This window comes from Bacillus rossius, chromosome 3 (assembly GCF_032445375.1).
Source record: "Bacillus rossius redtenbacheri isolate Brsri chromosome 3, Brsri_v3, whole genome shotgun sequence".
Classification (NCBI taxonomy): Eukaryota; Metazoa; Arthropoda; class Insecta; order Phasmatodea; family Bacillidae; genus Bacillus; species Bacillus rossius.
Window position 1 is genome coordinate 53,600,432 of NC_086332.1, and position 72,089 is coordinate 53,672,520.

Below are 72,089 nucleotides of genomic sequence, written 5' to 3' on the forward strand. Positions count from 1 at the left end.
GGTTATGTCCAGCACCGTAAAAATAATCCATGGAATTGTATGGAGTGAAAGCAAAAATCTTTATGGTCATTGAACTACATTTACCAAAATTACTTATTCAGTAAAACAAAGATAATGGCTCCCCACAGAACAATGAATCCAACCCAGATCGAGGTGTGCTGAAGAGTTCCCAGAGGACCGATGGCAGCAGGAGAGAGGGAGACGTCACCTCGCATCAAAATGCAAAAGAAAAAAAGGATAAATACTTTTACATAAAACTTAAAAGCTAATCATAATATAATTTTCTCCAATAGATTCGTTGAGTGAAAACAAATTCCAAAACATTAAAAATGCCTTTGTTAGTTTGAAGTCAAATAATTAGTCAAAATCATTAGTGAAATTGGAAACTATGTTGCTTGCTGTGACTACTCCATTTAAATACAACCAAGTGGTTTTGACATTAGTAAACCCAATCAGTCGACACTATAAATTATATAAACCCAAGACCACAGAAGGAATTAGGGGTCAAAACATATGTTTCACTGCACACTTCCTTTTGTGGGTGCTATGGGAGGAAATTACTTTACTTTAATTCTTGAGAGAATTATGTAAGAGCATATGATAATGGGAACAATACACATGGCACTGGTATGTTACTTGCATGTTGACATTATAGTTTCTTTGACTCATGCGGGCTGGATGGGAGTGTGCATTCTGCCAGTGGGAACCATCACTAGAGGAGTTGGGACAAGGCTTAAGTGCCACAGGTAATAACTCAGTTTTGATGAAGCCAAATTTCGAAAATAATTTGTCTCATTCCTATGCTTAAAATAGTTCAAAGGTATCAACCATTTCACATTATCAAACATTTATTTAGGTACCTACTTCAAGTATATTCAGCTGTAAAGTATTTGATTCAAGTACCAATAAGATCTATTTTCAATTAAATTCGATAGAACATTGATGAGTCCAAGGTGCCATCAATGTGCCATCACCCGGCCTCTGTAGAAGGCCCGGGAAGTACCTGACGGGCGCTACGGGCGTCGCGGTGCTGCTGTTGTCCGGGGAGCACCAGGCTAGTGGAAAACCCTAGGCCGTTGGTGATGGGTGATGAGTACTCTGCCCCCGCGTGCCCCGTCAGGTACGCGGCTTGAAATCTAACCTGAACTTCCCTGAGGCAACTCGGCCGTGTGAAGGACGGGGTGGCGCGAAATAATTGTAAGCGACACCGGTTATGTCGATTTGCGTTTAATTAACGGACTTCTCCGGTGGTACGCATGGGTACTCGGTACTCCCTATGTGTAATCTACGCGGTGGCAGAACCGCTAAAACACTATGCGAATGTGGTATGCGGCATCTGAGCCGTTGTACAGTTACATTGACGCCGCCGTCAGTGCTCCCTCTGAGAGCACAGGCCGTTATGTGTCCTCAACACCTGATCAGTGCCGCGCCTCGAACACGCCCGCGCGCGCAACATAGTGCAGTGCCCCGAACGGCGTGACGTCAGTCACGGCCCCCTACGAGTACAAAGCGCCCGGCCGGGTGTGGCACTGCGCAAGGGTATTAATTATTCATGCATTTAATAAGAGAGACAGAAACTAATAAATCTAAAACCATCAATAATTAATGTTAATGTAATAATCATGTTATAAAGGGTTATCATTCACAAAACTGGCCGAAGTCATCTTCCCGCGCTCCGCAGTTTTCCCGCGGAATTTCCCCCCTCCCTGGCCCCGGCGGCCAGGGAGGTTAGTCAGTCGCCATCCAGCACTCGCCCGGGCCGGCAGCCCACGCACGGGGAGCTCTCAACTTTCGCGCCAACATCCAATAACTGCAATAGGTAATTATAGCCATATCATTTTGTATCAGCTCCCCGGTCGGCCCGAATCGACCGTTCGCGACCCCGCGCAGTCTATTAATAATATGTGCAGTCCAGCTCAGGACTTTTTAATATCATACGTAATTAACTAGGTGGCCCATCGTGGCACCTGCGCCTCACGCTGTAAAGTTCCACACCGGGACATAGTTCTTCGCCCACGCAGGGCGGCACTGCGCCAAACGCGACACCAAACTTTAGGACGAGTCATGCGTGTGATATCCTGCAAGATTCCACGGTGTCCGTACCCAGCGTAACGTGGCCCTCGCCACCACGCGGAGTAGCCGCCTTTATTTCCCCCTCTGTGCGGGACCCTCCACAGTGATTATAGTGTAATGTGTTATCGTGAGTAATTTTGCGGGATCTACCGCCCTCGCACTTCATGTTGCGTCCACGTACGTTCGCATAAGCCAGAACAGGTTCATCGTGCGCGGAGCTTAGGTCGACGATGAAGCGGCCAGTTACGTGAGCGTGTGACGTGTAGATTGTGCAACGTAATAAAACAGCCAAAAGTACGTGTGTGTTTCATTAATAAGGCGTCCTGGGAGGCCATAACAGCCCGGGGATCCCTTTATCGACGCGTCCCTGCCTGCAGCCACGAGGCCAGGAACCCCGCCCTTGAGACCCGAAATTAATTAAACAGTTTAAATTCACGTAAATTCAGATCAGGCAACGGGGACGGCGTCAACATTAACACACGCTGATTACAGAACAAACACGACACAAATATAATACAATGAATTTGCAGCTGCAGTCTCGCGGGGCACGGTTACGAGTGTTCTGGGGACGGCCAGTACCGAAAGTTAACTGCCTTATGGTGGCTCAGTGAGCGTGACCTTAAATTACACCTTACACTTACTTGTGGTTGCAGCCGGCAGGCGTATGCGCGGCGGTCTAGTGAAAGCTTGATGGCTGGAGTCAGCCAGTGCCGTAAGTGGCATGGTCCGCGACACGGTGCGGAACCACTAACGTAAACGGTCGGGATAAGCCCGGGTCCGCAAATTACATGCCGAGTAGACGTCAGCAGCTATGAAGTAAAAGAAAAGGTTTAGATATTAAAGTGACTAAAGAATGAACTATCGGTGAAACAAAGTGGAGGGCTGATCACAGACACACGTCCCAGACCAAGCACGGAGTGGTTGTAGACTGCCGGACATGGCCGCCTCGCAAGGGAGTGAAACTTTCACCTCCTTTGTGAGCTGGTGCCAAAAACTTAAATTAACTTAATTTGCTCTATTATAAGCTAAAAACACGTTCCAGGTGCCCAATTAAAAGGTAACACCTGGTAATTGGGTGCTTAAGGGTTAACAATTGTTTTAGAGTAATTAATTATTTGAATTGTGGCATCAATTTGGCAACTGTAAATTTATTAACATATTGTCTCCCTGTGAACTGTATTAGTGGTATTTCTCCTAGTCTGACTTGATCATAGTCACGGGCCCTTTAATTAATGTTAATAAGGTTTTTTGTCTGCTCCGTGCGTGCAGTATTCGCCCGGAGTGGCTACGAGGCAATTATTACATGTCGGGTAATTAGTAATTTCGTACTAATGGCTTTTCCCTTAGTTGAATTATGGGTTCAAGCCCCCGGGGTTCTGTGCCCTTAAGTTTCTATTGGGATCACGCCCGAGGCGCTCGCCTGACTCATTCCTGCTGGGCTGGGGGTGCGCTCCGAAAATGGGATCCGGTCCTGGGGGTGAGGAGCATGGGCTTAAAGGTCATGGTCGGTACGCCGTCATATTGTAGTTGTATGTTTTATTTTTATATAATAAAAAATAAGAAACCATTGGCATATATCATATATACAATAACAAAAACACAGGACGAGATATCGTCGCTTAGCAAGCCATATTTTAAACGAAATTGGCTTCTTGTTTCCAACAAATTCTAGCAGACGTTCGCATCCACTGATTCAATTTATATGAAATAGAACCCTTAGATGGCTTTACAATCACAAAAAAATTAACTACCTATACACATAAAGTAGACACTGTAGTAGGCTACATAGTGTTGTTTTAAAATAAAAAAAAATAGCATCACATTAAGAACATTATACATACTTAAAAATAAATGTTAACTTTACATAACATTTTACGCCGTCCCGCTGCCTGTTTTAAAATTAATGAATTTAAGTTGTGAAAACTAAGATTTTGACTCGAGGAGCGGGGTTCTTTGCCTCGTGGATGCAGTCAGGGACGTGTCGACAACGTCTCCTCGGGCTGTTTAGGACACCCAGGACGCCATAACGATTAAAAGAACTGCCATCAGCCGGGGTTTCGGGTGCGATTCCCGCGGCGAGTCTAAGGAGCTGTACGTGAAAATTGGGGTGTTTTCCGGGAGGGCGCCAGGCTAGCTCTGTCGTCTATCCGTGAGTGGGTCGTTCGGCCCCAGCGTGTCCCCTAGACTCGGTGGCTTGACTTGGAAAGTAGTGACGGCCGGGTTAATCCCTGCACCGTAGAAGAAAAAACCGACCCGGAGTCGCGTGGGGAGTTGCGTTGAAAAAGGTATTCGGTGATGACTATAGTTACCAGTCATGAGGAATCAGAGACAAAACTTGAAGGCTCCCCACGGTACGCGCACGTCCGCTACGTGCCGCGAGCTGATCATAACTGCCTCAGGGGTTGGCGTGCGGAGGGGGGGGACACTCCCTCCTTGCACAAAGGTTACGCCGCTCGTCTCATTTGGGTGAAGACTTGGCGAGGGGTGCGTTCCGCCAGCAGGAGCCAGTACTGCGGGCTGAGGCCGGGCTAATGGCCTTCGGTCGGTACGACGTCAGAACTTATAAATATAACTACATTTATTAACACGTCACACAGTACATTATGTCACCTGGTACAGTATGCCGTCACGTAACTGGCCGTATCATCGTCTACCTTCTCATCTCCGCACACACAGCCCTCGAATGGCGGTACTGATTCACAGTTTACGGAATTCCCTGGAAATACCCCACCGAGTGTTGCAGGCTACCCTAAGATTACGAGTAGAGGCGATGAAGGGGCGTGGTGCGTCTGGATGTTGCGGATAATGATACTCCGGACGGTGAAACAAAGGAATACTTCAATTAATAAATTAATTAATGACCTAGGTGAAACACTGGAATTACACAATTATACGTGGCTGATGGCTGAAACTTATGCTAACATTGATACCGAGGAATAGAGTCTGCAATGGAAACGTCCCGTAGGTCGGGATGAACCTGACACCGTCCCTGTTGCCTGATCTGGATTTTACGTGAATTAGAAAAGTTTTGATTAACTTTGCTCTCAAGGGCGGGGTTCCTGGCCTCGTGGCTGCAGGCAGGGACGCGACGACAAAGGACTGCCCGGGCTGTTATGGCCTCCCAGGACGCCTTATTAATAAAAACACACACGTACTTTTAGCTGGTTTATTCTGCCGCACACTTTACACGTTACACGCTCACGTAACTGGCCGCTTCATCGTCGACCTAAGCTCCACGCATGCCACCCTCTATTGGCGGACTTGTTACGGCCACACGGTAACCCGGTGGCAAGTACGTTGATAGGGGTTGTTCCCGGCGAGTTGCGAGTGGGATGCTCGGGCGAACGGTAAGTCTGTTCCTACCTACGTGAAAGTCTGCGGAACGCAACGTGAAATGCGTGGGCGACTGGTCATACAAAATTACTTGATACAAAACACTACACAATAGTCACTGTGATTAGTCCCGGGTTCGGGTCTAGATAAAGTGTTCCACTCAGTTGGTTAACTAATTGCGGCTACTCCGCGAGGTGGCGAGGGCCACGTTACGCTGGGTACAGGCGCGGTGGAATCCTGCAGGATATCACACACGTGACCGTGGCACGTCCCACTTAATGACTCGTCTGAAAGTTTAAATTCGCATTTGGCGCAGTGCCGCCCTGCGGGGGCGATGAACTAATTCCTGATGTGGGATTTCACTAGCGTGAAGCACGGGTGCCACGATGGGTCACCTAATCACTTACGTAGTACACGAAAAGTCCGGTGTCGGACTGCATATTTTATTAAAGAGCCGCGCGGAGTCTCGAACGGCCGATTCGGGCCGACCGGGGAGCTGAATTTAAACGATTTGGCTATAATTACCTATTGCAGTGACTGGTGATGTTGGCGCGAAAATTGAGGGCTCCCCGTGCGTGGGCTGCCGGCCCGGGCGTGTGCTGGATGGCGACTGACTAACCTCCCTGGCCGCCGTGGCCAGGGAGGGGGAAAATTCCGCGGGAAACTGCGGAGCGCGGGAAGATGATTTCGGCCAGTTTTGTGAATTATCCCAGTTTACAAAATGATTATTAAATTAACATTAATTATTAGTTATTTTACAAGTATTAGTTTTTGTTTATCTTATCAAATGCATGAACAAATTATTTAGTTGCGCAGTGCCACACCCGGCCGGGCGCTTTGCACACGTAGGGGGCCGTGACTGACGTCACGCCGTTCGGGGCACTGCACTATGTTGCACGCACGGGCGCGTTCGAGGCGCGGCACTGATCAGGTGTTGAGGACACATGACGGCCTGTGCTCTCAGAGGGAGCACTGACGGCGGCGTCAAACCTGATACAGGAACACTGCCCAGATTAAATTAACATAATTACCGAGAGTCCATCCTCGTAGTGGCGTGGAGCCACGTAATGCTGGGCGCGGGCGTGGCAGTACCGGGGCACGGAAACTCGCTAGCGACCGCGGCACGTCCCAGGAACTGAATCGTTAGTAAGTCACTGTTCGCGTTTGGCACAATGGGGCCCCGCGTGGGCAAAGTACAAATCTCCTGACGAAGGAATTATGGTGTGAAGCGTGGGCACATCGGCGTGCTGCACAAAAACGATAAGAATTACTTATTAAGGGAAACAGCTCATGACTGAACCCCACACACTTAGTTATGGACCGCGCGACACTTCGCACAGTCGATGTAGTGCCGGCCGTGGAGCGGATGAAAATGGATTTAGATTTTTACCTATGGAAGCTACATGCTGGTTTTGGTGCGAGAAGTGAAGGATCCACATGTGCGGAGCTGCCATCCCTGATGAGTGCTGGATGGCGAGTGACGACTCTCCCTGGCAACCCAGCCAGGGAGGGCTCGACTTCCCGTGGAAAGTTACGGAGCGCGGGAAGATGGTGACAGCCAGTTTTGTGACACAAAAGCATTTACATCAAAATGAATTAATTATTTATGAATATTAAATAAATAAAAAGTTTTAGTTAATTCTCTTAATAATAATTGCATGTGCATTATGTTCAGATTGCGCATTGCCACACCCGGCCATGCGCTCGCGCAACACAGCCAGCTGTGACTAGCGTCACGCCGTTCGATGCACTGCCCTAATTCACTCTCCCCCTGGCACGCATGGGCATGTTCTTTACATTTGTCTTGATCAGGTGCTGAGGACACATAACGGCCTGTGCTCTCAGAGGGAGCACCGACGGGCGGCGTCAAACTAGTGAAATCGAAATTTGCCACTACCTACTCAATTGAATTATATTTAATTTGTTTGGTGTTTAATTTGTATGGTGTTCATAAATGAGTAATAACATTTTATAAAATTTGAAAGAAAAAAGTTCTCTTTTGGATTTCATAATTGCTACTTACCATTTTCTTGTTTTGACCATTAAAGTATAGAAATGTATATCAAGTTAGTTTCGCTATCATAAAGTTTCATTTGGGACATTAATACGTTTGGTATGTCCCTCGATGTTTACGAAAGTGAAGATATATGAGGTAATCCGGCCAGATGCGTATCCGCAATCTGGACAAAATCACCGAATAAGTATGTTTTGTGCATGTGCAAAAGGCTGGGCAACATATAGGTCATATATAGGCCTCCAAACTAATTTCCATAAAAATAAGGGACTAATCATGTCCTATTTAAGGGATTGGGAGCAGGTTTGTTTACTAGGAATACTGTTAGGGTACTGAAGTGGCATACTGAACACATAAACTCTGTTTTTTTTTGTCTTGTAATGCCGGCTTGAACTACTTTTAATTGTTATAAAAGTTGCTGTTTTCAACAATGGAATCTAATTCATACATATTTTAATCACATGTTATCTAATACCATTTTTGCAAATGTTGTGATGTCAAGGTTAATAAGTGACTTTACAGGATTCCTTGTCGTGACAGTTCTTAACTCTATGTTCATATGACCATGATGTGAAAACGCTAATAATATGTTCTTGAATGATATTAGCAATGGGGAAGATTGATTAGAACTGTTGTATTGGAATACCAATTGTAGCTTTTGCGTATGATATTAAAATTGTTTTAAATTATTCAAATGTTTCCTTTAGTCAGAGAAAGTGATAATATTTACTAGTTTTAAACTCTATGATATTTTGATTTTGTTTCTTGGTGTTTTGTTATTGACTCCCATATTTATTCTTTATCTATGGTGATTTTGTGGAACGTTTTGGAACGCTAACGCCAAGGCGAGAACGAATAAATTGTAAGAACGATGGCTGCAATAAGTTTGTTAAATCCAAAAGCAGAATTTGCTAGAGCTGCTCAAGCTCTAGCAATAAATATTTCTGCTGCAAAGGGTATTCAAGAGGTAATGAGAACTAATTTAGGTCCGAAAGGAACGATGAAAATGCTTGTATCCGGCGCAGGTGACATCAAGATAACCAAAGATGGCAATGTGCTTCTTCATGAAATGCAAATACAGCACCCAACAGCATCGCTTATTGCTCGAGCTTCTACAGCACAGGACGATATGACAGGTGATGGTACTACTTCTACGGTTTTGATAATTGGAGAGTTGTTGAAACAAGCAGATATGTTCATCGCTGAAGGTTTACACCCACGTGTTATAACCGAAGGCTTCGACTTGGCTCGTCGCAAAGTTTTAGAAGTTTTGGATAAAATGAAAATCCCAGTTGAACTGGAACGTGAAGTGTTGCTGAACGTTGCCCGCACTTCACTTCAGACGAAGCTGCACCACCAGCTCACGGATTTGCTTGCTGATATATGTGTGGACGCAGTACTTGCCATCCGCCAGGAAGGGAAACAATTAGATCTTCATATGGTGGAATTAATGGAAATGCAGCACAAGACTGCAAGCGAAACAACCTTGGTACGTGGTTTGGTATTGGATCATGGCAGTAGACATCCTGATATGCCGAAACGTGTTGAAAATGCATACATACTTACATGTAATGTGAGCATGGAGTATGAAAAAAGTGAAGTAAACTCTGGATTTTTTTACAAGTCTGCGGAGGAACGGGAAAAACTTGTTTTAGCAGAGCGTGAATTCATTGAAAATAAAGTTAAGAAAGTAATTGAGTTGAAGAAGAAACTGTGTGACAACACAGACAAGAATTTTGTTGTCATAAATCAAAAAGGAATTGATCCAATGTCACTAGACATGCTTGCTAAAGAAGGTATTATTGCTCTACGACGTGCCAAGCGCAGGAATATGGAACGCCTTACTCTTGCATGTGGAGGTTCTGCCATGAATAGCGTTGATGATTTAACTGAAGATGACTTGGGCTATGCAGGTCTTGTGTACGAACACGTTTTAGGAGAGAACAAGTACACCTTTGTAGAAGATTGTAAGAACCCTCATAGTGTTACTATTTTGGTAAAGGGTCCAAATAAGCACACACTGAACCAAATAAAGGATGCCATCAGGGATGGCTTGAGAGCCATAATGAATGCGATTGTTGATAAATGTGTGGTGCCAGGTGCTGGGGCTTTTGAGATAGCAGCTGCCCAAGAACTTGCCAAGTACAAAGACGAAGTGAAAGGGAAGGCCCGTCTTGGAGTCCAAGCTTATGCAGAAGCCTTGCTTGTCATCCCTAAAACACTAGCTGTTAATAGTGGCTTTGATATCCAAGAAACCATTGTAAAACTACAAGAAGAGAGTCGTGAAACCAGTGATCCAGTGGGCTTGGATGTGAACACTGGAGAAGCCTTGAAACCTGTTGATGCTGGCATTCTGGATAACTACCTAGTGAAGCGTCAGATTATCAGCTCCTGCTCTGTTATTGCCAGCAATTTGCTTCTTGTGGATGAGATAATGAGAGCTGGCATGTCATCCCTGAAAGGATAAGATGTGGCATTTCACCATACAAGACAGAATCTAGAAGTTTCAAGGTATGTTTTAATTAAGGTAAATTTATAAATTCTCTTCTGAAAAGAGTAATACTTACCATAAAAATGCTGTTAAGTATTATAAGCCTAAGTATTAAGTATACTGTTAAGTTTTATAACCTAGCCAGTTGATCACACCATTTTTTGCATTTTAAATAAAACCAACCTAGCCCATAACCATTCAAGTCATTTTTTAGTATTTTAATTGTTGTGAACCGAACTTAACCAACTGTTAAAAACAGTACGCTACATAAAATATCCCAATATTATTTAACAGGAACATTAAATGAAATGAAAATTAACATTTTTATAATTTTAGATAAATTGTGTCACAGCTTGTCTGTAAAAATATTTAACAGAATTCCAAAAGTTATGTTCTTTCTAAACACTGCAGACCTTCCTTTTCTTTTTACCCTGAAAACAGCATTTGAAAATTTCCTCTGGATTCTGAGAATTTACTGTTTATAGGTTGACTATGCACTGACATGGCTGCTACTATGTGGGTAAATATGTAGTTGAGCGGTATTTGCGAAAAAAAATGTTAAAAATCCGAAAATACCTTTATTATATGCTCTTCAACTTCTTTTCATTAAAAGCGGCGGACATGAGAAATTCCAAATACTTTAGGAGATATCGAATTTTTAAATTTCATCACAATACCAGTGCATTCATGTGGCGTTGACCATTGTTTCCTGTTTACGAGTATTTTTTTTTTTTTTAATTGGATAATGATGTCACGTGTTTGTTCGTGATAGGCCAGAATTCAAATGAACCAATACGTGATTATTTAGTTCATGTTTTGTTTAATACAGTGTTTAATTACTGCCTCCAACTTAGGTGAGTTTTTAACGTTTCTAATTTTTAAGACTTATTTGTTATTTGGATATTGTGCGCAAGTAATAAGTAACAAAAAAATTTTACGTGAGTTGTTACTGTTCATCCTTTGTCCCGATTTGTTAGGTCAGGTCAGTTACATTATAAATACTTTAAAACTAAAGAACCATTGAAATTAATTCATATTATTATTAATGTACGCTTTGTTTCAAAGTATTTATAATGTAACTGACCTGACCTAATCGACCATTTTCATTAATTAGGCATTCACAAACACAGCAATGAAAAAAATTGTGACTGTCAAATGATTACACAGGTCTTGTATAGCAAAATAAGAACGGCGATATTAATGAAAAGAGGAAGTTGAAGAGCATATAATAATGGTATTTTCGGATTTTTAACATTTTTATTCGCAAATACTGCTGAACTACATATGATGAAATTTAAAAATTTGATATCTCCTAAAGTATTTGAAATTTCTTACCTCCGCCACTTTTAATGATAAGAGGAAGTTTAAGAGCATACAATAAAGGTATTTTCGGATTTTTAACATTTTTTTTCGCAAATACCGCTCAACTACATATTTACCACTGTGTGTTTTAATAGCATAAATGAGACAGTTTTCAACTAGATATATCTCTTCCTATTGTCTCCTTCCTACTGTTTTGTTGATACTAACTGCAACTTGATCCTGTAGTTCTCCAGAGATTTGTAGGAATAAAGTGTGCCCAAGACTGTTCTCAAAAAGACTGAGATTTTTAATGTAAGTTACATTACTATTGGGGCCAAAACTTTTTTCCACCCTAATGGGTTTTCCATTTCAAGTGAATATCAAAGAATATTGAACAATATTCACTTGAAAAAGAAAACCAATTTGGCTACTACAGAAAACCAGGAACTCTTATAATTTAGTCAATTTTATTTTTATTTATCAGCAAAGCACAAAGGCCTACTCAAAAAAATTACCAAAAATTTTAAAGCAATTTTTTTTAGTGTTTGATTTATGAAACTGCATAATTTTGGTAAATATTTACTTGGGCGGTATTTCCAAACAAAAAATGTTAAAAATCCGAAAATACCTTTATATAATGCTCTTCAACTTCCTCTTTTCATTAAAAGCGGCGGAGATTAGAAATTCCAAATACTTTAGGAGATATCAAATTTTTAAATTTCTTCATATGTAGTTGAGCGGTATTTGCGAAAAAAAATGTTAAAAATCCGAAAATACCTTTATTATATGCTCTTCAACTTCCTCTTTTCATTAAAAGCGGCGGAGATTAGAAAGTCCAAATACTTTAGGAGATATCGAATTTTTAAATTTCAGCACAAAACCAGCGCATTCCTGTGGCGTGCGTGGATCATTGTTACTTGTTTACGTACGAGTATTTTTTTTTTATTGGATAATGATGTCACGTGATTGTTCGTGATAGGCCAGAATTCAAATTAACTAATACGTGATTATTTAGTTCAATTATTGTTTAAAACGGTGTTTAATTACCGCCTCCAACTTAGGTGAGTTTTTAACGTTTCTAATTTTAAAGTCTTATTTGTTATTTTGATATTGTTGCGCAAGTAATAAGTAACAAAAAAATTTACCTCAGTTGTTACTGTACATCCTTTGTTACGGGTTTGTTAGGTAAGGTCAGTTACATTATAAATAATTTAAAACTAAGGAATAATTAAAATTAATTCACATTATTTTTAATATCACCTTAGTTTGAAAGTATTTATAATGTAACTGACCTGACCTAATCGACCATTTTAGTTTACTGTTCACCCTTTGTCCGGGTTTGTTTGGTCAGGTCAGTTACATTATAAATATTTTAAAACTAAACAGCCATTAAAATTAATTCACAAAATAATTTTTAATGTCGGCTTAGTTTGAAAGTATTAATAATGTAACTCACCAGACCTAATCAACCATTTTATTAATTACGCATTCACGATTCACGTATTCACGTCTCACGAACACACGGCAAAATAACAAAAATGGCGCCGCTCGAATGGTTCCACAGGTCTTGTATTGCAAAATTAAAAAATTCGATATCTCCTAAAGTATTTGGAATTTCTTATCTCCGCCGCTTTTAATGAAAAGAGGAAGTTGAAGAGCATATCATAAAGGTATTTTCGGATTTTTAACATTTTTTTTTTGCAAATACCGCTCAACTCTAATGATGAAATTTAAAAATTTGATATCTCCTAACGTATTTGGAATTTTTTACCTCCGCCACTTTTAATGAAAAGAGGAAGTTGAAGAGCATAAAATAAAGGTATTTTCGGATTTTTAACATTTTTTTTTCGGAAATACCGCCCAAGTAAATATTTACCTAATTTTTCTTGAATGCAAAGCCCATCACAACTGGCAAGTTTTTAAGATTAATGAAATATAGAAATTGCACTTTTGCAAGAATTTTAATTTTTTTAACAATTTCGCCCTGGCTGACATGACTTTAACCAAACATTTCAATATTGTAAATAGCATTTGGTAAATATGTAGAGTAACGGTATATGCGAAAAAAATGCTAAAAATCTGAAAATACTTTTATTATATGCTCTTTCACTTCCTCTTTTCAAAACAACCGGCGGAGATAAGAAATTCCAAATACTTAGGAGATATGGAATTTTTTAATTTTGCAATACAAGACCTGTGCAACCATTCGACCGTCGCCATTTTTGTTATTTTTCCGTGTGTTCGTGAATGCGTAATTAATAAAATGGTCTATTAGGTCAGGTCAGTTACATTAAAAATACTTTCAAACTAAGCGGACATTAAAAATAATGTGACTTCATTTCAATGGTTGTTTATTTTAAAGTATTTATAATGTAACTGACCTAACCAAACAAACCGGGATAAAGGATGAACAGTATGAACTGACGTAATTTTTTTTTTTTTACTCATTACTTGCGCAACAAATCCAAATAACAAAAATAAAACATTAAAATTTGAAACGTTAAAAACTCACCTAAGTTAGAGGCGGGTACAATTCCTTTGCCATTAGTAGAAAATGATGTAGTCGTTCACCTATGTCGCGAAAAAAAAAACATACTCGTAAACAAGAAACTTCGGTTGCCGCATGAATGCACAGGTATTGTGATGAAAATTTAAAAATTTGATATCTCCTAAAGTATTTGGAATTTCTTATCTCTGCCGGGTTTAATGAAAAGAGGAAGTTAAAGAGTATAGAATAAAAGTATTTTCGGAATTTTTAAATTTTTTTAACAAATATCGCCGAACTATGAAAATTAAAAAATTCGATATCTCCTAAAGTATTTGGAATTTCTTATCTCCGCCGATTGTTTTGAAAAGAGGAAGTGAAAGAGCATATAATAAAAGTATTTTCGGATTTTTAGCATTTTTTTCGCATATACCGCTACTCTACATATTTACTTAGCATTTTGTTAAGGTACTTAAATGAAAATATGGTAAATTAATATGTAGTTGGGCGGTATTTGCGAAAGAAAATGTTAAAAATCTGAAAATACTTAAATTCTATGCTCTTTAACTTCCTCTTTTCAATAAAAGCGGCGGAGGTAATAAATTCCAAATACTTTAGGAGATATCAAATTTTTAAATTTCATCAAATGTAGTTGAGCGGTATTTGCGAAAAAAAATGTTAAAAATCCGAAAATACCTTTATTAGATGCTCTTCAACTTCCTCTTTTCATTAAAAGCGGCGGAGATAATAAATTACAAATACTTTAGGAGATATCGAATTTTTAAATTCATCACAATTATAGCAGTGCGTTCATGTGGCTTTCACCATTGTTTCTTGTTTACGAGCATCTATTTTTTTATTGGATAATGATGTCACGTGATTGTTAGTGATAGGCCAGAATTCAAATTAACCAATATGTGATTATTTACTTCATTTATTGTTTAAAACGGTGTTTAATTACCGCCTCCAACTTAGGCGAGTTTTAACGTTTCTAATTTTAAAGTCTTATTTTTTATTGCTGCGCAAGTAATAAGTAACAAAAAAATGTTACGTGAGTTGTTTCTGTTCATCTTTTGTCCTGGTTTGTTAGGTCAGGTCAGTTACATTATAAATACTTTAAAACTAAAGAACCATTGAAATAATTTCATATTATTTCTAATGTACGCTTAGTTTCAAAGTATTTATAATGTAACTGACCTGACCTAATCAACCATTTTCATTAATTAGGCATTCACAAACACACGGCAAAATAAAAAAATGGCGACGGTCGAATGATAAACACAGGTCTTGTATGCAAAATAAGAATGGCGATATCTCCTAAAGTATTTGGAATTTCGTATCTCTGCCGCTTTTAATGAAAAGAGGAAGTTGAAGAGCATCTAATAAAGGTATTTTCAGACTTTAAACATTTTTTTTCGCAAATACCGCTCAACTACATATGATGAAATTTAAAAATTTGATATCTCCTAAAGTATTTGGAATTTCTTACCTCCGCCGCTTTTAATGAAAAGAGGAAGTTGAAGAGCGTCTAGTAAAGGTATTTTTGGATTTTTAATATTTTTTTTCGCAAATACCGCTGAACTACATATTTACCAATAATATTTTTAGTATAGTTGTGTTTGAAGCATTTGACATGGTTTTAACTTGCATACTCTAAAACTTTCTAGATAGTGAAAATAAAATTATTTACGATGTATAAAAAAATTCCTTTAAAAAAATACCAATATCAGGAATTACCACAAGTCCCTTATATTGGGTTTGCTATGGGTAATGGGTAGCTAGCATACTTGGCGGCCATACTGCATAAGTTTGTCGAATGTTTATGTGTACACAAGGAGTTGCACATTCGTATACAAGAAGTCGCCTGTGTTACCTTCGTTGGTTAGGTACCTTCTTATCAACCGAGCAAAACAAAGTGCATGTAACATCTAAAGTGATCAGCATTTGTATGTATATGTGTGACTGTCCGATGTTAACTTTCTAACCATTAAGTTTTCTGAAAATATGGTACCTACGCAGCTAGGTATGGCCAATGGAATTTTTAAGTTCGTGTATGATGAAGAAATGGTCAAGAGGGTTTTGATATATTTAATAAATATGTATTTAGCTTTCAAAATCAAACATTACTTTAATTTCTGGCTTGGAATCCAAAGTACAGGGTGGCCACTCACCGGGAAAACCGGGATTTATCAGGGAAATCACGTTGATCGGGAATTATCAGGGAAATGTCAGGGAATTTTTTTTTAAAACAGGGAATTTTTTGTCATGTATATTTCCGCAGAGCTGCCAACCATTACGGATTTTCCGTAATTATTACGGATTCAACACGGAATTACGGAACATCGCTGGTTTATTACGGAAACGAGGCTTTGTGCTGCATGGTAACGGAAAAAAAATTCCGTTTCTGATGTGCGTGTTTCGTGAACGTAGTTCGAATACATCACGTGATTGCGCAGATAACGAAACTAATAAATGTGCGTATGTACTGTCGAAATAAGTAGATTAATTCTTGTGTTTTGTAATATAAATTGGGTAAATCTGTATTGTACGGATTAGCGCCAAAAAAAATCGTACAAATATGAAATAACTTTCATTATATGCTCTTTTACGTCCTATTTTCAAAACTGCCTGCGGAGATTAAAAATTCCAATTACTTTTGGAGATATCGCCGTTCTTATTTTGCAATACAAGCCCTATGTAATCATTCAACAGACGCCATTTTATATTTTGCCGTGTGTGCGTGAATGCCTAAATAACAGAAATTTTCCATTAGGTAAGGTTAGTTACATGATAAATACTTCAAAATAAACGGAAATTAATAATAATATCAATTAATTTTACTTGTATAGTTTTAAGTATTTATAATGTAACTGACCTGACCTAACAAAACGGGATAAAGGTAGATTAGGTCAGGTCAGCTACAGTATAAATACTTTGAAACTGAACGGTCATTAAAAATAATAAAAATTAATTTTAATGGTTGTTTAGTTTTAAAGTATTTATAATGTAGCTGACCTGACCTAACAAACCGGGAAAAAGGATGAACAGTAGGAACTCACGTAATTTTCTTTTTACGTGATGTAGTCGTTCAACTACGTCGCGAAAAAAAAAAAAAAATCATTCTTGTAAACAAGCAACAATGGTGAAACGCGGGAAGCCTACGATTCACTCATCCTTCTGGACATACCCGAATACTCACGTTGGCAAGCCTTTCAACAGACGAGAGGCAAACGCCCGATCGTGCATCTTCGGTTTTTTGTTTTTTTTTTGTTTATTGTAAATAAATATGCAACTCATGAAAACTAATGGTCAGTTAGGTTGTTAGCTACATTATAAATACTTCAAAACATTGTGGATGGTTGATTTGGTAAGGATAGCTACATTAAAAATACTGTGAAATCATGTAAACGGTTTCCTAGTGCTGGATAGCTACATATTAAAATGTTATTTGCTAAGCAACCATAAAATGATTTTACAGTTTTTTTAATGTAGCTATACTTACCTAATATAACCAACCATATACAATGTTTTAAAGTATTTTTAATTACTTCTTGCTAATTTTAAGAAAAGAAGGCTTGCCAACGTGAGTATTCGGGTATGTCTAGAAAGATGTGTGAATCGTAGGCTTCCCGCTCAACGCCGCAGCAGTGCACAAAAGGAAATTAAAAAATTCAATATCTCCTAAAGTATTTGGAATTTCTGATCTCCGCCGGGTTTAATGAAAAGAGGAAGTTAAAGAGCACAGAATAAAGGTATTTTCGGATTTTTAAATTTTTTTTTAAAAAAAATCGCCAAAAAATGAATATTAAAAAATTTGATATCTCCAAAAGTAATTGGAATTTTTTATCTCCGCAGGCGGTTCTGAAAAGAGGACGTAAGATAGCATATAATGAAAGTTATTTCATATTTGTACGATTTTTTTTGGCGCTAATCCGTACAATACAGATTTACCATAAATTGTATGGTATTACGTCCTTTGTACGATACAACTAGTGCATATTCTCGGACTTATCGTTTGTTAGCTACTTTTATCACGATAATTTTTGTACGGTACTTTGGCTAACCTGTGTTGTTTTATTTACTTTCTTGAAAGCCATTTTTTTCATCAATGTGTTTATGTCGTGTCTACAGACGTGAAACCTTTTTATGTTGTTCGATAGTGTTGTGTTCTTCAGTACCGGTTGTAGAAATGAAGCGTGTGACAGAACAATGTGTATCTGGGGCAAAAAAAGAGAACGTTATTCTTCAGAACTTTTGACCAAACTATTCAAAAGAATGGCCATGCTTGTCATTTTAAAATGTTTCGGAACGCCACGCGTTTTGTAATGTATGCACGTGTGACTTTTCGATTGCACATGGTGGAAGGGATGACTGTAGACGGCATATTGAATCAAAGAAACATGCAGAACATTTTAAAGCCGTGACGAGCAATAAATCTATATCGTCGTTTTTCGCTACATCTGAAGAAACGAAAGTAACAAACGCAGAGTTATTGTTTACAAGTTTGCTGGTAGAACACAATTTACCTATAGCAGTAGCCGATCATTCCGGTAATTTGTATAGAGCTATGTTTCCGGACTCAAAAATTGCACAGAAATACAGCTGTGCGAGAACAAAAACATCTGCCTTAGTGGAGTATATGGCTGGTGAAACTAAAAGTGAAATTGTTGAATCTTTAGTAAGTGGACCATTTGCTTTAGCTATCGATGGGAGTACTGATTGTAATGCAGTGAAGATTTATCCATTAGTTGTTTCATTTTTAAATCAAACACAAGGTAAAATCTACACAGTTTTCTAGTCTTTTCCAGCAAGCTCCAGGTACATATTTCTGTGTAAAATTTGCATCTTTTCTTTTGTTAGAGAAGTGTTTCTGCTCAAGTTGATTGATTACCTACTTGCTCCACCAGCTTAATCATGAATTAGAATTAAAAATTTCCTTAATTATATAATTGAGCTTCTAAAACAACGATTTACATCCTCATATTTTGAATTATATAAAGACATTGAGATTATAATTTGTTGTGTGTTCAGCACTTTCTGCTCTTTTTTTTGTATGTATCACTCTCTTGTATTGTTTTTATTTTATTTGAATTCATTTCATTTTGTCCAGTAAATACAGTATACATGTTTTGCACATCACCGTAATGGACATGCCTATACAATTATTTTACAATTTATTTACAACAAATAATTAATTTTCACATTATAAAAACAAATTACAAATTGACATTATAATTAACAAATTTATAACAAATTTATAAAATAACGCAAAAGTACTAATATTTAAAACACATTTTGCTAAAAATTATAAAATAATCATCTTATAATCTATGTAATTTTACTGGCATAAAATTCTTCTAAAGAATAAAAAGAATGAGGTTTTACAAATTCCTTGAGTTTATATTTAAATTCTTTAGGTTTTGCAAAACAAAAGATTTTTTAATTGTGAAGGCAATTTATTAAACAACAAAATACAGCATTTTTCTGGAAAATTTTTAGGTTACAATTAGGTTGATGTAAATTTATATCACTTCTAGGAAAATGTGTATGTACCATATTATTTTTAAGAAAAATATTAGGATTATTTGAAACAAAAACTAATGAAGAAAAAATGTACTGAGAAGTAACAGTTAATATTCCTAAATTAGAAAACAAACGACAACAAGACCCTCATGGTTTGGTTTTGGTAATTATTCTAACGGCTCTTTTTTGAAGTGAAAAAATTATTTTACTATTTGCTGGTACTGCCCAATTCATAATACCATATGACATCAATGAATGAAAATATCCATAATATACCTGAATAAGCACTCTAGTGGATAAAATGGAGGATAAGTAACGAAGAGTGAAACATTCAGCACTAAGTTTTTTATAAAGATTATTAATATGTTCATTCAAACTAATATCCTCATCCAGGATTATAGGTACCTAAGAATTTAGTTGATTTATTATTAGACAGCTTATTGGTATCATTACCAATACATAAAGAATAACTAGGTTTATTTTTTGTATGAAATTTAAGAAAATGTGTCTTGCTGAAGTTTAATATTAACTTATTAGAATTAAACCAATATAAAAGTTCATAAAAAGTCTTATTACCTAAATTAGAAAGTTCATCTACATTTTTACTCGCTACCAAAATACTGGTGTCGTCAGCAAAAATAAACGGGATAGCCTCACTATTAAGATTTAAAGGTAAATCTTAATATATATAAATCCAGTGTCCTGATGTTTGTTTCCAGTGAAATCTTCACCAAGTCAACCGATTTTGATGAAAATTGGCATTTATGTGTAATTTTTTCCAACTTGAGAGATAGGATAGTTTTTATTTTGATTAATGGTCTTAATTATTTATAATTAATAATAAACTGATTATCAATGTTGATTGGTGTTATTAATCGTAAGTTTCATAAGTCTCAAACAGATGGCGCCTTAAATCAGTTTTTTTTTACAGACAACTGTTGTACTGTCTGACATGTGCACATTTTCGTTGATCAATGTACTACGTAACCTCGCTTTTTATGTATTATTTTTTATTTTATTCTCACATGTTTACTATTATTGATATCTATCTTCAGCTGTCAATCTACAGATATAATAATAAAACAAATAATTTTAGCTAGAGAATCAGAGTTCATCAAATTTTATTTCATGTTAAAAAAAATTTTAAGTTTTAATTAATTCTACCTTTCCTGCAAATTTTATAATATAAGTTTATAAAAATTACAAAAATATCTATGTATTAAGTGCTTGCTTTTTATTTTCTCATTTTGATTGAATTTTTACTAACTTAATTATTATTTTCAGTAAAATGCCACCAAAAAAATTGAATCTCACTCAGCCACAGCAACGCGTGGCCGGGTCTGCTAGTCATTTATAAAAACTAAAAAAAAGAAAAGGTCCTAAAATAGACCCTTGGGGCACACCATTGTATATAAAACCTATATCGGAATATATTGGAAATCCTGATTTTGAATCATTAATATTATATTTTGATATCTGTTATTAAGATATGAATTAAACCAATTATATGCATTATTTCTGATGCCATAATACCTCATCTTCTCTAAAAGAATTGCATGATTAACACAATCAAATGCTTTACATAGTCAAGTCGCAAAATATTCCAATTACGTGCTTTTTATCGTTAAGAGATTTCAATATAGAAGATGTTAAATTGAAAATTGCCTTATTTGTAGATAGACCAGATCTAAAACCATATTGCATGTTTGTAAACATATTATTAATATTAAAGTGAGCAATTAATTCTTCTATACATTAATTTTTCAAACAACTTCGCAAAAGAAGAAAGAAGTGCTATTGGTTTATAACTATCTATAAGATTCTTACTACCCTTTTTAAAAAGTGGTTTAATAAGAGCAAATTTCAAATGATCGGGAAAAACACCAGATTTCGAAGAATAATTAAAAATATGATAAAAAGTGGTAAACTAATTAAATTAATATTTTTTTTTTAATAATATACAACTAATTTCATCAAAACCACCTGAGTTCTTACTAGCCAAAGAATTAGTCACTTCACATATTTCTAATGGTGTACTTTGTTTAATAAAAATAGTAGAATAATATTTAGGGTAGGCTTTTTGTACAAATATCATTGGATCAGTATCTGAAATCTTATTAGAAACTAAAGTGTCAGCCACAGAAATAAAATGATTATTAAAAACATTAACAATTTCCTTTAGATCAGTAACTTGCACACCATTATGGACCAAACTAAGTTCCATATCAGTAAATGTTTTATTAGAAGTATGATTTTTTTATAATATTCCAAGTAGTTTTAGTTTTGTTATTAGAAAAAAATAATTTATCATAATACATTTTTTTGCTCTATAAATTACCTTTTTTAATATTTTAGAATAATTCTTATAATATTCCTTTATTCCAAGATCATTAGTAATTTTACTCTTTTCATAAAGTTGTCGTTTATCTTTACAAGATATTTTAATACCTTTAGTTAACCATTTCTTATCCAAATTATGATGTTTATTAACAAGTTTTTTTGGAAAACATTGCTCAAATAGTCCCTGTAAACATTTTTTTCATGTGTTTTTGGTATTGTCTATTCAATTTGCTCTCGAAGAGAAGTTGTTTCTGATAATATTCTTGTTCACTGAGGTAGAGCAGAAAGAGTGATTGCAAGAAAATATCAAAACTCTTATTTTGAAGTAGTTGTGAGTAATAAGATGGAGCAAGTTAGTTGCAGTGGAATAAAAGTGTCTGTAAACTGAAGATTTGATGAGGCATTGAGTTTCGTTTATTAACTACTACACCAAACACATGAAAAGTATCTTGCTAATTTTCATACTGACGTTTCCAGAAGCCTTGGCTGGATTGTAACAAATTTTTTTTTTTTTTTCGTAGCATCTGTGGTGTTGAAATTGACTAAATAGATTCCACAAATTACAGTTAAAATCACAACTTTTTCTTTGTTTTCAACAGATATGCTTGGGCTCGGTGGGTAATCACAGACTACTAAATGGGAATTTAGTGACTAGTCTCCGAGCCAAGCGTATCTGCAGAAACAAAGAAAGTTGTGATTAGATGTAACTAGTGATCCTAGTGTGATTCCCCGGCCTCTATAGGTCAGAAATTTAGAACATTGATTCTGTTTTGGGCATTGTGGCACAAGCTACTGTCTTGGATTTATTATGCATTTACATTATGTATTCTCGATGTTGGCCTTGTGTAACAGGCCTTGTGTAAGGCAGTTAGCTTCAAGTAGCACTCACCAACTGTCATTCACGCTGACCCAGTGTCGAGCACCAGTATGTGGTTATCCGTCATATTATTTTCCACCAGCTTGGCTTTAATCCTAGCTAAAAAGCCTAGCAAATTTTGACTTTGTAGTTTGTCAGATGTGGCTGCTGTCATACATGTAGTGAGGACCAGAAGTCTTGTCGCCATTGTTGTAGGTTTAAATCATACTTCACGTTGGAATACACAAGTTGCTTGGATTGGACAGGCATAACCAAATAACCAATTACTCATCTATTGTTCTCAAAACATCTTAACATCATAGCTCGTAAAACTTCTTTTCTATTTAGTATGTTCAATAAGATGCATCATTTCAGCATACAAATCTCGTTGATTTCAGACATCCCTGTTAATTTGTTACGTTTTCATAGAATGTTGACAGTGGTTTTCCATGGTTCGTGTGTCTGAACCTTTGGGCTCGAATTCTGTGTAGCAAATTTTAAATTTTCCCAATTTTATTTCTTACCTTACTCCTTGCACAATTACTGTTTCAATTAAAACATATTCACTTTTAATTAAGATAAGTATTAGATCCAAAGTCAGTTACATTTATTTCTCTTTTGTGGTAAAATCATACTTTTATGCTATTAATCCTTGGAAAGAAGCCATTTTGAACCTTTATTTAATTCTTTAAACATTTTTGTATCACTTCCTTTTATTCTATTACATCATTGCTGATTGGATTAAATGATTTATTGTGAAGATTATACTCTGCACCATTGCATTTATGCACTAACTGTTGAAATCTTCTGAACGGGTGTAGTATTTGAAGGAAGATGCCACTCCCACTGATACACATTTCGTTTGCATACTATCTCTATTAACACTAATATCCTGTTCACCTCTTGTGTTTTTCTCTCCCATGCTGACAACTCGCAAGAATTCTGTAATTTGTGTATTAGTATGTACTTGTCATATAGTTATGTTATTTTTTCTTTTTCTTTTCAGATCTAAAAATTTGAACAGCCAACTGAAGGTAGGAGCTGCTGATGTAACTCTTGAAAATCTGAAATACCATGCCACAGGCCTACTTTTACATTCATTTTCATAAAAACACTTTTTTTTTAATTTGATCAAACACTTTAGTTTTGAAATTAGTGACTTATATGTGACATAAATGGACATGTGATTTCGTTAATATTCAAGTGTTCTTTAAACTGCACCATAATTAATGTGCTAATGTGAGACTGTCTATTGCTAATACTACTACTACTACTTGAAAATCTTTATTTGCTAAATTATAACTGTTTAACTCTGTGCTTTTGTTCAATTTATTGTAATACTTGTCAATAATGGACTGTTGATAATAAAATACTGCATTAGTAAATCTAATTTTGTAGCAAGAAGTTTATTAGTGTGGTTGAAATTATAAATATCTTGATGAATACATTTTTTCATCAAGGGTGATAATTTTTAGGTCTGTAATAGGTGTTCAGGGGGTTTATAAATAAAAAAAAAGTGCTTAAATTTTATGTGAGTTATCGTCAGTATTATAACAAAATGTGTATTATTTTGTCTCCAACCATATTTTGGTATTATTGTTTAGAGAGTGTTCGTCTGTGTCTTTTTAATCTAATATTTACACAAGTCTCTTGTTGGACAGTGTCTACACATCACTTTTCCAGAATACACTCACCACATTGCAACTGTCCTTTTTGGTCTTTCTCTTTTCTGCCCAAGTCCTGCCTTCCAGCTGAACAATTGCTTGTTGCTCATAAGTCGTCGCTCGCACTGGCTTGCTGGTATCACTGAACCAAAACATTGACTCAACTAATAGGCTGGCATGCGGGAGGGCTAAGTGATCGCAGCACACTAGATGTCCATTTTCGGTCGTCGGGAAGTGCCAGAGAGTACGCCCAACAGTGCTCTGTCCAGGCCAGCAGCAGGCAGAGATCTCTGGAAAGGCAAGGGCAAGATGCAGCTGCACCTGCGTGATGGTGGTGGTGTGGTAACAGGGCAGCTGGCATGCTGCGGCAGAAGCCGTCACTAAGGTGCCATGCGAGTGCAGCGCAACCTAAAATAAACCAAATCGCTTGGCAAACACCTGCAACATTGCTGCTCCCACGTGCCGAGCAGACCAGTCATACTGATACTTCCTCTTGCAACATATTAAAATTTAGTTAAAAACTGAAGAAAAGTATTTTTTGCATAATTATAAAATATTTGTTGTATTAATTATTTCTTTCAGATTTTATTCTGTAGTTTTTACAATGGGAAAGACCTATTTCCCGAATTATTAAAAATGCATCCTGCACTTTAATAGAGAAATAAATGAAAGGATGCCAAATGAAAACTTTTAGAAGTCCAGATTTTTTTGAAAAAAATGTATTAAAATTCAATCTGAAAAAATTATATGTACCTACCTAGCTATGTTTTCCCACATATTTTACTAAGTTTAGAAATGTGAATAGAAAGTAAGGTCAGTACTAATTATTGTCCCGGATCTTCCACTCTTCGGTCACAAAGCGTTCTCCGTCGCTCGTCGCCCACTCTAGCTCATGGTATCACTCACCAAAGATCGGCAGGAGCATATGCATAATTTCATTTTGGAAGGGTGGAGGATATAGAACCAGTTTTCCTGCTGTTTGCTTTCAATTTTTTTTCCATTTGTTAGTGCGAATGATGGATTTTTGAAGTGAAACTTCTTTGCTGAGGGGGCTAAAATTTTTGAGCATTACGAAAAATCTGATTGCATGAGGGAAATAGTTAGGTACTAGGTGGGGGAACTGTTAAAAGGAGACATCTGGGAAGAGGTAGAAATGATGCAGCATACTTGCACATTTGCATGCTTGCACATTTGCATGCTTGCACACTTGCATGCTTGCATACTTGCATACTTTCACTTATATACTTTCACGTACATACTTTCACACTTGCATAATTTAGTGCTTGCATACTTAGGTATATATTTTTTGATCTGTGACCTCAGCAGATAAAGAAATATACTTCCTATACCTAATAATATAATAAGCAAGAAGTTTCGTTCTGTCAGGGTAAATCCAAACATTTAAAAAAAAATCTGGGCTCAATGGGGCCTGCTGGTGCCCAAGCCCTGTGGTTTCTGTCCCCCTTCTCTCTTTCTCTGTGGCCTTGTGTATCTGTGGAGGTTGGCTAGCGAATGATCTCGTACTTTTTAGTTTGCTGCAAACTGATGTTTTTCTCATGCCTGGAAACTTCTAAGGAATCCGCCAAGGTGGCGTGCTCTGACCCCATGACTGGGCAGGATTCTCTTGAGAGATAGGGTGGTGCCACGTGTATGCTAATGGCGGTGTGGTTTCAAAGGGGGCAGCTGGCTGGCGATCTACAGTACATACCTCGAAAATGGCGGCGTCAATTGCTGGGCGGGATGCTAGCACGTCGTGTCTCTCACGTGCTGAGCAATGAATCGTTTCTAGAAACTTTACTCATGACATTATTATTAGTGTACAAACTCTTCATTATATAACTGTGTATGAAACACATTTTTTAATAGTTACATTATGCTTAAACCTTTTATATGTGCACGATATTGAATAGGAAGGGTAGAAGGTCTTTTTAGATTGAACATGATTAATCAAAGATGAAGAATAAAATTTTCTCTTTCATGTTACCACGTATGAATATGAACTTAACTAAAACATTTCAGCTTGCTTCGGCTAAAGTTACATTTGTTTATAAGGTTTTTTTTTTCTTTTTTCAAATTAATTGTAATTTTATTTAAATATGTGTTTGTCTGCACATATTTTCTGAAGTACTATTAATTAAAATAACTTATGTAACACTCATTTGTATTAATTCATAGAATGTGCAACATCATTTAAATGATGTACAAAAATGATTCAAGTTAATCTTTTTACATGTTTAAAGTTTGTATAGTAAAATTAAAATATATATTTATTTCATTGTATTGATTCATGATTATTTAATGAACAAGTAATTACTGGTTGTACACTTATTTATGATAACTGAAAATATTTATTTTGCAGCTTTCATAATATCCTGGCAGCATGTAAATTTGTGTTTTTTAAGTGTGTAAATGTGTCTGACCTGCCAGCTGTGTATTGATGTGAGCTAGTTGTGTTGGTACCTCTCAATTGCAGCATTGTCAATACCATTGATGATAGCTATCAAGCTACCACAACTTTAGTTAAACTGCTGTATCCTATTATCCTAGCAAGCCTGGCCACACATGACACTGGCTTTGATGGCGTACCGGTGCTACAGCATTGCTGACATTTTACACTGTTCACTTTAAACAAAAGCATATTAGGTTTCCACAATACTTGAACTGGTTAGGCAAGACAACACTGTTCTATGCATTTAAAAATATTGTTGTTATAACATCTTTGGCAATGTGTGTGCTTTGCTTTGATATTCAAATGATTTGACATTCAATATTTAAAATACAAGCACAGTGGATAGACACCAGAAGATTGTTCTTAAGAAATTTTAAAAAGAACGTTTTTAGAGATAGACCTAGATGTATGTTCATGTAGTTGCTCGTTTTATATATGTTTGAGCCTACCGTGACAGTTAAAAAAAAGCTTTGTAGAAGCTGAAGTTGTATTGACATTAAAATATTTCAAGCATTTAAAAACTTTTGTAGCAGACTTGAATACAACTGACAGACAAAGCAGGGTGGTGGGGGGGGGGGGGGGTACATTAAAACCCAACGACAGTGGAAAGCTGGTGCCTTAGCAAAAAATATAAAGCTTTAGAAAAATACAATTTTATTCATAATAAAATGCCTCTAGAGCGAAAATGGAACATGACATAAATGATTACAGTTTATAGCAGTTTATAATTATCATTGGGCAAATCCTAATGCACTCCCGCGGGACGCAAATAAATACAATCATTCACACGAATAAAACAAAGCAAGAGTAAATTGGACATGGTGGCGGAGCGCTGTAAGTAGCAAAACAAGTAGTATGGGCCGCTAGGCGAAAAAACTGAAGACAGAATCAAGAAAGAACCTACACAAGAAGTGTCCAATGCCATCGTGGCATGCCCATATACAACCGCAGAAATATTCCAAAATGCTACGGGCAGTACTCGGCGTGAGCAAGGGAAACCCAAGACAAATGACCTGAAGGGTCGAAACATTGGTGGCAATACATAAGATTACGTTACATTACATGTCAGCAATAAAAAAAATGAATGATGAAGGCGTGGCCACAACGCGCAAGCAAGAATAATTCAAAAATACTTAAATACAGACGTTAAATTTCACAGCCGAGTACATATCGGAACGCAGAGCCACCTCCGCAGTGACAGCCTTCGAGTCCAGAGACCGAACGACTGCGAGGAATACGCTAGGGGCTGGGCAATATATAGGCCGGGAAACCACTCGACAGAGAGCGCTGGTGAGGCGGCTGGGAAGAGAGCGAGAGAGGGGGTAGGAAGGGGAGGTTGGAGAGGGAGGGGAAGGAATGCTGTACAGTGCCGAAAAAACGGAGCAACTGCTTTACTTTGAAACTCAAGACTTATGTTAGTTTTGTGTGTAATATTTAGGGATTTACCATTGGACCTTGGGAGTCATACGAACCAGTAAAACACGGACTTTAAGAAATTTGCTTATCTGAGGTGGATTCTACGAACTTCAAATCCCTTAATCAACTTTAGAGTGGTAACGGACTTGTGATGCAGCAAGACTTGTTTGACATTGTGTGTTATTATCAGAGACTCTTATTAGGCGATCAGTCATATGAAGAGTTTCAGAGTGCACTTCTACCTGACTACCTACAAGATTTTGCAACGCTTCACATCGACTGGGAGAAACGTTAACAGTTGCAGCGGCAGTACTGTTGTGAATACCAGCTACACTAGCTTCCGAAACCGACGATTGAATCTAATAGTATACAGAAAAGTTCCATAGATCGTTAATGTCATAATGAGAAAAACACTAAAAAATGTATGTATGCAAAGTTCGGATGAGTGTGTAAACAGGTATATGTATTAGATATGAGTGTATTTATGTAGAGTAGTTGATGGTATCCAAAAATCATATAATTTTACACCTGATACATTTGCAGTATGTGGTGAAGTTCAATTAGAATGATAACTTTTGCTTTATTTATTGATTGTTGTTACTCCTTACTCAACGTTAACTTCCCCTATTAGTCCTATTTTAAAGTTGAGAGTCTTAGTTATTTTGCTCTTGGACTGAACTAGGCCTAATTGTGTTACATATAATAATATTTCTGCTGTTACAAGTTAGCTAATTAGATATTTAATTGCTTGTGTGAATTTTAAGATTTTACTATTCCCTTCATTAATAATCCCAGGCAACTCAGTTCTGGATACAATTAACAAGCCGGGGGTTACTTTCTGATTATCAGTATGTATTGTTTGTGAAAGTTAGGTAGCGCGATATGTCATATTATATCTGATGCTGTTTATTCACCATGACATAAATCTGACTTGCTTTAAATACAAAGACCAATTTTCTCAAAAAAATTTGATAATTTTTCAGAAGTAAAGTAACAACTCAGTTCATTAACGTCAAGGCAAAGGCCTAGGATTTGTTGGAACTCTGATCAACATAACCAGAAGATTGCTAGTTTTGCATTTTTTTGCAAAGAATATTATTTTATCATGTAAATTTGAGGAAGCAGTGTGAATAAAAGAGTTCTTTATAGGAAGTGCCATACCTAAGTTTCTACATATATGTAGAAACTACCTTTTAATTACAACTTACTTAAAAAATATAGCTGTGTGTTATTCTTAAAATCTTCAAAATTACATAAGTGAGACGAATTTGCATTGAAATGCCATGCAGTGGGAATGAGATTTAGATTCAGATGGTCAGTACTATCTTGTATCGCAATGACTCTACATTAAGTGCATAACATTCCTGTCTCCACTGTATGCGGGGAAGGTAATGAATGGTTGCCTAAGCGAGCAAATGACCAAACCAGTCCACATTTAACTATTCATCCCCGACTTCTCATCTTGGAGAGGGAAGATGAGTTTATGATTTTAGATATGAAATGGTTATTTTGGATATTTTTCAGGTTTTACCTCTTTTAAGGCTCTTTTATAAATAGCAACTTAAGCTGGTAACAAAATTTGCAAACCAGTACCACAGAATCAGCATCAGGAAAATGTTACTAACAATTCAACATCAGAAGACTTTTCTTAATTATGAAGATAAAAATAATGATTGTGAAAAACCATACACAGCAATAAAAATAGCTTAATCAGGGCACAGTACAAACAATGCCTTTTAAGGCAGAAACAACACTTTCCGATATATGAAACAACTCTAGAAGAGAACTTAAACAAGCATAACTGCGTAGTACACAAAGGTGACACCAGTAACAGTTAGGGTAATGGTTGCTACAGTTGAGGGAAAACCTGGAAATGTAAGGGAAGTCCATGTACCAAAGAAAAGTCAGGGAAATCAAAAATATTTCTGGAATTACTATACATACTTATGAAACAAACTTTTTCCAATGCTATTTAAAAATACAAATTTTTCAATTTGTGTAAGAAAGTATGTTTCTTTTTGCCTTTAATTTTTAACTATTGTCATGTGCAAACATGACAGACAAGATGAAATTTAACAAACCACAATAGATCTTATCCTGTGTCCCACAATTTAAACTAATTGATAGCCTAGCTATAATCAGAAATGGTTCAAGTATTTCAAGTAAAGAAACAAAATATTTTCGAAGAGGCTCCTTTTTGAAAGTACATATTTTTACTAATTATCAGATAGTCGTGCTGCAAATATGCTGGGGGAAAAAAATTGCAGTTTAGGAACTTTCCAAAATAATTTACCAAGTACAATTACAAACATACGTAATGGTCTTGAAAATTTTACATATAGACTGAAATACCTGGAAAAGTCAGGGAATTTCATATTTCTAAAATGTGTAGTTACCCTGAGATTTGGTGCAATTAAGTAGTTATCACTGTCTTAACTGGCTAACTGTGATAAAAATAATGCTCTTTGGGATTTTGCCAACATAACTATGGGTACATTTCAAGGATTACAGGTACCCAAAGAAACCCAACACAATGCAGTAAATAAAAACAACTAAGGAATTTGTGACCAGCATTTAGGTCCCTTTGATAAGTGACATACATAGAAGAAAAAGGTGTACCGGTATCCTAGGTGTAAAATTAAAAGAAAAAAGTGAAATGTTTCCACTGTGTGTTGACAGTGAACAAACCAAGTAATATGGGAAGGTTTCTTATAAAATTTTTGCCCCCTCAATTAAGTAGATGTAAAAGTAGTTTTGACAATGTCTGTAATGTAAAAAGAAATCCTGGTATTTTAGACAATCACCAAGGCAGGACAGGTATAGTGTCCCCAGGGTCTCCGACATACCCGCCTGCTTTGTACTTGGAGAAAATGGCATACAAGCATACAACAAGCAGGACTCGCCTGCACTCGCAGTATCTGCGAGTACCCAAGGGCAGTCACAGCCTTGGAGGACAACTGAGAAAACAAGACAACCATGATAATGGAAAGATCAGCTGGGAAAAGTAAGGAGCAGGTGATGCCTGCTTTCAATAACCCCGCTCTGCTCTGCCCTGCCCATGTCCAGAACTAGTCTGTGCTACTGGCAGCTTTCTGTGATGGATTGCAAGTTGATGTTGCAGCAATGCACTGAATTTTTGCACTGCAAGTGCCTATTAAAGCAAAAAAAATATGAATAAAAATGTTATTATTTGGGACTGTGCTAAATAAAAATCTTTAAAATTGTTAGGTTTATAAGGAAACTAAAACTAGTAGAAACTTCACTGCTGAAGTGTAAGTTAATAGCAATATATGTGACCTTGCTGTCTCCCTCTGAAAAAATTTTTATTTCTCGAACAATGTCGCCTTCGTCAAAACGCTGAGGGCTTTAATGCTATCATTAGTTTGGACTCATTAGAGCGTATGGTTCACTCTAAGGCCCTTTCTGCAATGCCACAGAAATGGAGATGAATATCCCGGAACAGAGTTTCTACAGTAACATGCAGAGGAGACAGACCTTTTCAGATTAGCTCAATAATGCTGAGCTCTTTCGTTTACGTTGCTCCGTGTGACTAATAGAAGCAGAGTACTTGGCTGCGTTGGTAGCCATGTTTGTGTATGTTATAAATGATTAAAAAATTGTTTCAGGTACAAGCATATATTGACTTTGTAGTTTATTTTTACTTTATACCTATGTAAATTCTGCCTGTGAAGCCTAATTTATTTTTTAATTAAATTAATAATTTGTAACCTTGAAATGCATTCCCATTGGTTGCCATTTTTACATTTACGTGCAGTGTGGAAGCAGCAGATACTTATTAGTGAAATGTTTCAAATCACGTAAAGCGTAGTGGCAATATTGTAACCAATGAATTAATTTTGCACAAATCGCTTTCAATCTAATACATGAACTATAGACTATAGTTATAGATTATCTCGGTCGAGTTCATCATTGGGCAATCTGACCAAAGGATATAATGAGGAAGGTTTTTTGAAAAATAGAAAAATGGCTTTAACTTGGTGTTACAAATATCACATCCCGTAATCAAATTTTTATACCGTTAGCACAGATAATACCAAAAAACTTTGTCAGAAAAATTGTTTTGTATGACCAACCATAACTCCATGGGGTGGAAAAAACTGGGGATGTAGGACAAAACAATCTATAACTCCCTATGTATGCAAACTATGAAATCCATTCTAGTTGTTAAAAAGTCTTATAAATATTAAACTACATCTTGCCTTTTTTTTATTAAGACCATGTTTGATGAAACAATGAAGTCATCAAACATGGTCTTAATCCAAAAGAAGCCAAGATGTAGTTTAAAATTTTGGCCATGAAAGGCTACAGTAAAACACTACCTACTTATAAATATTATCTAAAACATTGCCTTGAAACAATCTTTGATAATATGAACCATTGCTGCAAGGGGTTGAAATAATGGGTTTGAATTAAAAAAAATCTTAATTTCCATTTCATGTATACTATCAAATCCAATTCTAATTTATTGTAAACTTCTATATATTCTTTTAACTTCTATATATTCGTTAAATCTTTCATCTTAAAAAATAAGGGATGGAAAAAACGAGTTGTAGGACAAAAATTCTTAACTCCCTTAGTAGGCAAACTATCAAATCTGTGAGAATTGTTTTTAAATTTAATAAATATTATCTAAATTATTATATAAAATTCATTATTACAATTATAGGAATAGTATAAAATTAGTAATTCAATGGCTGATGCATTTAATAAAAAAGTATTTGAAACATTTTTGCTGCATGGTGTGAGAAAATATTTTATTGATCATTTTTGAATATTGGGGAACACACATGTCATGATCATAAAGTTTTCAAAATGGTCCAGTTTTTTCCAGAATGTACCAGAAGAAATAGGTATTCCTTCAAATTCTCTCTGTGCCTGTATGCTCTGTCAAAATGGATTTTTTTTTCACCTCAATGGCGACCTGCGGACATAAAAACTGATACGTAAATAGAATTATAAAATAAAGAGATATACCTATTTGGTTTTTTGTTTCAAAAAATAAATAGATGCAGTGTAACTGAAAACTTGCTTAAAGACTTCAGAGTAATCATGCCGGCTTAGGCAGTTACATAGACAATTCCTCAGTAGACTAACTGATAATTTTGTGATATATAAAATTTTATTCATAACATTCTAACAAAATGGGTAAATGTTTTTACTCCCCACCCCCTTTTCCACCACTCCAAGATCTTATCTTGCAAACAAAATTTGGAAAATAGTGTTGTAAACATTAGTTAAAATAAGATCTGTAATATATCCAAAATGGTTTAGTTAGCTATTTTTTTTTTAGTCTGTTATGAAGTTTGGAAATTGACGTGGAGAGGAAGGTACAATTTGTCAATTAAATATCCTATTAAGTACAATTAAAACTTATTTTATGTATATTTAAAAAAAACTATGTACACATAGAAGTAACTTCTATTACATTTTAAGAGAATATAATACAAAAATAGAGTAACAATAACAAATATGTAAAAAACTAAATATCCGTTTAATAATAGCCTATAGCTGATAATTATCCTAGCCGGCATTAAAATAGTATACCTTAATTCATTTTTTCCATCTCTTTCACAAAATATTTTCACAGAGAGATTTAGAATTGTTGCTTCCAAAATTTGTAGTAATTATTACTGAAAAAATAAAAATATATTTCAATTAAAATTATTTATCAATTATGGCTGAATAATAAAATTGATGAAGAAGAGGTTTTTTTTCTCTGGTAACTTAATATATGTCACCTAATTGTAATTTAAGATTCCATGTACAATATTTGATATTGTATTTTGGATAAATGTATTACTTTATATTACGTTGAAATTAACTTTATTTTACAAGCTATATAACGTGTCACATTTTTAGTTTGCAGTTAGCATTTAAATGGACACTCACTCTCTGTCCAATACACAATTTCTACCATTAAGCTAATTTCACAATTATAAAAATTTAAGTGAGTGCACAGCAGGCCATGCACTTAACTGTGCACACGACTTGTGCGAAATTGGTTCACAATTGAAATCTTACTGTTCATTTCAGCCAATTAATTTTTGTGATGTATCTGACATCTGTTGGTAATGTTAGTAAATAAATATAGTAATTACCAAATGATTATCCCACATCTGATCAGCAATTTGTGAACCCAGTTTCTCAACATATAATTAATTTGGGTTGTGAAAAATTTTTAGTTCGCCATTCTGCCCATGAAACATTTATATATTTTTATTTACACAATTTGCTGGTGACTTTATAAGTAATAGCAATAATTATATATTTTTCTCCAAAAGCAGCAATTACACACCAGAGTATTGTAATATCTCGACATTTTCTTTCCACGATATTATGGATAGTTAAAAACAGTTCTCTAGTCCCACCAAAATTGCTTCCTTCTCTACTCTCATTGGCTGTTGCGCCAGGCGTCTGCAACAGAAATAAAATATATTCATTCCCATCACGACCACTTTATGTATTTACTATTTCCCTACTTTTATTGTTCCTGTTATTTTTTAATTGTGCACCTAGCTTTAGCGCTGTCCTTGTTTCGGTATTATCTGTTGCCAGTTATACGCAATAGATTACAAAAATTTTAGACACCACTTTGTAATGTTATAATTTTATTTTAATGTGACGTCGACCCAAGTGCCGACCCAGCTCTCACAGCCCGTTATGCCGCGCCAACGCCTTCTCCTGCCCTGTGTTGCGTGTGCGCAGATGTGCAGTGCGGCTAGAGCAGGGGGGGGGGGGGATTCGCATGCTAGGGGAAGTTCAATGTAAAATACATAAGAAACATTCTTATTTGTAAATTGTTTATATTATTATTTGAAGGGTCGTGTTTTCTTTATTGTAAATAGTTTATTATATTGTATGAAATGTTATGTAGAATAAGTTCTCACGTGTTCACCGGGCGCCAAGGCTGTGGCTTCCGCCTGTGACCAATCAGCGTGTTCCGCGGGCTCGTGAGGAGGGGTGGGACGCGGGCGCTGGGTCGCGCGTGGCGGGGAGGGAGTCAGTCAGCAGCTGGACTCAGGAGGCGACAGACATGTTTACGAGAGTTCTCCGAGACGGTGAGAACGGGCACGGTGTCTCGCTGCAGTTCATGCATTGCCGAGAGGAAGTGATTCCTCTGTCACAGTCGTGCGGTCATTTAGGTGTGTCATCGTGTCATTCAGTCGCGGCGTACAGTCAGTCACTTCTCTCGCGTGCGTGTTTTCTCCGGTAGTTTACGAGTCGCAGAGTTCTTTTGCGGACTGGATTTTCGCCTTCGTTTGCACGGTAATTTTCGGGTCTTGCTCCTCACGAACGGGACATCACGTATTTTCCAATACAGCAACAGTGCGCGGAACCGGGCTCCGCCCTACAGGATCGGTCACAGGCGGGAACGCGGCAGCCCCTTGTAAAGGGTTTGATTTTCCGTATATAAAGAACCTGGAAACTGTCTTTGAGTGTATCAATTGCTATCCTGGTGACTAAGTCCCTTGGCCACGCGGCCCGAACCCCTCTCTACCGAACACTGAGTAGCCGGCAAAATACTATCATTCAGGGGCTAGTCGGCCAGGCGACGACAAATGTATGTGAAATATTGTAATTTGTGAAGTAAAATTTGGAATGAGAATTTCGGGAATACATTTTCCTGTTGTATTTCATCGAAAGCATCATCTTAGATTATTCGATTTTTATTTCTAAGGAGTCGTAATTGGAAGACGCCATATTGATCTCAACTGTTTTTGACAAACATTTGATATATATATATATTATTTTTATTTTTTGAGCATAAAAAATAATTTTATGGAATGCCTTGTTATTTATACTGCCCAACTGCTACAAATAATTTCTCCTGTGAACTTATTGGTGTTTAGCACTGAATTACTATAACTGAAATAATACTGCCAATAGAAACTAATTTATGGCCTTATAAAAAACGACACAAGGTAAAATTATGAAATATTAAAACTTATAGATAATAATTAATGATGGTACACAAAATAATATTATTAATATTAACAGGCCGGATTGTATCAATATGACTCACCATTTACTTTGTATTGCAATCCAAGCATCAGACAAGACTATTAAAATTAAAATAATTAGTATAAATTTTGTATGATGTTTTATATATTATATATTGAGAGATTAGCTTGCTGCAAGTAGACACAAAGTACACTACGCACATACAAGCTAGCTTTTGTAAGTGTAATACTTAATTCTTGTAAAATTGAGTGTTTATGTGTAAACCAGCTGATTTTAACAGTTCTGTGGGTAGATCGTACGCCAATGATGGAGTCATGTACAGAGGACAATAATTAGTCTACATTTGTCTGTAGTTTGTAGGTAGACATTTCTGAAAAAAATATCTCTCAAAAAGTGCGCATCATTAATATTACCACTTCCAGCAATACCTTAAAATTTTGCAGTCCGCAGTTAAAAAAAAAAAAAAACAAAAAATCCGTTCTACTCGGTCGGAAGTAACTATTTACAAGTAGCTGGTAAATGCGGCCTTTAGAATAGCCAACGATAAGTGAACCACCGCCTCAGTATCGATTCATATTGTGCACGCACAGAAACACAAGGACTCTATGATCACGGATGGTGCGCACATCGGTGGTGGGGCGGTCGCCTTGACGACTAGTTTGTGTACTCGCCCGAATCAACATCGAACATCTCGTAAGAGGGATATCGTTATAATTTGTGGCCGATGTTGGGAAATTCACTAAAACAATGTCCACGACGAGATACACCAGTGTTCCGCGAGGTGAAGGCCTATTCCACAGCCATAAAGTTCAATACAGCAAAGAAACGCACCAGTTAATAAAAAGTAAGTATGTACCGGTATGTCTTATTTCCTATTGTTGTCTTTATTGTGGTGAACTAACCCAAAAACGTTTTTTTTTTTAATTTTTGTTACGATTCAATTTGCAACTGTCATAGTCAGTTTTGAGGATTCACAAGACGTGAACAAGCATGGACTTTCAAAGAGAGGTTGGTATGCAGCTTGAAATCACTTTTTCTGGACTTGCTGTTAACATAGGCCTACTCTTCTTAAATTTACATGCCAATTCTAGTAGTGTTGATCTCTACAATTGAAATTTAATTTAATTCATTTATTGCCATTTATGTCGATGATTTTGGAGAGTTCTGGGTAGCCGTGATCGCTGAGGGGTCTCGCTCATGTGGCAAAGAGTGTACGGTTCCATTTCAACTTCAGCATGACCGAGCAAAGAGTAGGTAAGCATTAATTGTTTCGGAGCCATAAATTTAAGCTAGCCTTTGCGACGTACTATTTTTTTTTTTTCCATCTGGGCTAACGTACAGCGGTGTCTTTAGGCTCGTTCTACGATGACACGAAAACGGAGACGGATTATGTAAACGGAGACGGATTATGTAAACGGAGACGGATCTCACGCAGCAATGTTTCTACAATAGCACTCAGACGGAGACGGTATCGTACTGATTAGCTCGACAATGCTGAGCTCTTCCGTTTACATTGCTCCGTGCGACCAAAAGAAGCAGAGTATCAGCAGAACGGGCCTTAGAGAAGGTAAAAGCTCGGCACGGATCAGGAAACACGTGGAATGCCATTTTTCCTGGAGAGATTTCCGGTAATCGCGGAAAACAGAACGGTCGGTGCGGGAATCGAACCCGGGTACTTCGGAATGCGAGTTACGTGTCATACTACTGCACCACGCCTTGTTCCATCCGTGCGACGTAAAATATTGCGTATTCATTAACCATAACCCTGACTTAATAAAACATGAAATGTGGTTGAGATTTGCATTATATACGTTGGTTTGTTCTTCCCCTAAATTTTTTTTGTAAAAACCTCTCTACTTTGCTATTTAGCAAAATCGAGTAGTAAATTATGCAGCTACCGCCGTGCGAATTAGTTTTTTAAAAACGAATTTAAATTATTATAGGTAGGTATCTAAAAAAATACCTAATCCAGAATATTTTTTCTGCAGTTTATAAATTTTCGTTTAGGGACAGATAACATAATCATTGGAATATGAAACATAAAACTATGAAAATTTACGGTCGGGAGAAAGTTTTCTCAGTTTGCTTTTACGAGTTTAGGTTAGAGCAGGTTCCATGGCCACAGGGGTTCTGAGTCAGAACGAATGTCATATAGAGCAGGCAAAATAATTGTGAAATAACTTTCTTTGAAGGGCCTGGGGTTCCGCCAAAAGAAAAGAGATCATAGGGTTCCGTGGCCGAAAAAAAATTGGGAACCACTGGGATAAAATTAATTCACGAGAATTCAACTGTAAACCGATTCAGCACAGTCGTGAGCACAGTTTTCTGTGCAGACGCTTGTTATGTTTTTTCAATAATTTGAAGAGAATAAAATTCTGAACCCATGTCTAGAGACCGAAAAAATTCGCGGATTCATTAGGCTATAGGGTAGAATTCAAATACATATACCTCTTAAATGATTTTTCTATTGGCTTACTGTTCATCTGGACGCATCTCAACCAATTATAAACCCTCAACCAAAGAAGGATCGAATCACATACAAACCAACTGAGACGACTTACAAGTCAGCAGCCAATGAACTTGCGTTATTTGCCCGAGTATACAGGGGAATGTGCAGTCTATCCTGAAGGCCATCCAAACCGCGAATTTTTCCGGTCTCTACCCATGTGTCTTGTCTAGGTGTCATTCAGGGCCGTAGACAGGATTTTGTGAAATATGAGCTCCAGCTTAAACATTACACAGTGTTTATGAGTAAGTTTTCTTTATTATTAAATATTAAATTATTATTTATCATTAAATTTTTAAGTAATAGTTGACTTTTATAACTCCAACGTTTACACATAGAATTTAAGTAAATATTTTGCCTGAGAAAAGGAAACAACATTTTACTTTTTGGCTTTTATTTAATTGTTTTTATTACTTTGTTCTTAAATCAATTGTTTGATGATTTCGTTAAAATATGACGTAATACATAGCTTAGGAAATGCTATTACATACTGAAACACACGTATTAAGTTTGTGTTGAATACGTGCTTACAGTAACACGTGTGCAAACCGACATGAAAATACAACCGACTACTTGAAAACACAACAACTGCCGCTTCTGTGTATGAGTAATGTCCGGCTACAATGGGGAGGAAATACGTTATATTGTGCCTCACAAAGGATTACAATAATCCTTCCAAGATAATCTTTCTTTAACCTTATTTAACTATGTAAGTAGCTATAATTTTGATATTCTGTCTTCGCTGAGTTTGTTTTAGATCCTGGGAGGGAGGGGTTCGTACCCCCACGGACCTCCCTAAGCTACGTCCATCTGTCAGTGAATATTAGGTTCGGCGCCTGAACCTGAAGCTTGCAGCTTGTGATTCGCCCCCCCCCCCCCCTGACTTTTGGAATTGGTAATTTTATTTTTCTTTAAAAAATTCTTCTTCTTAATTTTTATAGCATGCGATGGATCGTACGTTCAGTGGCGGATAAAAGGACTGATTTCTAAGAAAAATAAATAAAATTCAAACACGTATATTAAACAAATAATCTTACATTACTATTGGCGGTAACACACTGACTTATGGGCCCACAGCAGCAGCCGTAGGAGACGTGGCTTCTCGCACAGTTGTAACGGGTTTTACTAAAGACATAGGGAAGCCCTGACAAGGAGGAAAAAGAACGTTTGCGGGTGGTTCTGAAATTAGTTGCTAAGTTAAGTTCATTCCAATAACAATTTATTGACAAACTCAATAACTTGGCGCATGCCCTTTCATACTCGTTGGCTTCCCTGACGAGCTGGAAGAAGAACAGTCTCGTCTATTCGGGGGAAGCCAGCCCAACTTCCGTTTCCGTCCAGTTCCGCGCGCAGCCGACTGCGCACGAACTCGTCCGACGACGGCAGGCCTCCTGCCGCGGCGTTTGAGCGGCCGCGCGCTCGCTGTTGCGCGGGTGGTATTCAGTGAAAAGTCAGGGGCATGTGTACGCAGGTACACACGTTACACAGTGACTGATGTGGAAGGGGGCCGGACGCGTGTGCCCGCAGCGCTGCTGGCGGAGAGCAGGCTGACGACGCTGCAGCGGCGGCGCGTGGAGGGCTGCGTGCGGCGCGGGGAGTCCTTGCCGCGGGACGAGCAGCAGGCGAGGGGGCGGCCCGCACGGCGGCGGGCGCGAAGCTGCGTGCCGCTGGGCCGCGCCAAGAGGTCGCGCGCCGCCATAGAGCAGTCGGGCGCCTACGAGCCGGACAGCTACTGGCCCACCCGGCCCGCAGGTCAGGACCGTCCCGCGAGGGGGCGGCACAGAGAGCGTTAATACTTATCATTACATATTAATTGAACTCTTTATGATAAACCTAAAAAATAAATAATAAATTGTAGTTAAAACTTAAATTGTTATGTAATATTATATTTGGTCAAATACTTTTTTTACGTTACCGTTTTTACGTTTACCGTAGCTAGTTAGTTCTTTCGTATATTCACATAGAGCGTTAATACTTATAATTAAATATTAATTGAACTCTTTATGATAAACCTAAAAAATAAATAATAAATAGTAGTTAAAACTCAAATTGTTATTTAATATTATATTTGGTTAAATACTTTTTTTAACGTTAATACGTTACCACCTAAAAGCTTATATAATAACTGAAGAAAATTAAATGAGCCGGTATAATATAGTCCATAATGTAAATAGAAAGTTTTTAATTACGAATAATATAATTAGTCCATTGAAAAGTTACATTTGGGGTTGCGTTTTTTAGAGGACGCAAATTTATTTTTTTGATGTGTAGGGGGGGTCAGTGTAAAGCTAAAACCAAGTTTGTGGGGTCGCCACCCTTGTCCCACGGCCGCCATCTTGAAAATAGGGGTTGAAATGGTTTTACGATATATCTCTTAAACTATTTATTTGATAAAAAACATTTGTTAACATTTTTTGTTGCAAATTAAATTCTCTACAACTTTGGTCCAGTAACGTTTTGTCGTAGAACTATGTATAAATAAAAAAGTTATAAGCGAAAATCTTCAGAAATTCAAGAAAAAAATTTATATTTTTCGATATAACTTTTTTTTATCATTTTACGAAAAAATGATATATGACCATTTTTGTAGATCGTTTTTTGAGGAACAACTTTTATTCGCATCATTTTTTCATTACGTCAATAGCTAAGGTTTTACAGCGCTCCGAAGTGAGTACTATTTTTCAGTACCTACTCGTAAATATACCTATATTATACGTGTGTACTAATAATATGTCATCAGTTATTGTATTATTGTTTTTTTTTAAATTTTGTTATTATAACTTTTTTAATTACAAATTTTGCAATATTATTAATAATTAATTATTGACTCTTTTTCACTCCATAACAGGATTTAACAATTATTTATTTTTAAAATAATTTTAAATCTGATGGCCGTTACCGAGAATACTGTTCAGGTAGAAAATACCCAAGTGACCAAGGATATAACTACAAAATACGTCAAATATGTACAAGAACACTTCGGGCTCTCTGCAAGCATTGTGTTTGACGGTTACTCAGACGACCCTGATGTCGCAGGAACAAAGTCTTGGGAACGTTTGCGCCGCACGAAAAAACACCAGTCGACAGAAGTAAAATTTGACAAGAACACCATACCGACATTATTTTTACGTGGTATCCCCAATAGGCATAATCCACGGTGATTTTCTAAATTAGAACTACTGCGTCCTCAGTCGTTTCGATGGACCAGGCTGCGGCTCAGCATCTGATCGGCTTTCTGAATTAAATACCAGTGGGAGAACTGGAGAAGGAAGGGGTGTTAATGTCGGCGGTTCATCATCAAAGTCATTTTCATTTATTAATTCTGAGAGTTCCATTAAGTTTCTGCAAGTCTCTCCAGAACAATGGAAGCACACTGCATAACATTTCAGCCCTGCTTTTCGACATCCACACATCGCTCCACAGTTTCCTTTGCATTTGCAAAAGATCAATTATTAGAAGCTCAGGGGGTGCTGGAGGTTTAGAGTTCTGCACTGGCATCAATAATTTTCCACATTTTTTCCAGCCCCAGTCTTCAGGATCATTATAATTACCAAGCCACGACTGGACCTGATGGTAGACTCGGAAAGTATGAAAGCGAGCTGTGTCTTGTGTTGGAGGAAGTGAAGATAAGTTAAATTTACTTTTTGTCACTGCCTTGGCGAATTGTTTGTATCTTAGCCTGTCAGGAGAATTATCATCTTTATTACCACCGTATAAAGAGATAAAAAAAACGTTCACCAATTACAGTGAGCAAAGCAGGTTCAACTCTCTTGTTGAGAAACAAAGCCGTTACACTTGCAAACTCTAAATGTTTTTCCAGGTTTTTCACAAATTTCATTTTACCGATATTGTAAGGAGCTGAAGTTGTGTCACATCCGGAAAAAGCATGAAGAAACAGCAAGTTATCCGCAATGACATTTCCGTACATAAAACCTGACGCACAATATAATTGTTCTGCTGTTCGTCCTTTTGATGGTTTAAAAAAAAAAATACATTTGCTTGTTCTCTGCCAAGTGCTGTGAGCAATATCAGTATGTCAATATCTTCAGCTACAATAGTAACGGTATTAAATAATGGAGATGCAGCAAGAGCAGTGCGAACGATAAGAGCGTCTGCGTCTGATTCTGCTTGGTCAACAGTGAAACCCATTTCCGAGAATACAGTTTTAAGAAGTATAATAAAGTTAGATTTGTTCTTCTCATTACCAAGAAATTTCTCTTGTGGTAATGTCGGTATGGTGTTCTTGTCAAATTTTACTTCTGTCGACTGGTGTTTTTTCGTGCGGCGCAAACGTTCCCAAGACTTTGTTCCTGCGACATCAGGGTCGTCTGAGTAACCGTCAAACACAATGCTTGCAGAGAGCCCGAAGTGTTCTTGTACATATTTGACGTATTTTGTAGTTATATCCTTGGTCACTTGGGTATTTTCTACCTGAACAGTATTCTCGGTAACGGCCATCAGATTTAAAATTATTTTAAAAATCAATAATTGTTAAATCCTGTTATGGAGTGAAAAAGAGTCAATAATTAATGATTAATAATATTGCAAAATTTGTAATTAAAAAAGTTATAATAACAAAATTTAAAAAAAACAATAATACAATAACTGATGACATATTATTAGTACACACGTATAATATAGGTATATTTACGAGTACTGAAAAATAGTACTCACTTCGGAGCGCTGTAAAACCTTAGCTATTGACGTAATGGAAAAATTATGCGAATAAAAGTTGTTCCTCAAAAAACGATCTACAAAAATGGTCATATATAATTTTTTCGTAAAATGATAAAAAAAAAGTTATATCGAAAAATATAAATTTTTTTCTTGAATTTCTGAAGATTTTCGCTTATAACTTTTTTATTTATACATAGTTCTACGACAAAACGTTACTGGACCAAAGTTGTAGAGAATTTAATTTGCAACAAAAATGTTAACAAATGTTTTTTATCAAATAAATAGTTAAAGAGATATATCGTAAAACCATTTCAACCCCTATTTTCAAGATGGCGGCCGTGGGACAAGGGTGGCGACCCCACAAACTTGGTTTTAGCTTTACACTGACCCCCCCTACACACCAAAAAAAATAAAATTGCGTCCTCTAAAAAACGCAAGGTAAGGCCTAAAAAATGTAACTTTTCAATGGACTAAATAACTTTCAGTGTTAAGAAATCGTATAGATCATCTTGGCAATAAACAATTAGTACTCTACTATGCGAGACTGATAGTTATCTAGGGTCTCCGTTCAAGCTTTAAAGAACCCATTTAAAATCAATTTTTTTAAAATTACATTGTATCTACACGCATCTTCGATCATGTTTCTTCATTTGTAGATTCATAGATGGCAAGATGGCAGTGTAGTGGGTGATTGTATTCGGGTACAGAAAAACAACTTTTAATTTCCGGTATTTCAGATATATGGTCGTTGGGTCTGGGCTGTGATTAGTGCTGCCCCCCCCCCCCCCCCCCACCACACATCCAAATTTACACTGCGTAGCCACCAACAGTAATTGACGCACCAGGCATAATTATTTTAGTAGTTTAGCATCCGTGGACATTATATGTTACATTTGTTAACTTAAATTCGCTAATCATTGAATAATAAAGATCTCCATTGAAAAATATGGTAATTGATAGTAAATAGTATATATTTTATATTCGCTTTATATTTCACTCGTTTTGTATTCTACAAAAAAATTGTCGACTCATTCGACGCCCGGGGCAGTAGTCTGTATTCCCCTCACCTTCCCATTTTTCCCCCTTAACTTCCCTTAGATCCGTCCCTGAACTTACATAAACTCCTGTTATTATTCTTAATTTTCTTTAAGCCGGCATTATTTGATTCGGTACATTCTGCAATCCGGCACAAGTCGTTCAGTTTTTCTCTAACATGTTCCGGCTGTTGACCTTGGTCGAATTGCAGCGCTGCCGGAGTTTCCATTCGCTCAAAGTTTATCGGTGCTGTCGGTTTTCATTTTAGTGCAGTGTTTACTTTTTACAGCGGGTTAAATTTTACATTTTCACGTTTTGTATTACAGTTAAAGCTATACTGATTTTCGATAATCCGTCGAAATAGCTAATTTGGAATGGCCGTGCTACCGAATGTGCTGGACTAAAGATCTTTAATTAATAATGGGTAATAGTTTTAAAATGGTTTTATTAATATAATACGTTTTTTATTTTAAGATAACTTAAAGGTAATTGATACTTCTATCATGAATAAAAAACATGTAGGTAGGTATATAACTGTGGAGTACGCCCGTATATTTAGTACATGTTGTCTTCCTTTACCACCTAATGGCTCACTTCCTTAGATATTTGGTTATGATTTATAACAATTTTCATAAAATTTACCAATTTCTTTGAAAGTATAACGTGTTGAAAATTTTTCTCGACATATTAGTGTAAAATTTTCCCAACAATAAGTACTGTTCAGAAAAATTAATATCTCTGTGGAAACTTTCGCTCGTAGAAAGAATCTTACCGCTGCACAGAAGTGCTCGTAAAGCCCCTTCTACAACTGCACTGTCGCCAGTGGCGTAGCCAGGATTTGTGTATGGGGGGGTGTTAAGAAGCATGCCCCCCCCCGTATTAAAGCGTTGGGTCCGGGGGTCCTCCCCCGGGATAATTTGGATTTTAAGGTGTAAAATAGTGCTATTTTAGCAGTTTTCGGTACTTAAATTTAAATATTGTAATGGTAAAAATTTTAATAATTTTAATATTAAATTTGTTTGAGTGATGAATAAGAAATTAATTAAAGATTTGGTGCTAAGGGGGGGGGTTGAACCCCTAAAACCCCCCCTGGCTACGCCCCTGACTGTCGCAAATTGAGTCCGACTGGCACTCATCGCTGATTGGTCCACGTGACCCTCTGACAACTTTCACAAGTTAAATGAATACTCAATAACTTGGCTGCATACTAATTTATAATGCATGAAAACGATAAACAAAAACATTTTCCTTTGGCGCTCTATAATTACTGCGATCTGTCGACTACTTTAGAAGTAATTATTTCCGGACATCGGGCGTCGCAGTTGTGTGGGCAGGGGAAGTGTTCCGTGCGACAATGTGCCAGTCACTCGCGCCGGGATGAGGACACAGACCGCGCTGCTGCGGACGGGCCGCGACGCCGCCGCTGCATGTTGCAGTGGACCTGGAGAAGGAGAAGCTCAGGCTGCAAGGGCTGATGGCCTTCGGCAAGGAGCTCCCGCCGTCGCCGCGACGCAAGGCCGCCAAGGGCCGTCGAGAACCGCTCCGGACTCCGGACAGGGAAGCCTGGTTCGACGAGCGTGAGTATCCGGCCAGTTATAAGAGTGTCCGGCACGAGTGCGGCAAGGAAGAACTTGGCACCCATTTCACAGAGTTGCGGGCAAGTCTTGTGAGAACAACTGTAAGGAATTAGCTTTTGTAATAACACGTTGCTACGGACAGGCATTTCACATAGATTGCCTAACACGTTAAATTTTGGGTTTTGTGTGTGAAAAGGATAGAAGAACCCGTAACCTTGATATCAGTTTTACTTATGGTAACATTAATTGTTTTTGTCAGTGAAAAAAGGTAAAATACCTGGAAAGGTCAAAAAAATTATGTTTGTTGGTTATGATGGACACCATGAATTAGCATAAACATGTAAAACTGCTATAAATTCACTTAAATTTAACTAAAGGTAGGTGAGAAATGATTTACAGGAATATTATTTCTGAAACCTCATCTCAGTAAATCCCCTCAACTAATAACTATAATAACAAGAAAATGAAATAACGAACACATTGTGTAAGACCGCACAAAAACACATTTTTAACTCGATAGCCTTGAGACGAACAACACGAAACAAAAAATAAAGTAGGTATTCGAAGTGTGACTGAATAGCAGAAAATAAATATATATAGACATGTCACAGTAGTGAATTCTTGTGCTACTTATGGCCAAACAATTCTATGAGTTAATAATAGCCCACGTTGGGCACCAAAATCTGTAAGTAGAACTTGCCCTTCGTAAAGACGCCAAAATCTAAAGGCGAGAAATGTTCCATGTTGTGGTAATTCAAAACCTATGACATGAGTTAATAGTGGCCTACGTTCGAGGTACCGAAATCCCTGTTAGAAAATGACTTTAAATTGATACTAATATTTGCTGTGATTGACCGTTATTTCGGGAGGAGATATATCCCTGACGCCGGCACGAGGCTGGGGGGGGGGGAGGGGGGGGGGGGCGAGGCGGATGTCCGTCTGGTCCGGACGTATCCCTTCCATGATTAAAAACAAGGCGAACACAGAAGAAGAAAATCATACGTTGCCATGTGGGTTTCAAGTATTTAATAACATTAGCATGTGTGTATTTATTACTTGTTTTAAAGAAATAAATAAGTAACTTAAGAAAAAAAACGTTAGGCTCAACAAAATAAAAAAAAACCGTATTATTAAATGTTTAGTTTCTTCAAGAAAAATAATTACCTAAATTCCTACTTGTAGTAAAGGTTGAAGTTATAAAAGTTTGCTATTCCCTGAGATTTTATTTAAGTATGACAGTAAATTAATTTTTATAATTCATAAATATATATATCTAATGGTTGTGGTGGACGGCCTGGCGTGATGGTCGGCGCGCCGGTCTGCCGCAGTGGTGCGCGAGGTGGAGGACCGCGTGCAGTTCCTGGCCGAGATGAAGGAGCTGGGCGCAGACCGCGAGTACCGGCCCCTCGTGGAGCAGGAGATCGCGGCCAAGGTGCGCCAGATGGAGGCCCTGGACGGAGACCGCTGCCGCCGCATGGACGACCTGGCGGGCCGCTGCCGCCGCCTGTCGCTCGGCCCCACCTCCTGACCTCCCCGACATCCCCGGCCTCTTTCCACCGTTACAACCGAAATTAAAAAAAAATTTCTGAATAAAGAACGTTTGTCTTGAATCACGTGTAGCACTTTTTTTTTAAATTTATTTTTTTAATGTGAAACGGTATACGGCGTTTGGCGGGAGTGATTTCGTGAATGGAACGGAAGTCGCGAGGAACGGAAATGCGTAGCCATCTGTGACGGATGGCGTGGACCAAAGTTTCGCAAAGCCAAAGGGAAACTTCATAGTACCTATTAACTGTTTAAGGAATTCTAGAAGGATGGGCAGCATTTTAATAAAATTCCTTGTCAAAAATCAAACCCAAAGCCTGTATTTTTTTTGTTTGTTTTTGTCGGAGCCGTTTCATTATATTAGTTTAAAATTTCAACTCTGCAAATTGAATGATTCTATAGTCGACGTAGCTAACACGTGTAATTGGCGTCAAGAAACGTAGTTGAAGTTCAGTTTGCGTGAATTTATCGCACTCGGCATTATCTTAAATAATTCTACGTTAAATTTCGTGTCCGAGTTTCGTATTATAAGTATATTTGCAACACGAGAACACCTTAAGTTTCTCTTTACCGAGGTTAGATGTTACACATCACTGGCGAGTACTGAAAGACTCTCTCACATTTTTTTTTTTCTACATTTGTCAGGAGTTCAACAATTGTACAACTGTCTGCAAATGACGAGTTCAGAAATACACTGTGTAATAGGGGTGGCCGGGCGTTAAATGGCGCGGGACATGTACAAATGAAACACGAAATGGAATATACGAAGGAGCTGATGTCTGACGTAATTTGTAGTTTCAAATAAAAGGTTATGTAATCATGGAGATGTAATCGCAGTACTAATGAAGTTATGATGATGCGCAGAAACGCATCACTGTGAAGCGCGCGCGCGGGACATTGGCCGGCGGAGGTCGCCGAAGAGCTCACGCTGCGCTGGTGAGCGACGCAACGCGCGCAGTTCACATGAGTGCGGCGGAGTGCAAGGCCTTATCATTAGAATAACCTTACGAACCAGGAGGTAAATAAGAGCTTACGTATTTACATCTTTAATGGTCTTTCTACAGTCAACCACAACAAATACTCTTCATTGCCTACTTTTATCGCTGGTTTTGTGCCATATTAATATGTGGAGCTATTGAGATAACTTAATGCTGCAACTGAAGAAGTATAATTTTTAAATACATATATTTCAAAACATTTTTGGCGGGCTATTGTCCAAACCTTGACAGGAAAATATGTGGCATGCGGGCCACGGGCATTACACCATTTCTCCAGAGCGTTTGGAGTGTTTATCTATCTGGCCCCATGATTGCCCTCACGAGCAATATAGTTTGTTTTTTTTTGTTACAGATCTTGAAGAGGTTTCGGCGTTTACGATTATTCGAGACGGATGATTGTAAAATTATTGATTTCTAATTAATATTAAAGTAACTCGGAATGTAATTTTGGCTTTTTAAAGTTGTCAGAACACAGGATATGTGCACAAATCGGGAAATAAAAAAATATGTATATGTGACATATGAATATATACTCATTTATGAACGACAACTTAAATGCATTCCAGTTATTATATCATAGTACCACAACCATTGAAATGTGGACATTACGAGACTGAAAATGCGTAGGTTGGGTGACATTTAGATCAGATTGACTGTACAGCTGAATTTTCACATTTCAATATTCATTACATAATGCATTTTAATGTGTTTGCGGTAATTTTTAGTCTTTTACAGTTAGGCATGTATTTTGCTTTTAGCTACGCCACCACCAACCTCACTCATCTTAAAAATTATCATTAGGGGCTAGAAAAAGTCTTGGGTTCAATGACCTTCAGAAAAGACTCCACGATCCTGTGCATACTCGGGTAAACATCACCTGTACATTGGCTGTTGACTATTGTGAGGCGTCTCATTTGGGTAACTTGTGATTTTGAGATTCAATTATTCCTTTGGTTGGGTGTGTGCATCTGGTCCGGAGTCCTCCAGATTAAAAGCGAATCAATAACAGAAACAGCAGAAAGGTATAAGTACTTGAATTTTAGCATATCACGAAATGCACCCGCGAATTTTTCCATTCTCTACAATCGATTTTTTGTTGTCTGCACGCACGCAACACTCCGGGCTGTGGCGTCGTGTGCATTTTACGACACGCAATCGTTTGGATCCACAAATAACTTAGAAACACACCACTTAGAATTCTTGAAAAGATCAACATAACTTATAACTGTCATAAGTTAGAACGATCATAACTTATAAACCCGTGACTTAAAAACACATCTTAGAAACGTCGTAACCTAGAAAATCATAAATTAGAACTATAATAACTTAGAAACACACAACTTAGAACTGCAGTAACTTAAGAACACACAACGCCGAACCACATCTTTGAATCGCTGTAACTTAGAAACACGCAGCTTGGATTAGGCATAACCTAGAAAATTCTATATTGTATGTTTGTAAGTTATGTGTTTCAAAGTAGTGTGTTTATAAGTTATGACAGCACCCCGTGAGCGTTTCGTGCGCTAGGAGCGCTTTTTCCTTCCTGCGTCCTCTTCCAAGGAGAACGGATCCCAGTCTGCGACACGTAGCCATGTTGCGTCGAAAGGAGCACACTACGTATGCGCCCACACTTGATCCTCGAGCTAGAGCTATTTCTGCGATTATTCACACGTTCTTTGAAAGATTCTTGCAATGGGGTAGATTGGTAGATTGACTAAAAAATAGCTTCAACATACGTCACTGATGGTTTACACTGGCAGTCTATAGAAAAAACTTCAAGCATGGATAGCATAAACACCCGCAGAACACTGACAACAGCTGATTTCAAAGGTTAACTGCCAAGACAGCATAGTTGATTCCGTGGAAGGAATTCTGTTATGCCATCCATCAGCGTATGTCGAAGAAGTTGTTTTAAAACGATTATTTATTTTGTCAACGCTTTGTATAAAAGCCAGCATCGCCACAAATTTTTTTTGTAAAATATTAGTTTAATATCAAAATGAAAAAAAACAACATATATACAACTTTGCTGAGATACAGATTTGCAAATAAGGATGGGGTAGTGAGAAAAGGAAGTTAAGTTGCATAAAATATCAATTGAAATGTTTGGTAATGTAAAGTAAATGTAAATGGGTACTGAATGAATTTTAAGTTTTATATAATGTTTTCGCAAATTAAAAAAATAACTAAAATTAATAAAGTTATTTATTTTAACTTAAGCTTCCCACAAAAAATTATGTAGTCAAACTTAAATTTCTACTTGAAAATTTACGTTCTTTGATATTTTTGTGATAGGACTGCGGAAGTTTCTGCGATACAAATTTATTCTTTAATATGCATTTGTCCTTAGTTGGGCTTAATATTCTCGTCGACAGCAAGCGGTCGTTAGAGACAGCAACTCACAACACAAGCTGTGCTGGAGAAGGAATAGGCCGTGGCATATTGTATGTAATGATTGATTTCGGGAAACCATGTAAACCCTTATCAGGACAAGGATTCTAACCCGGGACACAGTTTGCTAGTTCAACGACATGTCATTCCGTTATCTTGAGCACAAACAAACATTTTGATATCATCAAATACATTCCAGATGTAGATAAATATAGTAGGGACCTACGTGTCACTGACTTTTATCCAACAATGTCTGCATTATTTTACTTGCCTCAACTGCTGAAAAGAGTTTCTGAACAACGAATTTTAAAGACATTTTCATTAAGAGGTTTGCAATTTTTTTCATCAGAAAAATACAGTAATATTTGGTTTCGTATTTTACAAAGATACTTTCTTTGCAAAATAAAAAGCAATAGGATATGGCGGATTGGTTCAATCCACAAGAATTTAAAGGTCTATGGATATTTTTTTCCCTTCTCAACCCACACTGTCACAAATTTTCACCTTAAATTTACGAAAAAAGCTGATTACAAATCATCCAGGGATCTTCTTTAATTTACGGTTATCTTTGTAATTTTACGGTAATTTCAGCGAACATGAATCCACAAGAGTAATCTTAGTATGCCAACAAAAAATTCAAAAACTGTTTATAATCTAGAGCTAGAACGCCCTTCTTTCCTACTCTTGACTGTTTACCCTGCTCACAGCGGATCACGGAACTAGAAATTTGAAATACGCCTTGTTTTTTTTTTTTTTTTATGAAGGTTCAGCTATCTGAAATTACGAAGAACCTTGACGACAGTCGTCGTACCCTCCCAGATACAGAGGCCGTACCTGGCCACCGACGCGGGCCTGAGGGGGCCTATTTTCCCCCCCAGTGAACCCCAGTGTGTGCGACGGCCAGGGACGCACCCGCGTGCGCCCTAGCATGCCAACGAGTGTTTTTTCTATGTGACTTTATCTTTTATTTCAGTGTGTATATATTTGTAAACGATTAAGGGATTTGAATGTGTGTAATTAACTTATTTTATTTATTATTCATTGTGCAAGTTCGCTGTGTAATTAATGTCTCGTGTATGTCTTTGTAAATAATTCAATAACTTTTTCTGAAGTGTTTCGCCGTAGTATGTAATTGCAGCCTGGCGCGCCGCGGGACGGAGCTCTCTCCCACGCCGGCCGATTTTCCCCTCCCTCCCCGCCACCCGCGGGCGCCGGCCCGCGGGCGAGCGGGGAGAGGCAGTCGCGTCCTGGTCTCGAGCGGGGACAGACGTGTTCGTTGCTCCGCGAGCCGCGCACGTTGCGCTCGGGATTGAACGTTCGCTCAGTCCGCAGTCGGTCACGGCAGCTGAGCTGCCACCGCGAATCAGCTTAGCATTGTTAACTTACGAGTCATCGGGAGACGTGTCTAGCGGGCAGTTTCTACAACGCGAACGTGGTGCTACGAGTCTCTGAACTTTTCGCCGTCCACGGAACATTACGTAACGGGCCGCGTATGTACAGCGTTCCGTCTTCGGGCCCTTTCTCACTGGGTCAGCCTAGCATTAATAAACTTTACGATTCGCGCCGAAACGTATTTGAGAACCGCCCCGTCATCAGGGAGTCCGTGTCGCCGTGGTAGGGCACTTGTTCCGCGACGGTTCCGCCAGGCTGCGGCAGGACTTTATAAGCGTTAATAAAAGACGGCTCGTGAAATTCGTTAATGCCGTGTTCTGCTTGCGACAACCTACCAACATTCCTCGCAATCACTTCACTCTCCCTCCAGGTCCCGCCTTTCCCGGTCCCGGCCACGTTGGCCTGGACCCACACCTCTCCGACGAGGGCAGTACGGGCATAACAGGACATTTATTTCAACGGGAAAACGGGGACCTGAAGCCGAGGGACGTCAACCTTTTGTTTATTTGAGGTAATTTCTTCTTTAAGAATTCTGCAAATTTACTGTATTTTCTACCAGTGCACTTTCTGAAGTGAAACTTATTTGCCGAGGAGGCTACAATTTTCTACGAAAATTCCGATAGTACGAGAGGAATAGTTAGGTACTAGGAAGGGGAACTGGGAGAGAAGGGGAATAGTTAGGAACGTGGTAAGGGAACTGTTAGAGGAGGAGACGGCAGGAGAGAGGTAAAAATGACGCAGCATACTTTCACACTTGCATACTTGCATACTTTCAAACTTGTATACTTGCTCAATAGCATATTTTAGCACTCGCCTAGGTGTGTGTGTGTGTATGTATATATATATATATATATATATATATATATATATATCTTTTGTGACCTCAGAAAAATAGAATTATTTTTCTTCTACATAATAATTTAATAATCAAGAAGTTTCACTTCTGTCGCGCAAGAAATCCACGCGAACACTTCTTCCCCCCCCCCCCCCCCCCCCCCCTCAAAACGTTTTCAACCGTTTCCCTTTGTCTGCTTCACGAAACAATATGTACATTTCCTTCAGTTCCTTGCTTCGTACACTGAAATCACGCAGGTTCGCGTGATTTTTCACCAGCTAGCGATTGTTAATGCTAGATGCTCATCAACACGATCATATTCACTTTAGCTATCACAGATGAAAAACGAGCCCGTCGCAGGTCTGAAGGTCTTCAGAACACGTGTTTGCGCGGTGGCAGTAAAGGTAAAGGCGAGGATGAGAGGTATTCAAACACGCTCGTTAAGCATAATGAAAAAAAAGGGCATATGTTTTCACAAAACACGCTCATTAAGCGCAGCGAACAAAGCACCGGGTGTTGATGACACAGGGTCGTGGACGCGATGGACTTTTGATTGTCGGACGGGCCGGGCAGCGAAAACACACCGCCGGATCTAATCGCTGATTGGCGGAGAGCTCTTCAGATATCCCGCCGAGTTTGAACACACCCTCGGGTGTAAGTGAAACGACCCGACGGTTTGTTTTCCTTCATTAGCGGACGATTGGAGAGTGAAGGTTAACCTTATCACGACTAGCGCTGTTCTCTTTCTCTGAAGTTTTGCACGTGGAAGAGCTGGCAAGAACAGAGCTCCGAAGACGTGCATCTTCCTTGTCTTCAGGTAACGCAGACTAGAATATGAACATGAGCCAAGCGCGGCTCCAGAAGGGGGGCGGTGGGGGCGATAGCCCCTCCCGAGACCAATTTTATTGATTAGTGTATATTTATGTTTACTTAAGTATTTAACTTCATATGTTAAACTTTTATGTCATCAAAAGTTGCATGGAGCTACTAAGATTCTGTATTTTAAACCTGTAATTTGTAAATAATATTCCAAGGCCAATATCTGACCACTTTCATTTTTTGCAACTACGACCTTTCTTTGTGCGATAGCCCCTCCCGAAAAGTCATCCTGAAGCTGCCATTGACATGAGCATAAACAATAATTGGCTGGCAGTAGTGGGCAGTGGTGGATCAAGAAGCTTGTAAAGGAGGGGAGGGCTGTTGTATTGCGTATTCGGAAACTTTTTTTTTCTCCCTTGTATGGTCGGCTTTTATTGTCAGGTAAGTAAAATCTTAGCAAAAACTTGCCAGTTTAAAATGTGCGTATTCAAATGCAAATTTTAGTCAAAATTTCAAAACAATCGGTGAAGAACTTTCGGAGATTTAAGATTCTGAACGAACGGACATTTACATATTTTATTTCTATAGATTCTGTTAAAAATATTTCTTTTAATTTTTGATAGTAGTAGATATATAATAGTTTCTTCTGCGCCTGGCTTCATGGCTGAGGTGTGTGAGGTGCCAACCGCCATCTTGGATTCCGCCATCTTGTCATCGAGCGCACCAATTCCCGAATGTTACATTTTATAAAATCTGTCACAATGCGAACGGTATAGCATGTTATATCGACGCCCTGATTATTTGGCTGTCCATTCCAAATATTGTAAATATACTAACTAAAATTTTATTCGTTACAAAGTGTCACATGACTCTTGCGTATGCATATATAACTAGCTTGCTTCGGCTGTTACTCTCAGTTCGTCTTTGTTTGTGGAAGAGCGAGGACAGACTCTCCTGGCAGTTACTCAACAATGTTACTCGGACTTGAAAGCTGAAGACCTCGATGGCACCTTTACCATATTCAACGCAGAACGCGATGAAATACTACCATCAGCAATTGTAGGTTCTACAGCCCTGTCTGACCTATCACCTTCAACGGCACAGTAAAATCCTTCATCAACGTCGGGGACCCTGAATGCAGCAACGCTGATGGCGACGTAGATCCCAATGTCAACAGTGCCAGTGACATCGATTTAGGAAGCAGCAACTGACCGTGTTCCATCACACGACTGTAGCTACGTACTGTGACAACATCAAAAACTTGAAAATTCATGATTACTTAATACTAAATTGTAATAATATCTCTGAACGCCTTAAATTACAGTGCAACAGGTGTTGTTGCCAGTTTAAACGCTATGGAAACCTGAAAAAAAAAAAAACACACCCGTAATTGTGACGGACTGATTAAACATTCATCAGAATCAAAATCTATGTTATGCAGCAAGACATTTGTATGCATAAAACTTGCAAGGCATCATGAAATATATCACTGTGGTAATCTACTGTCATGTGGAACTTCTCTGGATAGACATGTCAAAACATGCAAAGGATATGCTTCTAATGCTAAGAAGACTGTATGTATCGAAACATGAAAGTTATTTCATTGTTCTTGTAATAGAGTAGAAATTATTACATAATTTTTTATTTGTATTTCTGTGTTGTTTTTATTTCTCGAACCTGTCACTGTTTTTTGGTGATTATAAGTAATTAAATTATCTTTTCTGTTTGCGTCAGTGAATAATGGAACCAATGTGATTGAATCAGTCAGTAAATAAATTAGTGAATGTTTTGATAAATTTTGGAATTTTTTCCGAATTTATAGCTTAATAATTACAGCATTTCAAGTTGGCGGCCACTATGGTCAGCAAGATGGCGGGCGCCACCGTAATAAATTATTCCTGCACTCTAGCGAGCAAAAATTAAACTAATATGATGGCAACGCACTCTGGCAGATGGCGCGTGCACTATGTGACACTAGTGTCCCTTGAATCAATTACTGAAAACATGATGGCGACATCACTCTTTAGTAGGTAATGTGTGTTAACTAGCGCTCCTGATACCATGAATTGAAATAATAAATATTTTGGCTCTGTCTCAAACAGGTGTTGATATTTATTATTACTTCAAATTAAAAAAAAAAAAATACAAGTCCGAATATGTGTGTTATTTTTTATATAACTGAATTCTTGGTCTCGTAAATGTATCGATGGCCGTGCGATTAAAGGTGTACATTTTCTAACCCAGTGGTCAGGGCTGTCATGGTTCGAATCACAGAGTTTCAAATGTAATTTTCATAAAAATTTAAATTTAATATGTCGGTAAGAACCGCAACAACATTAGCAGGTAACGAATTATCTACCTTACGTGCATGATACTGGTGATCTCTAGGAACTAACACCAAAAATAAAGATGAAGTAATCCAAGATGGCGGCCTACAACAGAACATTAAGACTGAGATGGTTGTAACATCATCCAAGATGCCGGCCCCATCAGATGACAACAAGATGGCGACTGTATCGTTTGAATCTAAAAAAAAATTGAAATCAGATCCAAGATAGCGGGCATGTTATTAGAGTTCATGATGACGGCCGTAACGAAATTTGTAACATTCGGGGATTGGGGTGCTCGATGACAATTTGGTGGAATTCAAGAAGGCGACTAAGTTCAAAGGTCAAGGGCCGAAGTCATTCAAGATGGCAGCCGGAACGTCACAATCCAAGATGGCGGGCAGCACCTCACTCACCTCAACCACGAAGCCAGGCGCAGGAGGAACTATTATGTACTACTTCTAATGTTGACATTTTTTAACCACACCAGGGACGTAGGAACGTTTTCAGGAGTGGGGGGTGGGGGGGGGGGGGGAAGATGTGTCACACTTACCTCAGTCCTAGAGTGGAGGGTCCGGGGGCTCTTCCCCGGAAAAATTTGGAATTTTAAATGCAAAATTGTAATATTTAATGAGTTCCAAAATATTAAATATACCATTCCAAGAATTTTAATGACGTAGTATATGTATTAAATACTACTCTGACAGTAGATGTAGTACAATTTAAATAAAATACCATCTAGGAATTTGCAATCATTTTACAGTATATTGACAATCATAATTTTGATTTTCTAATCGATGTGATCACCAATGCAACGTTTCTTAACTACTGGTTGAGAAAAAATACTAATAGGACCAAACATTTATTCTGGGAAAAGGAGGGGGGCGAAATGCTACTCTCGGCCCCCCCCCCCCCTCCCTGTTCCGACGTCCCTGAACCGCACATACATTTTAGTGGCCATGTCCGGCCTATTCAGTCGTCGCACCCCGCCTGGTGCAGCTGGAGACTGCAGACTGGTCGGAGCGCGCGGCGATGGCGCTGCTGTGGCTGGCGGTGGTCGCCGCGCTGGCGGCTCCCGCGGAAGGAGGCCCGCGCGCGGCGCAGGGTCTGGCCGGGCTCGTCCACGCCGTGCGCAGGCAGCTGCGGCCCGCCTCCGTCGTCCTGCTGGAAGCCCGCCGCCATCTCCCACACGGTGCGCACAAACACACATAACCTCCACGAAATATTCTGTGACACTACACAACAAAGATGTTGCAATTTTGTGCAACACTTGGCTATGGTTATTTTTGCATTTATGAAAAAAAAAAAAGTTTTTCCATATAACACTGAGTATTCCTTACGAAAATTGGCGCATAATTTTATATTTTAACTGACGTTTCATTCAAGCATAATATTTTTTTAACCACGGAAAATATAATAGAATATTTAATAATTGGATTTTATTTTCTTTAATATACTTATTTATTAATGTGCGCAGTTAATAAAGGAAATTATAACTATTGGAGGTACTGGGACAACACAAATCATGAATTCCCGGGTGATAATCCGAACCCAGTATTACTGCAAACACTATTTTTTTAGTGGTACAGTTTTTGCATGTAAATGTACAAATTTTCAAGCATCTTAAATTTTACATGAGTCTGTTCTTATGCATGATTTCCGAAGTGATATTTCGGGGAAATACAACATTTGAAATGTTTTAATGCTTTGATACATACAAACCACAAGAAGCTGAAATGCGAGTCCAGAAACTTTGTTGGTCACAGCGAAAGTTCTTAAAGGCGCATGCCTAGTCAGAGGTGTATTTGTGTTAGGGAGGTGGAATGATAAGTGCGACGCTCACTGGTGTTTCTAGCGCGGTGTCGCCTCTAAGCTCAAGGTTCTGAACTAAAGCGAAGGCAACTAGGATATTTGAGTGGTGACCGTAACGTTATATGACGGCGATAAATAATATGTAAGCCAGTCTCTTGAATGCATTCAAGTATCTGTATCGGATGTTTCATGAATAAAACTTATTCTAAAAGTACCATATGGCAAGGATTGGTATATTTTACGGTCAACGAGTATTTTGATAAATGATCAGCTAACCTAACTTAACCAACCTTTCATTTCAGTTAATATAAGATAACCTAACATAACCTAAATTAGTATCCCGAAAAAAAAACAGAACCATTATTTATTACATTGACGAAACCTAACCTACCCTTTCACTTCGGTAAACTTCGAAACCTTTCGGGTTGTGGTTGTGGCTTTCATCCATGTGAACTGTAGGCTATCCGGGAAAGTTAAGCTATATGACGCAGTGGTAAGACGCTGGGATTGCGCACTATAATACACGGGGTAGACTCTCGATCCAGCTGTCCTGATTTCCGTATTACTCAGCTTTCCTGAAACCACTCCAGGTGGATCTGATATTGGTTCTTACCGTAGGTTTAGACCGGTTCCTCTCCCATTAGACCTGGTTACCTGATGCTGCGTGGTTCCGTATTTGTCTTACGATTACACTCTTGATGAAACTTAATGATCGATAAAGATAATCAATAAATTATTACTTCGTTTCACTCATGCAAGTCCATTTATAGCTAATAGACTAACCTACAGACTACAATAGCTAATAGTCTAACCTACGACTGCATTATTGATAAACGAGGGAAAATTGCACTTCTTAGCTAATCTGAACAGTTTATTATCTATTCATTTCAACAACAGCACAAATTTCAAGCTAAAAGTCTATACGAATTATACTTGTGCCAGGTGACAACATTTTGGAATAAGTGGTTTGTCATTTGAATGGCTTTTTTACAGAAAAAAAAAACTTTCAGCTAAAATTCAAAAGTGTTTGATACACATTAGAAAATGCAGAGCTGTTTATGATGCTTTGTTATTAAATTATGTTGTTAAATTTTCTTAAAAAAAAAAAAAAAAAAAAAAAAAACCATGGGCAACGTCCAGCAACCTTTTACTCACGAGAATGTAAGACAGAAACATTTGTACCAAATATTTTCATGAAATAATTAAAAAAAAAAAAAAAGAAATATAAATCAAATATTTCTTGCGATAGAGCAACAAATCAGTTAATATTTTTTTCAAGATAGTTATGACGTACACCTCTGCAAACATCATCATTTACAAATAAAATAGGCATTGTTAGCCTTCATCTTTTCGCAAGTAATTTCGTAGCATTAAAGCTGTCTTCTAGCCAACCTCTCAAGAAAACTATATTTATGAATGCCTGTTGCCTTTCTGTTAGGCAACACTTTTTTTTATGCGAAAAAACCTTAGGTTCATCTACCCCGAATCAGACGCCCGAATAATCAGATTCTTAAATTCCTTTTTTTTTATTGTTTGCTGTTGTAAAAAGTAAACTGTAGGTTAGCTTAAGTATGTTGCATAAATAATTTTTTTTTTTCCGACACCGTAGGTTTTCGCACGTCTAGGTAACAGCAAGTAAAATTAAAAGTTGTTTGGGTTGAATTAAGAACATTCAAAAAACAACGAAATCGTAAAAATATATTACTCCTTACAAAATTGTGTACTTTTTTTTAAAAAAAATTCCGACCACGAAGTTGCACGAGTGAGTGGTGCACTTCGGATATGTTCGGGAATGATCAGGGGTCAAAGAATATTACGCTACACATTTACTGTTTGACAAGTGTATAAGCATAGCATAAAATAAATACTATGCTTACGTACTTGCCAAGTAGTAAACATACGTAGCCAATAGTTCACTATAAGCACTCACACACAAGCTAGCTTTGGTGAGTGTCATATTTTCTGTAAAATATAGTATATTTGTGCAAATGATACTAAAAATTGAATAGTGATAAAAATATAATTTATTTATAAAGTGTTTTATTACCTGCCCCTTTAAGATAAACTGATACGAGATTACGTGGAAAACTCATTTCTGAATATGTATTTGCTGTTACAGGTTTTCCATCAATACTAAAGGAAACATCTGCAATGAATCTATCTACCACACTGATGAGCGTGGATAGATTTTTTTTGATTAACAAGACTACGTCCGGGTTACAGGACAAAACCTTGTACGTAATACTGCATGCGGACGAGATAACGAAAGATTCTCTGCAAAAGGTAAGGACGGTTTCTATCGAGTAGAACTTTACTAAAATATTTTCTCCTAATTAACTAATATAATTTCGGGGAAGGTGTTTTCCAATGTTTCCCATGCCCAAAAGTTCAGGCACAAAGCCTACATATGGCACGAATTAATGCTGTGTTTATGTGTTGTAACATATGAAGAAACTGATAAAAATTATGGTGGGTAAATAGTAAACGATTGAGGGATGGGGGATGAAACCGAGCCGTAAGGAGGAACGAAGGAAGAAAAAACCCAGGGATACATCGGTTCGAACTTCCACTACAGAGCAACCTCCTGTTGCCCATTGCCCACGTTAAGATCCCTAACCATTGGGTCGCAAAACGAGCCAGGGACATCAGTTATAAGGAGGAAAAAAGGCTGGTGCAAACAATTTTTTATTTTATTTTATGCATTGAGACAGTTATTCGGAAATCAGCTAATTTAATCTATATTTTCACAATATTGCATGTAGTTGATACCCGTAAATTTTTTTTACGAAATGTAGAACCTGTAAAACTGATGCTTTATCTGCACCAACAAGAAATATTTTCTGAATATTTATGCTGCATAAGAACACTAAATTACGGACGAAGTATCATGTACGTTAACACAGAAATTTATAGCAAAATATAACTAAAAACACTGGCAATCTGAAAAAAAAAAAATTATTTCATTAAATGTAGAAAAGTTTGCTGACGCTGGCTACTTCATGATATGGTTTGCATTTTAATCACAAAAACTCATTTCATGTTTCTTGGCTGTCAAGATCGTAAGAAATTTGAGAATTTTGAAAGGCCAGGTAAAATTAATTAACATTATCTGAAATAAATTCAAACAATTTCTTGAAGTCGCCAGTGGCATTTCAATTAAACCTAAAAAGTTTCAGTTCTGCAATAAGTTAAATTCTCCTTACTTGTACAACCTAAAACATTAAAAGTGTAAATATGGCAGCTAATTATGTAAAAAGTATGCGGTGTTTATATTTTTCATTTCGTGAAAGTTGAACAATTATTGAAAAAGTCTACAAGTTTATTTGTAATTACTGTAAATATAAAATCTTGACCTGAAATGGGAGGCACCCCCTTAATGCGGCACTCTTCGAGATGGTTCATTCTGTAATCCGGCACTGAACGAGCAACTCGCGTTCGCATTTTTTTTTCTCGGGCGTTTCTTGACCTTCGCCAGGTCGCGCCACTGCGTCACTCGTTTCGTTTGTTCGTTGAGATTTCATTGTGACGGTCAATTTCCATTTCAGTACGAAGGTAAAGCGTTAGAAATGAAACATCACTGATGGTTTATGAATGTATAACAATGTGTGCAAGTATGCAAGTGAGCAAGCGTGAATGCTCAAGTATGCATGTTTGTTGTATAGTGCAAATGTGCGAACGAGCATCCATCTGAGACCCTGCCCCCTATCCAACATCGAGTACCCCACACATCATTGTTGCACTTTTAGCTGCCCTCTGAGCGCTACACTTCAATTACGCGCTGATGACGTCATCGCCCCGACATACCCTATCGACTGTGAAGGCGTGTCACTTCGGAAACATTGTACTGTGTATTGGTATTCCCTAATATACAGGGTGTAAATGAAATGGCGGAAAATCTCGCGGATGCAGGTAGCCAGACCTACACCAAGAAGAATGGGTATAGGAACCACCCCTCTGTTGACAATAGTATGGACGCAAAACCACTGTGAATGTAGTGTTGAGGAAACGGTAAAGTGAAGATAAATCAACAACCACAACTAATGAAACGCTGACCTTCCGGATTCAATTAAGATGCATGACAACACGTATACAGGGAATAAAAGGTGACCACAATTCCATCGCATACGTAGGAAACATGGCGTCGCCTCTGTCGCTAGTTTTCCCCACACGCATGTCACCACGTGCGGGCTGCGCGTGTTGCCTACCTGCCCGCATTGTCATAATGCTCTGACTTTGAGTGGCTGTATCTCAGAAACGGTTTGTCTGAGCGTGTTCAAGTACGAAGACCTTTTATGTTCCTTATGTCATTCCTGTTATTGATTCACTACGATAGCTTAGAACAGGCGTACAGGTACAGTAATACGTGCATAATAACAGAGGCGACGCCATGTTTCCTACGTATGCGATGGAATTGTGGTCATCTTTTATTCCCTGCATACGTGTTGTCATGCATCTTAATTTAATCCGGAAGGTCAGCGTTTCATTAGTTGTGGTTGTTGATTTATCTTCGCTTTACCGTTTCCTCAACACTACATTCACAGTGGTTTTGCGCCCATACTATTAGCAACAGAGGGGTGGTTCCTATACCCATTCTTCTTGGTGTAGGTCTGGCTACCTGCATCCGCGAGATTTTCCGCCATTTCATTTACATCCTGTATATATATATATATATATATATATATATATATATATATATATATATATATATTCGTTCAATAATCCGGCAAAGTCAATGATGCGACGTCACCAAACGAGCCTAAATCAAGTGCCTCGCCTACCCGAGCACACGTTCCGTGTGAAGAGCTGTAGATGAAACCACGCGATTTGAAAACCACTCAAAATATCAGTATGGTGTCTGTTTATGAAAACTATCTAAGAATACGCTGAGGACGGATGGGTAGTTCTGTTTTCCGTAATTTGTTTTAAAAATGTGTTTTTAGGAGAGTGAAACTGCTTATGAAAAGCATGTTTTCAGAGTAATCTTTAGGCATGAAACATCCTGTAGATATTCTTGAAAGCACTCAAGGAACTTGTATTACGCATTTATGTTAATTTCTCTGCCATATAATTCAAGGTGTCCATAAAAGAATGTCCCAGTTTCAATGGTATGTTATAACAGTTTAATTTAGACTATTTACAACAAATCTTACATCAAATTAAAGGTATTCTAACCTATTTTTAAAAGATTTGTGCAATGGGAGTGCATGACTTGATGTAAGTTTTTGGACATACGCCATAGCAATGGCGTATGTCCAAAAACTTACATCAAGTTATTCTAACCTAGTTTTTTTACATTAAATTTATTCAGTATGTGCACCTTCAGTTATCCGTCACACATCCAACCTAAAGCCCAATTCTTCACACACATCCGGAGTAATTGAAGCAATAGCTTCTTCAATTCTGTGTTTAAACTCTTATCTGGCAAATTATTAGGTAGAGGCGGAACGTAGACACCGTCTGTTATAAAGCCCAAAAGGGAGAAAAAAAAAATCGCATACCGTTATATCAGGTGAACGCGGAGGCTAGCGAAAAAGAACTCTGTCGTCTCGACCATCACGACCAATCCAGTGGTCGGGGATTTCGACGTTCAACCACTCTCGTACAAAGAGATTCCAATGGGGAGTGGCTTCATCCTGTTGCCAAATAAATTTTACAGGTTCACCCTCTACTAATTGGGAAAATAGCCATTCTTTCGCGCTGCAAGCAAACAACAAAGCAGCATTCGCGCATGCGGTTATCTATTTCAAATAGTTTACTTTTCTCTTTAATTGTGATCTTGAACCAACACACTACAACGCTTACAGTTGATACTGTTAAATTTTATAGGTGGGACAGTCTTTTATGGACATATTGTACAGTGGGTACCCAGGGCCGGTGCAAGGTAAATTGGCGCCCTAGGCGAAAAACCTTAATGCCCCCCCCCCCCCCCCTCCGGCCGGATACCCAAAAAAAAATTGTCCTTGCCTCAAAATACATCACGTAAGCCTAATATTTTGTTAACAATCAAATGTAAGCAGGCTTGTGTTTTTTTCTTTTTTACTTATTACAAATCATAAACAGGTCACTGGTGACTAAATAATTACTTATATCAATATAAACATTCCAAACTGTTACAAAAATCCATTTTTATCTAGTTTCAATAATCTTTAAACATATTATATGAGCTGTTATGTGTCGTGCTGCGCCGCCCCCAGCTACTTGGCGCCCTAGGCGGTTGCCTAGCTCGCCTATATGGACGCGCCGGCCCTGTGGGTACCTGGTAGTTGCGGTGCGCACGACGACGTGCGGAGAGGAGGCACCCGCAGGTGCTGGCGGCGGGCCGGGACACGCGCGCCGCCTGGCTGCTGCTGCCGGCGCGCGGCGCCGCCCTCGAGGCAGGCTTCTTCGACGGCGTGGACATCCCCTTCGGCGGCGAGCTGCTGGTGGCGCGCGCGGGCTCGCTGGCGCGCGTGTACCGGGTCGCGGCGGGGCTGCCCCTCGTCGTCGCGCCGTGGGGCAGGGCGGTCACCGGCCCCGAGACGGACCTCCAGGGGGTCGCCGTCAGGACGGCCGTGCTCGACGTGGGTGCCTGCCTCCACCTCGTGCTGTGCCTTTCAGCCAGTGGCGTAGCCAGGATTTGTGTATTGGGGGGTGTGTTAAGAAGCAGGGCGGACCCCCCCCCGTATTAAAGCGGGGGGTCCGGGGGTCCTCCCCCGGGAAAATTAGGATTTTGAGGTGTACGATAGTGCTATTTTAGCAATTTTCGGTACTTAAATTTAAATATTGTAATGGTAAAAAATTTATTAATTTTAATATGAAATTTGTTTGAGTGATGAATAAGAAATTAATTAAAGATTTGGTGCTAAGGGGGGGGGGGGGGGGGTTTGAACCCCTAACCCCCCCCCCCCCTGGGGCTACGCTCCTGCTTTCAGCACTCGCATCTGACCTTGCAAGCACGCTCACATCACCAAACGCGGACGCAAAAATAATGCCGAGCCTGATAAATATATTTATACACAAATTTGCTTTTTCAACTACATTTCTTGACGCGAATCACGCGTTTTTTCAGCACCCGCCGCTAGAATTCGTTGCCGGAGCAGCTACGTTGACTATCGAATCATTCGAGTTGCAGAGCGAAATTTTAAACTATATATATAATGAACCAGTTCAGATAAAAGGGGAAAAAGCTTGAAAAAAAATTGCGTTGTAATTGATTTCCAACAAGGAATTTTATTAAAGTATAGCCTTTCTTGTTAAAATTCATTGAACAGTTAGAGTAGTATAGGATAGCCGGTCCGGGCGCAGGGTTCAGGGTGTGGATTGAAGATTGTCGGTCCGCCATCTTGGATTGTGACGTCACGGCGACAAAAATTCCTCAAAATTCCTCAAAAATGACTCAAAATTTCCCGTTTTAAGAAAAAATTTCCCGTTTTCGAGGGAAAAATTCCCGTTTCGAGGGAAAATTTCCCGTTTTAGTCCTTAAAAATCCCAACGGCTAGAAATGTCCTGATAGAGGCTTAAGCATCCTTAACTCAAGCCTCAGTTAAACCTCTATCAGGATGTGACCTTGACCTTTGACCTTGACCCCGACGGCCATCTTGGATCCACCATCTTGGATGACGGCATTTCGTTTTCTCGAACATTCCGGCATTGTGTTATCCGCCATTTTGAATTATGACGTCATCGCTGCAATTTCCGTTACGGCCGCCATCTTTAAATTTATTATCAGATTTTAATGAAAAAAATTTATAATCATAAAAAATTAATTAATAAAAAATTTAATAAAATATTTAATAAACAAACATTTACGACACGGAGCTCGGAGTTCTCGGTTCAAACCCGACGAGTGCAAAAAAAAAAATAAAAATGGCGACCGATCCTTCCCCCGCGGTGGCTGCAGGCATACTGACTCCCACCACTTTTTTTCAAAGCATATATATCGTCAGGTAGTATGACGTCATGTCCGCCATCTTGAAATTTGGACGTCATCTTGAAAATCTTTATTTATTATCCGATTTTAATGAAAAAAATTCCAAAATTCATAAAAAAATTAACGTATTTGAATTCTGTTTGATTATATCGATGTACGTCCTTGGTTCGATCCCCGACGAGAGTAAACAGTCGATCCTTCCTCCATGAAAGCTACCTAGACTGATCTACCACCACCAGTACCAAGGTATATATCATCAACTGGTATGACATCATGTCCGCCATCTTGTCTTCATCCGCAGGAGACCGACATCTTGTTTTCGTCTGCTAGAGTGTGCCGATACCATGTAGTATAATTATCTGGTCACAATACTTTTGTCCTCAACTGTTGACATTGACCTTGACCTTGAAATTTGACCTTGACCTTGGCCTTTGACCTTGACCTTGAACTTTGACCTTGACCTTGGAATTTGACCTTGACCTTGACCTTGAAATTTGACCTTGACCTTGAAATTTGACCTTGACCTTGAAATTTGACTTTGACCTTGAAATTTTACTTTGACCTTGAAATTTTACTTTGTCCTTGAAATTTGACTTTGTCCTTGATGTCCATCACGGATCCGTCATTTTATGTTCAGTACATGCTACCAGGAGCGACCACCTGCTGGAGTACACCATCTTGTGCGTGTACTCGTATTACCATCATGCTAGTTTTATTCTAACATGCTACAGTGCAGTAATCATTTATTATTACTGAGGTACCCACCATCTTGAAATTTGACCGCCATCTTGAAATCATGTAATTATTTAGCTAGAAATGCGGGAAAAATTCCAATAGTCTCCGAAAAAATCATTTATTAATTTACAAATCGAATCGATGGATCCCTGTCCACGGTTCGATTCTTGACCAGAGACAGTTGTAACTAATTATTAAATAAATGTTAGGTTCTGTTTTCCATTACCTTTCGCAGAGTTTATTAATCATTCACTCTACGAAAATCAACTCAAGTCAATATACCGGACCAAAGAATTAAATCAGTGCCGATTAGCCTATTATGAAAGTCTAATTTTTCAATAATCTGAATAACATAAAAGCCGTTCATGTACAAAGCCACACATATAGATCAATTGCCTTCAGTCCATGAGACCGAGTCATGTCATTATCAGACGTATAGGCTAGTCATTTCAGGACCACATGACCTTCGTAATCCATCGTGACATTTTTATACATTCTAAAGGACCAAGTAACCTTGTAAAATATTTTAGTAACACCAAGAGGTGATAAACTAGTAAATATTCAATCACTACATTTTTTACTACGCGCAATCAACAAAAAAGGAAGCACCGACAACGAAAAGACAGCACCACCAACGAAAAGACAGCTCATTTGGAAGCACCGACAACGAAAAGGCAGCACATTTGGAAGCACCGACAACGAAAAGGCAGCACATTTGGAAGCACCGACAACGTAAAGGCAGCACATTTGGAAGCACCGACAACGAAAAGGCAGCACATTTGGAAGCACCGACAACGTAAAGGCAGCACATTTGGAAGCACCGACAACGTAAAGGCAGCACATATGGAAGCACCGACAACGTAAAGGCAGCACATTTGGAAGCACCGACAACGAAAAGGCAGCACATTTGGAAGCACCGACAACGAAAAGGCAGCACATTTGGAAGCACCGACAACGAAAAGGCAGCACATTTGGAAGCACCGACAACGAAAAGGCAGCACATTTGGAAGCACCGACAACGTAAAGGCAGCACATTTGGAAGCACCGACAACGTAAAGACAGCACATTTGGAAGCACCGACAACGTAAAGGCAGCACATTTGGAAGCGCCGACAACGTAAAGGCAGCACATTTGGAAGCACCGACAACGTAAAGGCAGCACATTTGGAAGCACCGACAACGTAAAGGCAGCACATTTGGAAGCACCGACAACGTAAAGACAGCACATTTGGAAGCACCGTCAACGAAAAGGCAGCACATTTGGAAGCACCGACAACGAAAAGGCAGCACATTTGGAAGCACCTACAACGAAAAGGCAGCACATTTGGAAGCACCGTCAACGTAAAGGCAACATATTTGGAAGCACCGACAACGAAAAGGCAGCACATTTGGAAGCACCGACAACGAAAAGGCAGCACATTTGGAAGCACCGTCAACGTAAAGGCAACACATTTGGAAGCACCGACAACGAAAAGGCAGCACATTTGGAAGCACCGACAACGAAAAGGCAGCACATTTGGAAGCACCGACAACGAAAAGGCAGCACATTTGGAAGCACCGCCAACGAAAAGGCAGCACAGTTTGTATGCATCATCGAATAAGGAAGCACATTTGGAAGCTCCATCAACTAAAAAAGGCAAAAAGGAAGCACAAGTTACGAGATCTAAGTCTTAGTAAGAAATCATAATACAAGAAATAAAAACATTACATTCTTATAATTTAAATTATTTATTTTATTGCTTTACATTATACAAATGCAAGTAAAACAAGTCATTATTGTATGTAGCATGCATTCCTCAGTTCCTTGAGTATGAAGGATATTTCTTTGATGCACGAATAGTTTCCTGCACAAAGCGAACCATGTAGAAGTCTTAGCCGGTCAACCAATATGTTTGGATCTTTCCATGATGTGTAATCATTCTCTTCTACCACCATCTTCCTTGCACCTTTATAATAAATATTATGATCTCTGGTGTCTTCCGTTTTACCACCAACCTCAGGGTAACTTTCATGTTTGAGACGGTGATCATCACAAGCTTGATCAGATTTATTTAATATATCACGTCGTTTCCATCGTTTCGGTCTCAGGACACCGCCACATTCTTCGATCTTGGCAGCTTTAGGTGCTTCATCATAGTCTATGTCTTTGTCAACAGCCTCAGAGTCACTGTAACAATCACCGTAGAAGGAATCGTCTTCACCCAATTTACCGTAATAATTCGATGTTGATGATGTTGAAGTGTCTTCATCGTCTTCATGCTTCCTTTTTAGGAGTCCATCATTTTTACAAAGTAGGAAAGATCTACTTGAATTCGGCTGGAATATATTCTCACTTTTCACGTTAAGGATTCGTCCATTGTCTTCATTCTTCCGTAAATCATCAACCTTCTTCAATTTAAGTTCTTTGTCGAGATCAGAAGATCCAAGAAAATTATTGTTGTAATGCAGATCACTCTTCCTTAGGCTAGTAGATTCATCGTTGTCCTCTAGCTTGTACGCAGGCTTGGCGCTACAAGTTCTGCCATGTCTTTTTAGGCTCTCTCTCCGCGTAAACGACTTGCTACATCGAACACAACTTATCATATTGCGCAGTGGATTTTTAACACAGTCATTCTTCTCGTGTTGTCTTTTATTCTTTCTCAAGATAAACTCTTTACTGCAAAACTTACACCTATGTTCTTTCGATACAGCGTCAGATCCCAAATCGGAATTCATATTAGTTACTGAGACTAATGCCAGATACCAATTGAGTGTTTTAAATTAGATTCAATACTTAAATAGAAATTTTTTCATATTTCATCAGCGAGAATTAATATATCTCATGCAAAAGTACTTTAAGCATGTAGTTCTGCTTTTCAACAACAGATGTCGCCACATGTTGCTTGCAGGTAAATAATATTTAGTTCTTTTATGCGGGATGCGGGATGCTCACTAACGATCGCAAAAGAAGGATGGCTTCGCTAGACTCCAAGGAAAAGGAAGTTCGTCTTGCATGTTGGTGCTCCACAGATGTCTCATGGCGTAATATTAATTTGACTGAGTAATGATATTTGTTAATTCCACCTGATAAAAATATTGCAAGTTTTGATTTAGTAGCAGAAATTATCGAATTAAATGTAACTCCAAATAAAATGACATGTCTCATTAGACCAAAAAAAATCCATGCAGAGAGCGGTTTCTCAGAATAGTCAGAAACACTTGAAGAAACCACAGGAATGATTGCAAGAACACGGGAAAAACCATCAAAATATTGTCAAGAATAATCAGGAGCACACTGAGAAAACCACCATAATATTAACAATTATAATCGGAAGCACACGGAGAAAACCATCATAATATTGACCAGATTAATCGGAAGCACACAGAGAAAACCACCACATGTTTTCTTTGATATCATAAAATTACAAGAAAAAATATTTAAATATAAAAATAAATTAATAAAAAAATTAAAAAAATGCATAAATTTCTGGCTTGTACAAGAACTCTATCTTTGCTCAACAATGATAAGTTTACAAGCTAGCAGAAACTGTTTATGCATTTTTTTAAACAGCAAAAACGAAGACTGGGGATGCAAAAATACTAACCCAGCAGGCAGAAAATTATTAGATCATTCGGTAGCAAATAATTACGAAATTTTTGCTCCAGGCTCGCCAACTTGCTATCCAACGAATGGTGGCATGCCTGACATATTAGATATAGCTCTTACAAACATACCAGGTGCGCAGGTTATTTCAGAAAAATTAGATGAGCTTGACTCAGACCATTTTCCGGTACTTATTCAATTAACTTTTAATGCTCAATTTTGCGCAGCGATATTTAGCCGCACTTTTGGTATTCCCGACTGGGACAAATTTCGCGAAGACCTGGAATTAACTTTTACAGAAACTCCAGCGATAGACACAGCAGATGAGCTCGAAACTCACGTAAAACTTTTCACCGACACAATTACAGACGTGCGCAAAAAACACACGAAAATCGTGAATAAAAGAGAATTTACGCGAATAAATTACCCAGATGTAGACATGCTAATCGTTTTAAAACGGCAGGCGCGCAACACTTATCAACGAACGAGAACACCGCAAGCTAGGACTGAATACAATCGCCTTAAAGCTCAAGTCTCGCGAAAACTTAAAGATTTAAAAATAGAAAAATACGGAAACTTAATAACAGAGTGCGCAACTCAACCTCGGCAAATGTGGCGGCTCACACGCAATTTACGAGGGAAAAATAAATGTATCTCCACACCGGCCATTGTTACAAACGCGGGCATTAAATATGACGCGATAGATAAAGCAAATGCTATAGCAGACATTTTTGAAAAACAATTTTCACCAAACGAGGACATAAACGAGCCTCAGTTTACTAGGACCACGACAGTAGCTGTTAATAACTATTTACAAATCGTTCCACAAGCCGAGCCGGAACTCGTAACAATTAAAGAGCTCTTAGAAGCTATTCACTCGCGACCAAAAAATAAAGCAGGCGGACCTGACGGAATAAATTTTGATACTTTAAAGAAATTATCATTTCAGGCTATACAATACTTTCTTAAAATAATAAATGCTATTTTTATTCTTAAATCCTACCCAGCGTCATGGAAACTAGCTAAAGTTATCACCATTCCGAAACCGGGAAAAAATGCGTCACTACCACAAAACAGGCGACCTATTAGCCTCCTAAATAGCATGAGTAAAATTTTCGAAAAAATTTTACTCAAACGACTTCAACACCATTCGGACGAACACGAAGTCATTCCAGATAACCAATTTGGTTTTAGAAGGGGCCACTCTACCTCTCACCCCCTAATTAAGCTCATTGAAGAGGCCACTGACGGTTTTAACTCACGAGCGAAATTTACTGTCGCAACGATGCTAGACGCGGAAAAAGCTTTCGACAAAGTTTGGATACCTGGCTTAATTCAAAAATTAATTACATTTAACTTTCCAGACACGTATATTCATCTGGTGGCCCACTATTTATGGCGTCGAAAATTTTTTGTATCAATAGAGGGGGCGAAATCATCCACTCGGGAGCTGACAGCAGGTGTGCCGCAGGGGTCCCCACTCTCACCCTTTTTCTATAATGTTTACACAGCCGACATCCCGCGGGAACATGCCCACGTGCAATTATATGCAGACGACACTGCAATAATATATCAATCCCCGAATTTGAAGTTTGCTTTAACCAAAGTTCAGAGGCAGCTTACCTCACTCGAACAATGGTACACTCGCTGGCGCATTAAAATAAATGGAGCCAAGTCCACAACTTTAATTTTAACTAAAAAATACACCGCCCCCGACCGCGAATTAAAAATTTTTAATCAAGCCATACCATTTGTTAAATCGGCTAGATATTTAGGTTTAACTCTAGATACCAGGCTCACCTGGAAAGTTCACACCACTAAGGTGACACAGTTTGCGCGAGGCACTTTGCGCAGCCTATACTCAATGTTTAAGGCCCCCCAATTTCCTAGAAAGAAAAAATTACAGCTGTATTTACAAATAGTTCGCCCTCAATTATTATATGCTTGCGAAATCTGGGGCTATGCAGCAAAATGCCATATCGATAAAGTACAGGTCACTCAAAATAAATTTCTTAGAGCC

The 72,089-nt window shown here is 38.2% G+C and overlaps 2 protein-coding genes across 2 annotated transcripts; both read left to right on the plus strand.

Annotated features, from left to right (window-relative positions):
* The first annotated feature begins 8,216 nt into the window (after positions 1-8,216).
* Positions 8,217-23,807, plus strand: LOC134530697 (T-complex protein 1 subunit zeta). Its single transcript, XM_063365784.1, has 2 exons — positions 8,217-9,931; positions 23,424-23,807. The coding sequence occupies exon 1, from the start codon at positions 8,292-8,294 to the stop codon at positions 9,885-9,887; it is 1,596 nt and encodes a 531-aa protein (XP_063221854.1). The 5' UTR covers positions 8,217-8,291; the 3' UTR covers positions 9,888-9,931; positions 23,424-23,807.
* A 12,972-nt stretch (positions 23,808-36,779) lies between these two features.
* On the plus strand, positions 36,780-47,334 carry LOC134531289 (UPF0193 protein EVG1 homolog). The gene is made up of 4 exons (XM_063366983.1): positions 36,780-36,787; positions 39,880-40,187; positions 45,584-45,724; positions 47,053-47,334. Exons 1-4 carry the CDS (start codon positions 36,780-36,782, stop codon positions 47,250-47,252), a joined length of 657 nt encoding a protein of 218 aa, XP_063223053.1. The 3' UTR covers positions 47,253-47,334.
* Positions 47,335-72,089: the final 24,755 nt, after the last annotated feature.

Coding starts and splice junctions, on each gene's coding strand:
- LOC134531289 (XM_063366983.1), top strand. Junction 40,188..45,583: donor CTGGCCCACCCGGCCCGCAG/GTCAGGACCGTC, acceptor TGCATGTTGCAG/TGGACCTGGAGAAGGAGAAG. Junction 45,725..47,052: donor GGAAGCCTGGTTCGACGAGC/GTGAGTATCCGG, acceptor GGTCTGCCGCAG/TGGTGCGCGAGGTGGAGGAC.
- LOC134530697 (XM_063365784.1), top strand. CDS start 8,292: ATGGCTGCAATAAGTTTGTTAAATCCAAAAGCAGAATTTGCTAGAGCT.